General features: G+C 42.7%; 1 protein-coding gene across 1 annotated transcript; it reads right to left on the reverse strand.

Moving 5' to 3' along the window:
- Positions 1–1,783: 1,783 nt before the first annotated feature.
- On the reverse strand, positions 1,784–33,163 carry LOC124112085 (prostatic acid phosphatase-like). The gene is made up of 11 exons (XM_046472025.2): positions 32,947–33,163; positions 23,661–23,759; positions 22,721–22,807; positions 21,729–21,881; positions 21,071–21,166; positions 17,130–17,219; positions 15,793–15,916; positions 15,029–15,117; positions 14,253–14,445; positions 12,797–12,913; positions 1,784–7,495 (listed from the first exon to the last, which is right to left on the reverse strand). The coding sequence occupies exons 1-11, from the start codon at positions 33,043–33,045 to the stop codon at positions 7,374–7,376; spliced, it is 1,269 nt and encodes a 422-aa protein (XP_046327981.1). The 5' UTR covers positions 33,046–33,163; the 3' UTR covers positions 1,784–7,373.
- Positions 33,164–72,089: the final 38,926 nt, after the last annotated feature.

The following is a 72,089-nucleotide window of genomic DNA, read 5'->3' on the forward strand; positions in this document are numbered from 1 at the left end:
AATCTTTATCACCTGTACTCCTACTGACATAGGTTATAAACCAGGGGTCCGGAAAAGTTAAAATCCCAATCGGACATTTGCATTTAGGCCACGCCCCCTTCAAATAGCGTATTTTAGTACGACTTTTCACACACATTACAAGTTGTTACGTATTCATAATATGATGAATTATGAATTGTTTCAATTTAAATTGTTTAATTCACTGGACAATTAATAACAAATAATATCATTTTAGATATACCGGTACAGGGAAAACATACGTTTGTTTCTGTTATAATAACGATCCAAAAGAAACTTTACCAACTGAAAATATAAATTTCAGACAAAGTATAATTTTTTTTTCGATGAAGTCTATCTAAAACACATAACCTAAATACAACAATAGTGTGTGCAGAAAATGTGAATCGTCTGTTACATGTTTGCGAGATAACACGCGAAAAAGTGAAAAACACATGCACCACGGACAACTGCAAATGCACGTGCGGGTAAGGGTATAAAACGATTGCAACGGCAAGTCAGACATCCACAGTGATAAAAAACCACAAAAGAAATGCCACGACTCGAACAACGTGAACGAGCCTTGGGTATGGTACAGATGGGAGCCACCCACGCCCATATTGCACGAACCTTCGGTTGCTCCCGTTTTGCCGTTACCAACTTGATGCAACGTTACAGACAGACAGGGCGGACCGCTGACAGGCCAAGAACAGGCAGACCCAGGGTGACCACGCCCCATGATGACCGGTACTTGCGTACCTTGCACCTACGAAATCGCTTCCTGACAGTGACGTCATCGGCGACAAATGCCTTAGGTCACAGGGTTAGTCGACAGACAGTGATCAGGAGACTCGGGGCTCATGGAATCAGGGCTTTTAGACCATACAGAGGACAGCTATTGACAGCGCAACATCGTCGTCTGCGATTGAGATGGGCCCGTACGACGTTGGCAACGACGTGACTGGCAGAGGGTTGTCTTCACTGACGAAAGTCGATTCTGTATGTTTAGGGCTGATGGAAGACAACGTGTTTACCGCCGAAGGGGTGAAGGAACGGCGGCGTGTTGAGAACTGATCTTGGCCCTCCAAGAATGGCATCAAATCCCACGGGACCTCATCAGAAGACTGACTTTTTCTGAGCGTCGAAGAGTTTTTGCGTGTATTGAGGCATTTGGTGGTCACACACGCTACTAATGACTTGTTATTGAATGTGAGCGATTGTTTATGTACTCTGCCTATTGTCCATGATTCTGAAAGCTTGAGTTTTGTACCACACCCAACTTTGGGGGGCTCTGACGTCATTCTCGGTCGCAGTATGATTGTCATTTTCAGTGTTGATTATGTTGATATATTGATCTTCTCAATACACTTTACTTCATGCATGTATGTTTTGTTGTTTTTGAGCAAGAGTGATTTCAAACTCTGGTAAAGTTTCTTTTGGATGTCAGTTTATAATTATATGTTTTATAATAATGTACCTCATCTGAAGTATATGTTTACAGACACTGTAATAACCTATTTCTACTCTTACTACAGTGTTTATTCTTGCCTGTACATCCCAGCATATTAACAATTAAAAATTCAACAATATACTTGGTTCAGATCTATATCATCATTATTCGTTCTAAAAATGGCAAAATTAAATGTAAGAGTAAATTTTACTAATGCTCTTTCAAGACATATTGAAGACTTACCCTAAAAAACATCAACTGTAGTTAGGTGCTCACACACATCTGGCAATGTGGGGTTCCAACATGGTATATAAACACGGAACAACAAAACAAGGGTTACAGTGTGGAATGTTATTTATATACATATATGAATTACACAAACTTGACAATCAGACAAGCTTTGTCTGGGCATGAAAGTAGGGCAATAGACTGTACTAGTATCCTACTTTACACAGAGAACACAGCTGTTCCAGTAATGATTACTAAACATTATAAGTCTTTTAATGGCATTTCGAGGTGATGCACAATGGAAGAGATCTTCTGAATGTCAACTTCTTTATTATGAGGAACACAACTGTTAGGTAATAGCAATGGCAATGGTAGGTAATAACATTTGTCTATATGTCCATTGCCATTTCCATTCCTTATAGCTGTCAGTGCTAATTACCCCCTGCCTCCCGTCATCACCTATCAGCGCCAATGAACGGGTGGCTCCCTTGTTAAGTTTTCACCTTTGTTATCTTATTACTTATGTTGTTCTTACAGGTACATATATATGTTCTCTGCCTCATAGCATTACTTCACCTGATGAAAGAGTAAGCATATACTCCGAAACATTGTGTTCCACATAATAAAGAAGTTGACATCCATAAATTCTCTTCCTAAAAACATTATAAACTGCAAAATACCTATCTATAGCCACTGCAAGTGACATGCACACATGATTTACACAAAACCCATTTAACATGGAGGGTGTCTTAGTTCCTTTTAATGAGTATTAGTAGGGCGAATCCCTCAGTCAGGTTACATCAGTTGAATAACAAAGACATCTATCACACTATGTCGTCCATATGGCTGAAGTAGTGACACCGCCTGTTCAATGAAATGTAAGGGTCATTGGTCATGGACACAATACTTGGACATGGTGTCACAGATTGCAGCTACAGTAGACAGCCAGGAGGAAACACGCCCTCATCCATACACTTCTGTGATCACTCAGTAAAGCAGAACTATCTTTCACTATTTCATGAAATGTTAATTACTGGTATATTTGGCCATGAGCTCCATTGTTCTTTGTGACAAGGTACACTGTTTTGAGACTAGTACTGCTGACTCACTATGGCACCTTATGGGAGCAAAGGCTGGGATATTTATATCAAATATTGTTTTTGCTATACATTTTTATGCCAGTTAATCTCACTGGAATTTTAACAGTAGGTAGTACCTTTCCTTCAAAGAAAGCAAAATTAGTTTGGAAATAATGTTTGGAAAACTGAATTAAAACAAACAAAATGTTTGGGAAATTACACGATGCTAACTGATGTGTGCCCAAACAGTAAACTTGTCCTGCAGTTGCGTTGCCTGCTGCGGAGGTTGAGCTACAGATGGGCTGTACCTTATTCCCAATGTTGGGAGTGTTTGGAGCTAATTTGGAAGTACTTGCTGCAACCCCACTGTATGGAGTACATGATGAGAGGAGCACAATGTATACAAGCCATACCACAACCATGACATTCTAAGCATTTATTAAAGGTGGTATGTACATGCTCCACGGTAGCTCGTGGAAAGGCAGACACTAACTTGTGATGGGTACATTGGATGAAACAATAGCCACACATTACATAATATTCACTGGTACGACAGACAATCGTCCAAAATGAGACATCTGTTTTCTCAAAAATCAACATGCACATTCACCTTCAACAAGATCAATTACTTATTGAAGTTTTTCATTTTCACCTACTGGGATATTATTCAGTCCCCAATATCACAGATTTGGTACCAATAGAAGCATGGTGCAACACCTCAATGGTTCACAGTAGAGAGATGACAAACAGGAACACAAATACATACTAAAACAGATGTACACTGCTGCATATTTATTTGCTTCTACCTACAGAGCACCCAAGAAACTGCATTCAAAGGCATTACGACCTGTGTTTGAACTGCCTGCTTTGATTACACACAGAAGCGGGAGGTGCCACTCTCAACATGAACATATGCTGATGTCACTTCATCATAATTATCTTCCAAACTCCAATGTTGAGCACTATGAAAACGTAGTGAGGTGGCACTGAAGCTCACTTGGATGTGTAATCAACAGTCTGAAATGTCAATAAAGACAGCCACTTAAGGATAGTGGCTGTCAGGATTGATACTTAAATATTTTCTACATAAATATTGAGGACTGATTTGAAAATATAATATCATAAGTAGGGGTGCAACGATACAGGAAGGTAAAGATACGTATCTCAATATTCAGGTCATGATACGATACGTATCTAGATACGCAACAAAACAGATAACAGTACTCATGTACTCAAGCATTTATTAAGTTTCAAGACTTCAAGCATGTTAAGATTGGACCTTTCGTGATTTTGGAAGTCAAAATTATTTGACAATATCAAGACTATTGAAGTTGTGAAGCTTCAAAGTGGGACTTTCTCAAACTTTCCTTCAAAACACTTCAAATTTCAAAACACCAGAAAATAATCAATGTACTTCACAGTCTGAATAGTTCATCTTCAAGTTCTTTTTCAGAAAAATTAAAATGTCAACAATGTAAAGTGACAGTGATGCCCTCTGAGTACTGACAGTGTCTCAGGCTGTTGAGTCTTAACTGAGGTTGATGACCAACACAAAAGTACATGCTCTGCCTACCTAACATAATCTACCATGTACACAGTTTTAAAAAAGATTAGAATTGTAGTTGTTTATGATTCATAGTGTAAAAAAATATTTATCAAGTGTAATGTGCTTTCAAAACACACATTGTCTCCCTTCCGTGAATTCAGGTGAACGAACATGTATAACAAACTTGGTCAATAAAAACATGAAATTTGACATTTTCCAATTGCCACAAACATGACTTAACGAATAAAAGTATGGCATTTATAATGTATGTATCCATTCTTTGGCAACTAAAGTTGGTTTCAAGGGGTCAAGATGGGGTAATATGAGTGTGGTTGCTGTAAATAACAGTGAGTTGTGGGATCTACCTATCACTTCATGCACAATTTCGCCGAGTTCGCGCTTTATTGAAAGGTGGAATAGCTAGGAACACTGCTCTTAAGATTTGCATTCAGTACCGTGGCGTATCAATAAATAGGCCCACGTGTATCGTATTGTGGGTCAAGTATTGTGATGCATTGGAATATCGATGTATCGTTTCACCCTTAGTCATCATAAGCTAGACCAGAGTTCACCTTCCTCTTGCTGTCAATCTGAGAACAGAAGTTCACAGAGTCAATATTGCTTTCAGGGAATGTAAGAGCATAGTCCAAACAACATGTGTCAAAAAAGACAGAACATTTGTTGAGACCCACTACAAATCACACTTTGAAACAAATGACTGAGTAATGGCCATACATTGCTTTTTTTCAAAATGATTGCCATGGTGACAATGTTGAAAATCAGAACTCCAACCTCTTGGACAATGTCATCATTGGTGGAAACAAACATGGCAACTTTCAGCTTCACTGGATCAGTGGTCTCTGAGGAGGTGATATTTACAATGTCAGAAAATTGCCCTTTGAGATAATTTAGGAGCATGGTCAAAAGTCTAAACATGAGAAAAAGGTAAAAATCAAAATACTGTGAAAAACGGAACATATGTGTTGAACCTCACTACTAACTACATATAAAACAAAATATAATACATTTCAAACACAAATAGCTGAGTAATTGCCATAGCTACCACAACACATATGATCCCATATACAATATTTAACATAACATGAGGGCTCGTCAAAAAGTTCTAAGCCTAACAAACGAAATTGTGAAAGGGTTTTAAAGGTGTTTTTTTCAAATAATCTCCCTGCTTTTCAATACACTTCTCACATCGATAGTGAAGCTTTTCAATTCCAGTTAGGAAGAAGTTTTCTGTCGCCACCCTGAAAAACCCATTCACGGCAGCTTTAAGGTCATCGTTGTCATCATAGCGCTTTCCATGAAGTTGCTCTTTCAGTTAAGGAAACAGATGGACATCACTTGGTGCCAGGTCTGGCGAGTATGGTGGATGAGGAAGCGCTTTGAACCAGCATTGTTGCACAGCATCCTTTGCAAGTTGGGAGGTGTGAAGAGGCATTTTCATGAAGTAGTAGAACTCCAGCACTCAGCTTTCCCTTGCCGCTTTACTTTAATAGAATCTCTCAGGCACTAAAACAAATCAGCATAGTAGGCACTGGTAAACGTCTTTTGACATTCTAAGTAATCAACAAGGATCACACCCTTTGCATTCCAGAATAAAGTGGCTGCAACTTCCTTTATGGATCTTGAAGACTTCTGAAGAATTTCTTTTTGTGCCAGAGAAGTGGAATGGAGCCATTCCATGGAATGTTGATTTGACTCGGCATCTTAATCCCATAAACTTGTGACATGCGGTCAAGAATTTCTTGGAGAGTATTTACTTGATAAACTGCTTGGTACTCGTTCTTTTCCATTTCTTTGACCATTTGGACCCCTATCCCCTTGAACTGGCTGTCACTAATATACAAACGGCCTCAATAGACTAAACACAATTGCAATGAACTACTAAAACAATGTACTACATTGACTAACAAGTTAGTCAGACTCAGAACTTTTTGACCAGCCCTTGCATACAAAGATTCTACATATGGTAGCTCTGTGATATCAGCGCTACACCATTTAACCTCATGTCTGTTTTCTCTTGTAACAGAGAGCGTATAAATAGAAACACAACCTGAAGATTCTTTTACACACAAAAATTTTTCATCAACTTCTGATATGAATGCTGGAAATGTGACAGTGCCCTGTATATTTAAGGGTTCATGAAGACTACATAAATAAAAATATGCCTGTATTCATGTTAAAGTGTCCTCATGGGTTTTATGCTCCACAACGGGCACATATAATAGATATACATGTATTCAGTAGGAGAAAACTAGAAACTTGAAGCTTCACTTCTGTCCCTGGTTCAAATGGTCCATAGAACCTACAGATACCCGTGATCAATTTTGCTATAAGCAAACATATGTCCTCTTGGGATTTGGTGGGAAAATGACATGGCCAGGTTCAGTACACATGTACAACACAGAATGGAGTACACACTCTCTCCCAAACATAGCCAAGTTCCTATTTATGAAGCCATTACTCAAATGTTTTGATTGCTGATGAAATATTGCTGTCTGAGCAAGGGGATTGCTCTAGATGTGTTGTGGAGCTCCGCCTGCTTCAGTGTGTGGCCTGAATGTAGTACATTAAAGTGGCTTCTCTTCATAGCTTAGTTTAGGGATCCACTACACAAAATTGTGGAAAATAAAATGTGCATTAGAATCAAAATTGTAACTGTTGACACTGCTTTTTTGTGTTTTTCAGACTAATTTCAGTAATGAAAAATATTTTATAGTAGGTAAATGTAGGAATCAAAGACTTGTTTTTCATATCTAAACAGCTTTTGTTTTAAGAGAAATTTTGTCTACAGACCTTACAGACCCAAACAGTGACTAACAAAAACAGCAAGAGGCCTAAGGCTGAATTTAACAGGTGACATTTTGCATAAGTTGTACCACCACAACAAAACTGTTCTTCTACTAATGAGGCTGAATGAAGATTTTAGTCATCAAAAAGTATCTTTTCTGTGATAAAGAACAAACACAGAAGTCTCTATTATTGGCAAAACAGTCCAACATATGATATGGTAGACATCACTAGCTAGGCGTTTACAGGAGATTACATCCTGAGACCCCTATATAGTCATCTTGTAGCCGAAGCCCCCAGTGGGCCGGTGTCTCTTGCAGCACATGACTATGATGACCACGAGCAGGATGAGGACCACACCTGAAGCCACGGAGATGGCGATAATGGTAGCTGCAACAGATTGTAAAACACTGTGCAGAATCATTCTGATGTCACATAAATATAAATCGTACCCAAACCAATTTAAACAGCACATGCATAATTATGTGTCACAATTGATAGAATGATATATATGATATGCAAACTCAAAAGCATAGTGTCACTGATAGTTATTTATGGTTAGATGTAAACATAGTTTATGTAGTCACAATACCACAAGAACATTTAAAAGTGAGAATTGTTTATTTCAAATTTTATTGAACGATTCATATTTTGTACGTCATATGTTAAATGTTTGGCATCATTTGTGTGCAGTGTTTCATAGAAAAGCTTGAAAATAATGAAAATTGAAAATCTCACACAATGCATTTCCCCCTTCCTCTTTCAATCCTATATGGTAAAATGCTTGAACAAACTTTCCAGCTTCTAAAAACAAAGCACCCAAACACATCCCAGCATCACCATGGTCACCATCCAAACAAATGGGTCTCTCACTGTTATCCCCTGCACACGACCCATACGACTGATCACTTGACTACCCCTGCCACATCATTCTCTTTCACAGAGCTAACAGGCTATAGGGGTTGAGGAGAGGGCATATAGCTTGTGAGATAGGATAAGTATATAGATATACAATTTGATGGAAAATTTACAAATTTTTAAACTTATCCTATCTCACACTATATATATTTATCCCACAGTTGGATGGTGGGGCGCAGATACCCTAGCCTGTTGTAGACTATAACCTTAACACATACACAAGGAAGCTGGTGCTAAACAGTGAGAAAAATAAATAATCTATAACACTGCCTGCAGCAGTTCAAGGAGGTCATGCTGGGCACGATCAAACTATGGATGTCGTCGCTCTCTCTTCTGCTGCTCCCTATAGGCGCTGTCTCTGACACCCGGAGATGGGTGTCACCTGTAACGTCCTGCATGATCTCCTGAATCTGGATTGCAGAGTGAGACCGAGTCGATCAAGGAAGCTGGTACAGGTATGCCTTAAAGGGATCCTCCCACTGACATTTTTGCTGTGACCGATCCAGCAGGAAGTGAGAGGACATCCAAGGTGGTCGTGATCTTATCCTGAGTCATCACAACAGATAACAGATCCTCTAATAAACACCTCTTCAGGAGACTTAGCATTTGACATTGAAGTAGTAGAGAGCTTCCGCCGAACAATGGTATCCAGATGAGCCAGATCACAGTCATGCACAGTAGAGGGACACAGTTTTGCCAATCAACCATCAATGTAGGGAGCGCTGGTAATCTTAGACAATCTATGTGTGCTGGAATCTTCCACATGAAAGTGAAGAGTCTGTAGCCAATCATGTAATTGTAGGATTTGTTTGGGTGGAGCAACATCCGGAGGAACAGGAATGGCTGAGAAACAATTTGTGCGGAAGTCAAACTGTCAAGAAGAGGTACCACTACAGTCAAGAGCAAATCTGGAAGGCAGAGTTCATATTCACAGATGACAACTAGGAGAGTGGTGATCTACACGAGCATCCATCGGAGATGAAAGTCTACTGGTAGGAGTTGGACGTCGACGGTGGTCATGGTGATGGTGATCAAAAGGCTTATCCCAATGAGGAGAGTGGTAGTAATCAGCAAGGGAGCAAAGTCAGGACAAGATGAAGCATAACATCAGGGTAACTACGCCAGTTAGGATACGTGTCCATGTGCGGGGGTAGCTCTCTCTGTGGTTGCTCTCCGCTGTACCGAGAATGGTCCAAAGCAAGAAAGTCCTGTCGATGAGGATCATAATCATAGGAGCAAGAACGATCCTGTTGACGACATTGATCTCTGTAACTTGATGACAGGGATCGACACCGAGTTGACGAATGCTCAGTTGAGTCTGTTAATAGTCTTCCCCTTTAATCACGCTGAACAGTAGAGTCCTTGCGAGAGCATCGATCCCCAGAGTGTTGATCCCCCAATCGTTGATCCTGAGAGGGTTGATCCTTCAACCGTCAATCACGAGAGTGTCGAGGCCGATTGCTATTCTTGAAATGTTGATCCTTGGTAGAAGCGCAAGATTGACCATTGCTTCGTCGATCCCGTTCGACCAATCCCAGGTGAAGCCTTATTCATCACTGTCGATGGAGAAGCGCAGTATCTTTGGATGAAGAGGAGACATCACCACCAACTCGAACATCATGCAAAGCAGTAAGAGACAAAAGACTGGTAGCTGACGATCAAGGAGTGCTAAGAGGCTTTGATGAATTGACAGAAGAGAGAACCTTGAAAACGTCCGATGTAGCTGGATGTCCGACAGAGGCGCGGACCCGGACGCATCACGAATGGACAGTTGAATCGGCATACAAGGGATGTTGTCGGTAAGGAAACAACCACCGAGAGAACAGGCAAGGTGGACTCCGGAGGTGGTTTGGCCGTTGTAACGGAGGAAGCAAGAGCCAGCCTGGTCGACTACTTAGTTATCTTAGCAGAAAACAGACCATGTTCCAAGTCTCTAGAATTCGAGCGCTGGGCAATTTCCTGTCTGTGGCACTTGCATAGATAGGACTCCTCTGGAAGATGGGCACACAGGAAACAATGCTTGTCGGTACGGCAACAGCCATGACAATCACAATATTGGTTGTCAGGGTCCGAAGTGGAAAAGGTAGTTCTACACTCAAGACTGGCTGTGCGATGTTTCTTTTCTGTACTCATCTTCCCTCAGACATTAACATACAGTCCATATGATGTTGGAGGAAATCCAGCAAAAAAAACTTAAATGTATTCTCTGAACTCTCACTGCACATCTCCACAGTGGGGCAGTGAGAAAGAGCATGATGTTGCAGGGGTAGTCACCTGACCAGGTCAGGTGGGGAACGATGCACAGGATTACAGTGAGAGACCCATTTGTTTGGATGATGACCATGGTAATGCTGGGATGTTTTGGGTGATTTGCTTTTAGAAGCTGGCAAGTTTGTTCAAGCATGTTTAAACATTGGATCAAAAGAAGGAGGAAGAAATGCAAAGGGTGAGATAGGGTTTAAAAATTTAGAGTACTGGTTAATAAAAAAGGGCAAATTCCACAATTTTTCTGCACTTATGCACTAAGTTACATTTCTGGAAATCTTTCTGTGAATGAAGAATCACAGAATTTGTCTAGAACTGATATATTACCCAGCCAACTAGACTGATAACCAAGATACATTGTCACTATCAGATAAAGCATCTGTCACCAGAATGAAGATGTCACACCATTCTACAAGGAGATCCTCACTAGGCAGGCATGTCACACCATTCAACAGGAAGCTACACACTAGACAGACATGTCACACCATTTAACAGGAAGCTACACACTAGACAGGCATGTCACACTATTCAATAAGAAGCAACTCCCTAGACAGACATGTCACACCATTCAACAGGAAGCTACACACTAGACAGACATGTCACACCATTTAACAGGAAGCTACACACTAGACAGGCACGTCACACTATTCAATAAGAAGCAACTCCCCAGACAGACATGTCACACCATTCAACAGGAAGCTACACACTAGACAGTCATGTCACATCCTTCAACATGAAGCTACCCACTAGACAGACATGTCACACCATTCAACAAGAAGCAACTCACTAGACAGACATGTCACACCATTCAACATGAAGCTACACACTAGACAGCAATGTAACACCATTCAACAAGAAGCAACTCACTAGACAGACATGTCACACCATTCACCAGGAAGCTACACACTAAACAGGCATGTCACACCATTCAACAGGAAGCTACACACTAGACAGACATGTCACACCATTTAACAGGAAGCTACACACTAGACAGGCATGTCACACTATTCAACAAGAAGCAACTCCCTAGACAGACATGTCACACCATTCAACAGGAAGCTACACACTAGACAGTCATGTCACATCCTTCAACATGAAGCTACCCACTAGACAGACATGTCACACCATTCAACAAGAAGCAACTCACTAGGCAGACATGTCACACCATTCAACATGAAGCTACACACTAGACAGCAATGTAACACCATTCAACAAGAAGCAACTCACTAGACAGACATGTCACACCATTCACCAGGAAGCTACACACTAAACAGGCATGTCACACCATTCAACAGGAAGCTACACACTAGACAGACATGCCACACCGTTCAACAGGAAGCTACACACTAGACAGAAATGTAACACCATTCAACAAGAAGCAACTCGCTAGACAGACATGTCACACCATTCAACAGGAAGCTACACACTAAACAGACATGTCACACCATTCAACAGGAAGCTGCACACTAGACAGACATGCCACACCATTCAACAGGAAGCTACACACTATACAGACATGTCACACCATTCAACAGGAAGCTACACACTAGACAGACATGTCACACCATTCAACAGGAAGCTGCACACTAGACAGACATGCCACACCATTCATCAGGAAGCTACACACTAGACAGCCATGTCACACCATTGAACAGGAAGCTACACACTAGACAGGCATGTCACACCATTCACCAGGAAGCTACACACTATACAGACATGCCACACCATTCAACCGGAAGCTACACACTAGACAGACATGTCACACCATTTAACAGGAAGCTACACACTAAACAGACATGCCACACCATTGAACAGGAAGCTACACACTAGACAGACATGTCACACCATTTAACAGGAAGCTACACACTAGACAGACATGCCACACCATTCAACAGGAAGCAACTCACGAGACAGAAATGTAACACCATTCAACAAGAAGCAACTCGCTAGACAGACATGTCACACCATTCAACAGGAAGCTACACACTATACAGACATGCCACACCATTCAACAGGAAGCAACTCACTAGACAGAAATGTAACACCATTCAACAAGAAGCAACTCGCTAGACAGACATGTCACACCATTCAACAGGAAGCTACACACTATACAGACATGCCACACCGTTCAACCGGAAGCTACACACTAGACAGAAATGTAACACCATTCAACAAGAAGCAACTCGCCAGACAGACATGTCACACCATCCAACAGGAAGCTACACACTAAACAGACATGTCACACCATTCACCAGGAAGCTACACACTAGACAGACATGTCACACCATTCAACAGGAAGCTACACACTAGACAGGCATGTCACACCATTCAACAGGAAGCTACACACTAGACAGGCATGTCACACCATTCAACAGGAAGCTACTCACTAGAAAGACATGTCACGACATTCAACAAGAAGCAACACACTAGACAGACATGTCACACCATTCAACAAGAAGCTACACACTAGACAGGCATGTCACACCATTCAACAGGAAGCTGTCTTACCAAGGTTAAACTTGAGATCAGACAATCCTCCAATGTGACACTCTGTCTTCCAGTCAGTAGGAACCATGTCACTGGTCAGTGATACAAACTGGTTGAATGGGCACGTGAATTCACAACCTACAAGAGAGAACAAAACAACAGTTCATATATGGCCTCAATAACCAAATATGGAATTGCGTTCCAATACAATCAATACACTGTTGTGCAGCAACTAGCCAGGCATAATGACACTGGGAACAGAAGCCCCAAAATGCTATCTTTGCAACATCATCTCAGATGGCAAAAGCTGTATGCCGATAATGATGGCTTTAACTTGTTCATGAGTAGATCTGTCAAACATTGCGTTTATGAGTAGATCTGTCAAAAGGGCGGTTCATGAATAGATCTGTCAAACATTGTGGTTCATGAATAGATCTGTCAAACATGGTTTATGAGTAGATCTGTCAAACATTGTGGTTCATGAGGAGATTTGTCAAACATTATGGTTCATGAGTAGATCTGTCAAACATTGCAGTTCATGAATAGATATGTCCAAATTTGTGGCTTATGAGTAGATCTGTCAAACATTGCGGTTCATGAGTAGATCTGTCAAACATTGTGGCTCATGAGTAGATCTGTCAAAAATTGCGGTTCATGAATAGATATGTCAAAATGTGTGGCTTATGAGTAGATTTGTCAAACATTGTGGTTCATGAGTAGATCTGTCAAACATGGTTTCATGAGTAGACCTGTCAAACATTGCGGTTCATAAACAGATCTGTTAAACATTGTGGTTCATGAATAGATATGTCAAACATTGTGGCTTATGAGCAGATCTGTCAAACATTGCGGTTCATGAATAGATATGTCAAAATTTGTGGCTTATGAGTAGATCTGTCAAACATTGCAGTTCATGATTAGATGTGTCAAACTTGTGTGTGTGTGTGTGTTGTTGGGTTTGTGGGTGTGTCCTAACCTTGTACTGTGAGTGTGTGTTGTTGGGTCTGTGGGTGTGTCCTAACCTTGTACTGTGAGTGTGTGTTGTTGGGTCTGTGGGTGTGTCCTAACCTTGTACTGTGAGTGTGTGTTGTTGGGTCTGTGGGTGTTTCCTAACCTTGTACTGTGAGTGTGTGTTGTTGGGTCTGTGGGTGTGTCCTAACCTTGTACTGTGAGTGTGTGTTGTTGGGTCTGTGGGTGTGTCCTAACCTTGTACTGTGAGTGTGTGTTGTTGGGTCTGTGGGTGTGTCCTAACCTTGTACTGTGAGTGTGTGTTGTTGGGTCTGTGGGTGTGTCGGAACCTTGTACTGTGAGTGTGTGTTGTTGGGTCTGTGGGTGTGTCCTAACCTTGTACTGTGAGTGTGCACCGTTGTAGGGACTGTGGAAGTGTCTGAACCTTGTACTATTAGTGTGCGCTGTTGTAGGGACTGTGGAAGTGTCTGAACCTTGTACTATTAGTGTGCACTGTTGTAGGGGTTACCTGGTATTGTAAGCTTGTGAGGTGGTGTGTCATCCTTGGGATCAGTGGAGGTGGTGTTCCTGAAATACAGCTCTACATGGAAGTCCCCTGAGGTGTTCTGATGCAGCTCCATGAACACAGTGGCTGTGTAGGGCGGACTCATTTTGTTGTACACACTGAGAGCACTCAGAACAGCTGCCACAGTCGTGTCGTGCTGCAACAACATACTGTATCACTAGTCACAACCTCAACAACGTATCTCTAGACACAACCTCAACAACGTATCTCTAGACACAACCTCAACAACGTATCTCTAGACGCAACCTCAACAACGTATCTCTAGACGCAACCTCAACAACGTATCTCTAGACGCAACCTCAACAACGTATCTCTAGACGCAACCTCAACAACGTATCTCTAGACACAACCTCAACAACGTATCTCTAGACACAACCTCAACAACGTATCTCTAGACACAACCTCAACAACGTATCTCTAGACACAACCTCAACAACGTATCTCTAGACACAACCTCAACAACGTATCTCTAGACGCAACCTCAACAACGTATCTCTAGACGCAACCTCAACAATGTATCTCTAGACGCAACCTCAACAACGTATCTCTAGTCACAACTTCAACAACATTTTTCTACCGGGTATCACAGAAGCAAACATTTCAATGACCTAAATAAGTAGAAGGAAAACTCTATATATTATTTTTCATATACATACATTATTACAAAGATTTTCATCCACTCCTCAACATGACGACATACAAAGCCAAAGTTAACTCACAGCAGAGAACATGTTCATCTTGACGATGTTGGCAGTCTGGTTCTTGATCTTCTCCTTGGCCAGGCTAATCCAGTCCCTCAGTAGCGGGCCTGCCACAACACAGTAACAGTGTCAGAACATTTGCATTTATGCATGTTTGTTTCCATTAACCTAACATCAATTAGTAATCGTCATTGCCAGACATTGTCCTGTCCTGACACCTGAATTTAACTTCAGGAGATGACAATTATTCCCCCTTCTGGTGCAATTTGGAAGTGATGTTTGGCTACTTATAGCCCACTTTTGGTTCATTGTCACTGGATACCTTCAGCTCAGTGAAGAAGAAAATAATGATCTTCAGTATTTTTCATTGCCCAAATCATCTAAATGCACAAGTTCTCCACGAGACTGATCTGTATAGCATGTTTCGCCAAGAAATATTTCACGGTTTTGGAGTTCTGCTCCAGAAACGAGTACTACCCTCAGTTTCAGTATATCCAGATTGTTGTCATGAAAACATAAAAAAAATATATAAATTCGAAATCATCAAAAGTCAGAAGTTCACCACAAGACTGATCTGTATAGCAAGGTTCAATATTTAGTTCAATATTTAACAGGGCGATGGACGGACGGACATGCTGATCGCTATAACCCCTCATTTTTCAAACTGGGGCGATAAGAAACATTTCTCAAGTGGACATAGCACCTCTTTATGACTGAATATTTTTTGTAATAAAACAGTTTGTGTGACTTTTAGTTCAATAGCCAACACTTCTTCACATTACCTCCTTTCAGACGACTCTCTTCCTTGCCGCGGAACATGAGGTCGAAGCCCCAGGCCTCAAGGTCGCGCAGCTTCTTGTATACTGTTGAGTTGACCCAGGTCGGCCATGTGACATTGTGCTGTTTCTGTAACACAGTAAAGTGGACAAATCAGCCTTAGTTGCTCAACCACATCAACCATTTGGACATACACTGGTGACTTAATGGTTTATGGATGTTTTCCTAAGCAATTTGATCATGTAGCTTGATACACATCACAATAGCACCACAGGTACAGAAGCTCACCTGTTTCAAGGGATATAAAACTTGTGTAGTAAGGACATGCTAAACCACCTAGCTCGTCCTAACAATTTGAATTCAATCTGTCCATGGTGCTAGACATCTTAACACTCACGCCTACAGCCAGTATGGAGAAGAATGTGACTGTTAATGGTTTACCAACACTGGGCCAGAAAACAATGCATTTGTGTGTACTTATAGAATAATCCTGAGGTATGAGTGATAACGGAAAATATGTCACGTGAAATTTTAGTTTTAAGTTCCGAGCTTTAGCGAGGATATAGCCTAGTAGATGACAGGAGTTGTTGATATTTTGACGTGATTCGTTGATGGTCGAAAAGGTGTTGATAGACAAACACAGAATCTGGAGACTTGGTGCCAAGCTGTTCGCATTCATGGAGTTCATTTAGTTCAATATCAGACACAGGATCAACTCGCTGGGGTAAGTTTCCTTTTCCTTGTTTTTTAAATGTGACTTTTGTTTTGTTTGATTTTAAAAACCTCCTGAGTAAAGCAAAGTGCATTGATTTCACGAGCAGATGTTGCAATCATGTCGCTAAGGTAACGCTCTATGCTAGCCTTGATCCCCTTCAAAGTAGACAGTCCGAATTATAAACCATCTGATTAACCGGCCGAAATGAAAAATTTGCAAAGAATAATGTTAAGTTCCACATTTCTTGTGTCATGTAAGCCTTCCTGTACAAATTTGAGAAATAAATTCATGTTAAGTTTAGACTTTTTCATTGTGTTTTCATTTTCACTGGCAGTTTAGATCTTATGAATGTCACCATCTTTCACAAAGGCAAACCTGCTTGTACTAAGCCTATGGATAGTGCATGGTCATATAATCTCTTGTGATCCCAGTCATGTGAAGGCAGTAGAAAAACTCGTGAAGCACTAAACATAACAGAAGCGTTTTGTTTGCTTTAAGTTTTTCTGTGCAACAGTCATCTATTATTGTGGGAGATACTGAAGCGTATATTATACACATACATTGCAGCATGGTGTATCTCCTAATGTAGGAGAAATGAGTGTGTTTATTATGTTTTCACTTACTTACCTCACAAAACAGACTGTCAGCTATCTGCCAGATATCTGCGATTGACTCGTGTGATACACCTGTCACTCTCGTGATGAACTCATAGAACTCCTGAAACAAAAGGTACACCTTCGAAGTGACATATTCAAAGTCAGTATTGATTGATGCTGTACAGACAGTGTTGGGGGATGCTGTACAGACAGTGTTGGGGGGATGCTGTACAGACAGTGTTGGGGGATGCTGTATAGACAGTCTTGGGGGATGCTGTACAGACAGTGTTGGGGGATGCTGTACAGACAGTGTTGGGGGATGCTGTACAGACAGTGTTGAGGGATGCTGTACAGACAGTGTTGGGGGATACTGTACAGACAGTGTTGGGGGATGCTGTATAGACAGTGTTGGGGGGATGCTGTACAGACAGTGTTGGGGGATGCTGTACAGACAGTGTTGGGGGATACTGTACAGACAGTGTTGGGGGATGCTGTACAGACAGTGTTGAGGGATGCTGAACAGACAGTGTTGGGGGATGCTGTACAGACAGTGTTGAGGGATGCTGTACAGACAGTGTTGGGGGATGCTGTACAGACAGTGTTGAGGGATGCTGTATAGACAAGGTTGGGGGATGCTGTACAGACAGTGTTGGGGGATGCTGTACAGACAGTGTTGAGGGATGCTGTATAGACAGTGTTGGGGGATGCTGTACAGACAGTGTTGAGGGATGCTGTACAGACAGTGTTGGGGGATGCTGTACAGACAGTGTTGTACAGACAGTGTTGAGGGATGCTGTACAGACAGTGTTGGGGGATACTGTATAGACAGTGTTTGGGGATGCTGTATAGACAGTGTTGAGGGATGCTGTACAGACAGTGTTGGGGGATGCTGTACAGACAGTGTTGGGGGATCCTGTACAGACAGTGTTGGGGGATGCTGTACAGACAGTGTTGAGGGATGCTGTACAGACAGTGTTGGGGGATGCTGTACAGACAGTGTTGGGGGAAGCTGTACAGACAGTGTTGAGGGATGCTGTACAGACAGTGTTGGGGGATACTGTACAGACAGTGTTGGGGGATACTGTATAGACAGTGTTTGGGGATGCTGTATAGACAGTGTTGAGGGATGCTGTACAGACAGTGTTGGGGGATGCTGTACAGACAGTGTTGAGGGATGCTGTACAGACAGTGTTGGGGGATGCTGTACAGACAGTGTTGGGGGATGCTGTATAGACAGTGTTGGGGGATGCTGTACAGACAGTGTTGGGGGATGCTGTACAGACAGTGTTGGGGGATGCTGTATAGACAGTGTTGGGGGATGCTGTACAGACAGTGTTGGGGGATGCTGTACAGACAGTGTTGGGGGATGCTGTACAGACAGTGTTGAGGGATGCTGTACAGACAGTGTTGGGGGATACTGTACAGACAGTGTTGGGGGATGCTGTATAGACAGTGTTGGGGGGGGATGCTGTACAGACAGTGTTGGGGGATGCTGTACAGACAGTGTTGGGGGATACTGTACAGACAGTGTTGGGGGATGCTGTACAGACAGTGTTGAGGGATGCTGAACAGACAGTGTTGGGGGATGCTGTACAGACAGTGTTGAGGGATGCTGTACAGACAGTGTTGGGGGATGCTGTACAGACAGTGTTGAGGGATGCTGTATAGACAAGGTTGGGGGATGCTGTACAGACAGTGTTGGGGGATGCTGTACAGACAGTGTTGAGGGATGCTGTATAGACAGTGTTGGGGGATGCTGTACAGACAGTGTTGAGGGATGCTGTACAGACAGTGTTGGGGGATGCTGTACAGACAGTGTTGTACAGACAGTGTTGAGGGATGCTGTACAGACAGTGTTGGGGGATACTGTATAGACAGTGTTTGGGGATGCTGTATAGACAGTGTTGAGGGATGCTGTACAGACAGTGTTGGGGGATGCTGTACAGACAGTGTTGGGGGATGCTGTACAGACAGTGTTGGGGGATGCTGTACAGACAGTGTTGAGGGATGCTGTACAGACAGTGTTGGGGGATGCTGTACAGACAGTGTTGGGGGAAGCTGTACAGACAGTGTTGAGGGATGCTGTACAGACAGTGTTGGGGGATGCTGTACAGACAGTGTTGGGGGATACTGTATAGACAGTGTTTGGGGATGCTGTACAGACAGTGTTGAGGGATGCTGTACAGACAGTGTTGGGGGATGCTGTACAGACAGTGTTGAGGGATGCTGTATAGACAAGGTTGGGGGATGCTGTACAGACAGTGTTGGGGGATGCTGTACAGACAGTGTTGGGGGATGCTGTACAGACAGTGTTGGGGGATGCTGTACAGACAGTGCTGTACAGTGTTGAGGGATGCTGTACAGACAGTGTTGGGGGATGCTGTACAGACAGTGTTGGGGGATGCTGTACAGACAGTGTTGGGGGATGCTGTACAGACAGTGTTGAGGGTTGCTGTATAGACAGTGTTGGGGGATGCTGTACAGACAGTGTTTGGGGATGCTGTACAGACAGTGTTCAGGGATGCTGTACAGACGGTGTTGAGGGATGCTGTACAGACAGTGTTCGGGGATGCTGTACAGACAGTGTTGGGGGAAGCTGTTCAGACAGTGTTGGGGGATGCTGTACAGACATTGTTGGGGGATACTGTATAGACAGTGTTTGGGGATGCTGTATAGACAGTGTTGAGAGATGCTGTACAGACAGTGTTGGGGGATGCTGTACAGACAGTGTTGAGGGATGCTGTACAGACAGTGTTGGGGGATGCTGTACAGACAGTGTTGGGGGATGCTGTATAGACAGTGTTGGGGGATGCTGTACAGACAGTGTTGGGGGATGCTGTACAGACAGTGTTGGGGGATACTGTATAGACAGTGTTTGGGGATGCTGTATAGACAGTGTTGAGGGATGCTGTACAGACAGTGTTGGGGGATGCTGTACAGACAGTGTTGAGGGATGCTGTACAGACAGTGTTGGGGGATGCTGTACAAACAGTGTTGGGGGATGCTGTACAGACAATGTTGGGGGATGCTGTACAGACAGTGTTGGGGGATACTGTATAGACAGTGTTTGGGGATGCTGTATAGACAGTGTTGAGGGATGCTGTACAGACAGTGTTGGGGGATGCTGTACAGACAGTGTTGAGGGATGCTGTACAGACAGTGTTGGGGGATGCTGTACAGACAGTGTTGGGGGATGCTGTACAGACAGTGTTGGGGGATGCTGTATAGACAGTGTATGGGGATGCTGTACAGACAGTGTTGGGGGATGCTGTATAGACAGTGTTGAGGGATGCTGTACAGACAGTGTTGGGGGATGCTGTACAGACAGTGTTGGGGGATGCTGTACAGACAGTGTTGTACAGACAGTGTTGAGGGATGCTGTACAGACAGTGTTGGGGGATGCTGTACAGACAGTGTTAGGGGATGCTGTACAGACAGTGTTGAGGGATGCTGTACAGACAGTGTTGGGGGATGCTGTACAGACAGTGTTGAGGGATGCTGTACAGACAGTGTTGGGGGATGCTGTACAGACAGTGTTGAGGGATGCTGTACAGACAGTGTTGAGGGATGCTGTACAGACAGTGTTAAGGGATGCTGTATAGACAGTGTTGGGGGATGCTGTACAGACAGTGTTGATTGATGCTGTACAGACAGTGTTGGGGGATGCTGTACAGACAGTGTTGAGGGATGCTGTATAGACAAGGTTGGGGGATGCTGTACAGACAGTGTTGGGGGATGCTGTACAGACAGTGTTGAGGGTTGCTGTATAGACAGTGTTGGGGGAAGCTGTTCAGACAGTGTTTGGGGATGCTGTACAGACAGTGTTCAGGGATGCTGTACAGACGGTGTTGAGGGATGCTGTACAGACAGTGTTCGGGGATGCTGTACAGACAGTGTTGAGGGATGCTGTACAGACAGTGTTGAGGGATGCTGTATAGACAGTGTTGAGGGATGCTGTACAGAGGGACATACCTTGTTCTCTGCCTCCTCCTTCTTGACGCGGTTGGACTTAAGGCTGGCATTGTACAGCTGGTCATACTGTGGACAGTCCTCCCCCATGTTCAGCTCCTAAACATCAAACGGAGGAACATCTGAGGTAGTGTACTCACAACAGGAGACTGACAAGATAGGACTTTATAGGACCCACAACTCAACATTCATATTTATTGGTCTCATAAACCTAAGAAAAAGGGGTTACAAGGAAGTACAAACAAAAGGCCTGAAGAGTCTTTAGACAAATCTGTGCACCATGATCCAGGGTAAGAAATTTATTTTTATTTTTACTAGTTGTCTGAAATAAACTACGACACAGTTCTATCTCTGTTACAGTAAAAGTGACAGTCCATGTGTCCTTCCTGAATTTCTCTTGTCTCAGACTAGCGGATTTACAGAGATTTCAAACCCTGATGTTCTGGAGCACATTTCTTTGCAAATCAATGTATAGAGGCTTAAAGAGATTTTGGCAAATATGTATATAATATACTCATATATGCAGGTCTTTGTAAATTATTTAAGGCTCATTGGGTTAGTTATACTGATATTCAGTAAGCACTGTTTATGATTCATGAACAATAAGAAACTCCTCCAGAGCAGTCTATTGGTGAGCAGAACTCAACTGAAAGGTACATACACGGTCCTCCTCTGCTGGCCTGGTGTGGACGGGGATGGGCTGCCAGGAGATGTTGCTGTTCCACATTTGGTCCTCACTTGGAGGGTACAGACCGGCCAGGTTGGAGTAGGCAGACATCAGACACCTGTCCACGTCTGAGCTGTTCACTCTTATCTGATAACACAAGCAGACAAGTTTGTCACCACACAGCACAGCACACATCCAGTGCACCAGCATCTGGGAGCTTACAGAGGGACTGTTTCCCACAAACAATATATAATGGAAGATGCTGGAGGAAGGAGAGATTGTAAGTGATGATAGGGCTTGTTACTGTCGTCAGTGAGTGAGTTCATCTGGAACAGCAAGGGATGATACTCTATTTGTTTTTATTTTGGGCTAGGTACCAGATTCTTTGTTGTTACCTTTAGGTAACTAACTACACAATGAGCTGTAGAGTGCAATAATGTGATGCAACACTGTGATATTTGTCCCTTGGCCATGCCAGGATCTACTTGGGTTTGAATCCCAGATTCTCCCTGATTACTGTATATTACAGGTTTTACATGGCATAGGCCGAGGTTTCAAGAGTCAAATTAAGAGGATAAAGGAGGAAGCCATGCTTGGGGGGTGATGATTACTGATTGTTGCCACTTCATCCTGGCGGCCTTCACAGGAGAAGTAAGTTCTACTACCTGTGACAGTTGGTGCTTCATCCTGGCGGCCGTCACAGGAGAAGTAAGCTCTACTACCTGTGACAGTTGGTGCTTCATCCTGGCGGCCTTCACAGGAGAAGTAAGTTCTACTACCTGTGACAGTTGGTGCTTCATCCTGGCGGCCTTCACAGGAGAAGTAAGTTCTACTACCTGTGACAGTTGGTGCTTCATCCTGGCGGCCTTCACAGGAGAAGTAAGTTCTACTACCTGTGACAGTTGGTGCTTTCTGTCAGGCCACCATCATATATCTGAAAACACAAAATGGCGTTAACCCAACTCCCTCACTCAAGAATTCCCTACCTCAGTGTGTATGTACTTGTCACTGAGGAATCCAGTGTACCGACGGCGGAGGAAGCGGCCCAATGAGTACTGCTCCTGCATCCCCAACTGGAAATAGTGTAACAACGAAGATTTATTACATTCCTACTACACTGCTCATTATACAACTAGAAGAGTGTTTAAATTACATAAAAACATAGTGCCACCCGGATATATAGACAACAGTCACAAATGTCAACACAGACAGCCACTGACAAAAAGCCACTGATTCAAAGAGTTTCTGACATGTACTGAGGTTAAGCTACTCATACTAAAATCCCAAAGATTTGATAAAAATATAATGCCTCCCTGAAAAGAAAGTTCAACTTTCACAGTCTGGCATTTTCAAAGAAGAAAAAGCTTACAGATATAAGTTTGCATTATGAAAATTAAAGAGCATGGTCAAAACACAAACGTCAAAATTTAAAATATTGCGAAAAATTGAATATGTGTTGAGTCCCACTACAACATACCAAACTTAATTACACCTTGAGCACAAACATTAGAGGAATGGCCATGAGTAAGATTTTCAAAATGGCTGCCAGGTGACCATATTGAAAAGCAAAACTGCTTGAACAAGTATGTGAAGTTTCAGCTTCTTTGGTCCAGTGGTGTTCATGCTAAGTAGATTTTAGTATTAACATATAGACTCCATTTTCTTAGCTGAGTGTACAAGGCAAAAAAATCTTCACAGTATTTTTACAAGACTGGGGCTTCTGACAAGTGCCTGAAGTCACACTGACATACTGTACTTAGTCTTTTTCCTGCCTACTTTTTGATGAGTTTTCATGACAGTAAGTTTCCAGATGGGATAAAATCTAAAAACGTAGTAGGTTGGTTGGTCAGAACCACAGACTTTGGCGTTATCTGCTACACTTCCCATTACAGGGATTACAGACAAGCTGTGCATTGTCCAGCTTACAGTAGACAGCCAGCCCAGTCCTTGAGGCCAGGTCTCGTTGACATGGTTTGGGTTCTTGGGATAGGTCATTGTGGGGCTTCGGTCACCATGGCGATACACCTAAACAGAGAAGAACAGACACAGGGTGTAATGTTAACATCATTGTACTGAATCTCTACTCCTAAACATCATATGCTACCTAGGAGAGAGAGATATTAGGGCCTCGGAAAAATCTCTAAATAAACTTTGTACTTGTGTAATGAATTCTGCATGATTGCCTCTTACACAAAGCATTATCTGTAAGTATATTAGTTTGACACTGATTGTGACAGATGAGGCTCATAAATAATAACAAACGACAAAGAAATGAGGGAAATATCTCTATTTTGCACAACTACTATATATAACTATAAATAACTACTATATTCTAATCTTATAGCAAGTTATATCTTGAAATATTCAACGGTTTTGAGTACTGCTCCAGAAACGAGCACTACCATCATTTTCAGTGAAGTACAACTTGTCATGAAAACAAAAAAAAAATCATTTATACTTATTCTGACTCATACTAATTGCTTATCACATCTCATTCCAAAAGGATAGTGGAAACTTCTGTGCTGTGTGCCCAAGAACAGAGAAAAACATCTCACCCGAATGCACCCCTAAGCCGCACAGGCACGCAAAAAAGTATGTGACCAAACCTGTATACTTGTCACTCTCTCATTTTCACTTACCCATATGGCCGAAACACATATACTGGAAGTGGGGATGGCTTAGTGGGCGCTATAGTGTATGAGTCAGGAAAAGTATAAATGATATTCTGACCCTAAAAATATACATATTTTACCTTATCCTGACTCATACTAATTGCTTGAATCCAACAGTGGTGGGATCCACAGTATGTGTGAAGCAGATCGGGATCTGTTCAGTTAAGCCCATGGAAATGTCTTATTACTTCTTACATATCAATCTGTAGTGGGGCACCACCTCCGTACTTGTGAGAGTAGGAGAAAATAAAGAGATTTCGTGGATTTTGTAAGTGTGCATAGAATTATATTCCAGCTTACTTTGAATAATTCTCGTGTGAAGAGAAGGTCATAATCTTGACACAATTGTTGTCACTCATGTTCTGAGTTACTTTGTAAAACAGGGGAGCAAGGACACTCAGTCAGTGGTTATGAATCAGTAACCAGAAGTTCTACCTTGATTTTGGTTATCTTCGATAAGGTACTTTCAGTTGTTGAGCAGCCACTAAGGGTCCAAACCAGGGGTCCGGAAACCGTCACATGCACCGGACATGTCCGATTGGGAATCTCATTACAACTTGTAATGTGTGTGAAAAATACGCTATTTGAAGGGGGCGTGGCCTAAATGCAAATGTCTGATTGGGATTTTAAATTTTCCGGAACCCTGGTCCAAACTGGTGAATCCCAGCAATATCTTCTGTGGCGAAGACTCAAAGGTAGTGGTTAGCAAAGACTGTCCGATTTCCAGAAACATACTTCAATTATCGTTGGAATAGAGCAGTTGCCATGGAGAGCTGACATGGAAGCAAGTACTCTGACCTCATGCAGATTGGAAGCCGAGGGAGGGTCTAGACCAGCATCTCTGTAGGCTCAGTGTAGGACTGCTCTCATCCCGAAGGAGATAGTGGTTTTAGAAACTTCTGCTGTAGTATTTCAAGTCAATGAGATGAAAAGTTGTCTTAACTTTTGACGTCTGAAATTCAATCTTCGTAAATAATTACGAACAAAAAACTTTATCACATGAGGAAGGATTCTTTACACTGTTAATGGAAGTCCAAACTCATCAAACATACTTTATATGCACAGATGTTAATAATACTGGACACATAACTATTAGCAACAGAGTCCTAAACTACATGAATTTCATTATTCATAATATTAGTATATTTATCCTGACACAACACCTCTCAAATTCCCTTCTGGACCTCAATCCTATAACACAGAACCCAAAATGTGCCTAATCCTCCTCTGGGGCGTCCCCAGCACTTGGTTACCCACAGAAGTTGTCTGTCCCTGATCTCGTCACTGTCTTTTCATCAGACACACTGAACAGTGCTTGAGCTTGTGGCATGGGAGACCACCCGGATCACGGCTGGATAAGGCTTAGCTCAGCGGAGCACCCTCTTCACTAATCCCATTTCGCCTGTGACATCCGATACGTGACACCCGGAGGATCAGAGCTAAAGGATGTAGCATATAACAACCCAAGCCTAACAAACCCTCAGAATACTTATTGAGCCACATGTGACAAAAGGGAAATATCCGGCAATGCAGTGTACAGTGATGATTTGTCAACAATACACAGCATCATCATTCGTGAGTTGAACAAAAATGTCACACAATATTTATTTATGAATGGTTTGCTGGAAATATACAGCGCCAAAATCAATGACGCAAATGTGGGACAGTTACCTACTGCCTGAACTGATGAACCCATTCTATGTCTTCAACAGAGAGGTCCCTCAGATAGTCGGCGAATGTAGTGTCAGTGTGCCAAAACACCTCTTGATGACATCCGTCACTGCCCAGTTAGAACTCTGATTTCATGGGGACGGTGCACCGGAGGTGGATCCAACCCTGCATGCTGATATTACAGCAGAATGGTTGCACAAAGAAAAGCACCATGGTATTCTTCCTCATCTCTGCTCTACTGCCGACAGAGATATAATCGCTTCCTCTGCTTCCGCTCGCACTGACATAACGATAGATCCTTAGTGTCCTCCTTCCCCAGGACGGACGATAAGGGCTATAGCATTAACTGCCGATTATCCTCCCCCAACTCCTGGTTTTTAGCCACAAAATCCAACATGAGACCCATGTGAACCTTAGCATCTGCAACCCTGTCAAACTGTATCTGCATGATGGCCAAAGCATGTATTTCTCCAATATGAGATGTATTTTGAGTAAACAACTGTAATTCAGCCTGCTCCATCGGTTGCTAGGGTAGTGAAACCAGATGTTGTAGTACCACCCCTAGATCCCAAGACAGAGGTCTGAAGCCCTTTATCAAAGCTGTAATCTCCGGTGCTGTACTAATCTTGACAGACCAGGAAGCTGACAAGACGGTACTGATGGTTGCCAAATATGTACCGAAAATGGTGCCAATGCTAAACATCAAGTGAAGCATGTTACATATACGACCCTGTATCAAATCCACAAACTTGTGTCTGCTTGGACATTGTTTTAGTGACCGCTCAACTGCAGGTCAACATCCAAATAAGAACAGATAACAATGATATATACAGTCTTAAATTTATGGTAAAGATGAATACAAAATGTTATTGTTCACAGCTCAGATGTTTTGGGACAATATCAGAACTCAGGTTTTCACTTTCACTGTGTTTTTGTAAGATTAATATTAGGAGTGTTCCGTTGAAACACTTTCAAAACAGTGCCACAAAATATGATTTGAAGGGAGTGAGTAACTGAGTGATTGAGTGATTGAGTATGGTTTTATGCGACTTTCAGCACGCTTCCAGCAATATCACTGCAGGTGACACAAGTAATGGGCTCCACACATTGTACCCATGTGAGAAATCGAGCCCAGGGCTTCAGTTTGATAAGCGAACGCTTTAACCATAAGGGAACCCACCAGCCCGATTTAAAAAGGAGCAATGACAGCACAGGCGTAGTAAACCAAACTAAGTCTAGATATCGTAATAAATAGTATAAAATGGCTTCATTTCGCTAGTCTGGACTTGTTACTTTAAATCAAATAGAATGTCGCAAATGACCAACTGGCCTCAATCTGTCATGGCAAATGGATATGCCTCTAAATTTGTATAATGTCTGTAGTAAGTCTTTGTAAGATAGAACTTAGAATGCATAGCAAAATTGAAGTGATCAACGAAGAAGTCTTTTGAAGGAATAAAATTCCAACATGAACTTTCAGGTGGGACTCTAGAGAGGTCACGCTTATCCATCAATCTGAATAAAATGTCAACCTTGTACAACATACGTATAACATACGGCTTGAGTATCTTTCACATGTCTCTACACCCTTGGGCCAGTGCGTAATAATCTATGACATCTAATGGACTGCAGGGCAAAAGATGACATAAGTAGAAACATAATCGGGGCAAACCGGGATTCGAACCCACAATCATAGGTTTCTGGCTTGCCCAAGGAACGCAACTCTGCACAGCAAATTGCGGCGCCTTAGACGATTGGGCCACCCGTGCCCCCTGAAACCAGTTTCGATTTGGGGTACTAATCCATCAGGGTACGAAATGACACAAAACCAAATTATTGGTGCCATCATGCCGAGGGCACACCTAAAATTGTAATGGCACGGTGAAATCCTTACCTGTGTGTCCCTATGGCAAATTATCAATGAAAGTGACTGACGAGTATTTCTGTTGATAATTATGACTATGTAAACATATTTTTATTAATATGTGCAAAAATATATTGAATTTCCTTTTTGGAAAACGATGATCAACATGACTGAACTCTTTCAACACCGAGTCCCCAGACACCGCAGGCCGGTAGACCAGCCAAGCTGTAGACATATCAAAATAGCATATAAGTTTATGAACCTACCTGTCATATCATTCATTTATTAAATCTGTCAGCTTTCACAATGTCTGAAATGCGTTTTCTATTTCAATTTATTATTTTTTTATCAGTAGGTTAAAAGATTATTCACTTAATCTATTTCTCGCAATGTTAATTAAAATAAAATTCTCGGACACACTTCGACAATAGGTCCACATCGAACAAGTCAAAGAGCAAAATAAAGACATATCAAGTAATAACATGATTTAGCATTATTTAGCTAAATCAGTTTATGGTCAGCTCCGCATAATAAATACTAGTAACTATCCCCATTTACCATTTGTTTACAAACATTCTCCTCTAACAATACCCCACTAAAACAATGCTATAAATACTCCCCATAGCAACCATTTGTCATTTCTCCCATGACGTCACTTCCCTTGGTATAATGACATCACTACTTTTACTCCCAAACCATCAACTCATCCTAACAACACAATACGTCAGGGGGTTAGCAATTTCACCTCTAGCGATTTCACCTCACCTCATTCGTTTGTTTTCTGTATGAGTGATGCCTCCTAAAAGGAAAGTGGCGTTGGCCCACCGACTGGTAAAGGGTCCAAAAGCCATTAGGACGGGGGTTAGGAGAATTATGTGGTTGGAGCAGACGTGGAGGCGCCAACTGGCACAGGATCGATCAGCAGAGACGGAGTACCCCAAAACACAGCAGGTACATTGGATAGCGATTTAGTTTGTATTAATTTGTGCAATATTATGCATAATACAAACTCAGCTATGACAGTGCTTCCTGCCATAACACACACAAGTACGGCAATGCTTGCTAACAGTATGCTCCCAAACGGAGACACGCATATGCCTGAATGCATTCAGACGCCGACTTGGGATAGGTTTTCAAGCAATCAAGGGCACATAAACATTAGCACATTTACACGCGAACACTCGCAAACAAACAGAGAAGGATCCGAAAGCACCCAAAACATGCATAACATGCATCCGTCCCAACAACAAGCACAAACACTCAATCCTTTTGCAACTATGAATTTAAACGATTCAACCATGTTTGGCATACCAGCAACAAATACACCCAGTCTACAGTTAAACGTTAGAGCGGAACACATCTGATCACACTTTTCCCAGCAACTATGGGAAAAAATACACAACAGTGAATTCATTGAGCTCAACACAACTATCTGCCCCAAATCAGACACCTCAAGAGATGTCGGCCCATTTACATTGGCGCTCAACGCCACAGGTCAGATCATTTTTAAAACCAAACAACAACAAATGCGTCCATAAGGCACTGGTGCATGGACATCGGCGTTTAACGTCTACATGAGCGTTTACATAGAAAAACACCCAGATAAGATACAGGATCTGCTTACCTACATCGAAACAATCAGGGGGGGGTTGCTATTCGGTTCGGCAGAGATTCATGGTTGCAATATGACCGTAGTTTCCGACAAAGGATGCAATAGATGGCCATTTATGGTTACAACATATGCTTCAAAATCAACAAACAATGCACGCTCGCGTATCAAACAACACACCTACCACCAACCGCAACAACAATGTTAACATGGGCAGCGCAACTACCGGTACCACCCCAAAGTTTTGCGGAGATTTTAACAAATTCGGATGTACAAGGTCTTTCAGCCGATATGCACACAAATGCATCACATGTGACAGCACTGCACACGGCGCACACACATGCTTTCGTCAAAAAGGGGCGTTACAACCCCCTGTACTCAAACAAAACCCAACGCAAACAATACCAACACAAGGCCTAGCACCAACACCCATTAGTATGCGTGTATTGACACAAATGCATCACATGTGACAGCACTGCACACGGCGCACACACATGCTTTCGTCAAAAAGGGGGCGTTACAACCCCCTGTACTCAAACAAAACCCAACGCAAACAATACCAACACAAGGCCTAGCACCAACACCCATTAGTATGTGTGTATTGACACAAATGCATCACATGTGACAGCACTGCACACGGCGCACACACATGCTTTCGTCAAAAAGGGCGCGTTACAACCCCCTGTACTCAAACAAAACCCAACGCAAACAATACCAACTCAAGGCCTAGCACCAACACCCATTAGTATGTGTGTATTGACACATTGGCTCAGTTGTTACACTCCTTTCTACGCAGCAGATGCTATGTTTTTCTAAAAGTTTCCCACTACAATACATGGGTCCACCGGGTCCACTGGGTCCTAAAATGGCATACAATTTAAAATCTGCCCAACTACACCAAAAAAACGGTGGCAACAATGATGACATTACAAAAATAAATTGATCTAGGTAGAACTGCAGGTCCATTTACAGCACCACCATTTCACTATATGATAGATTCTTCAATCGGTCTCGTTCCGAAGAAGTCAACAAATCAAAACAATAAACAAGTTCAGCAAACGTTCAGACTTATTCACCATTTGTCGTACCCTGAGGGAGAGTCTGTAAACGACTACATATCACACGAGGTGTCAGTCAAGTACACTAGCTTTGTCTTCCGTTTGGCTGTTCCATATCACGTGCAACATTTGAAAAATTTGGCACATTTTTGCAGTGGGTACACAGGAAATACACCTAACATAATAACATACATTATTTGGATGATTTTGCATTGGCAGCACTAGCCTCTGAAAAGTGTCAACAATATCTTGAGTCATCCCTGAAGTTATTACAAAACATAGGTGTTCCCATCGCAAAGGACAAAACGGTGCTACCTAAAACAAACATGACGTTCCTGGGTATCACAATCGACACAGTCAAAGCGCAAATTAGCATACCGATGGACAAGGTTGTGTTGCTTACTCAGGAAATAGATGCTTTTTTATCACCTTCAAAGAAGAAAACAACATTACACTACTTGCAGTCCTTGGTGGGAAAACTTAACTTAACTTACCCGGGTAACTTAATGCAGAGCAATTCCGATTGGTTGTATAGTTTTAAGACACCTTATTGACACACAGGGTGGCATGTGCATGCTAGTATACCTAGCACAAACAAACACAGACACCACCACCCTGTTGCGTTTCCACAGGGGGAACGCGATAATACATACTTAATCTTTTTCACTAACTCTTAACAATACATAGACATACAGGTCAATAAGGAAATACTGTAAAGATATTAATAGGTAAGTATAAAACAGATGTTTTCCTGCTCAAAACATTCAGAAGAACAAGATTTAACGACCTTTCATTATGCATGAGGACCGTACCATTGCAGTAATTTAATTGGCTGCCTTAGGTCACATGGTCAAATTTGACCAATCACGAACCTTGTAGCAGATTTCGGCAAGAAAGCGTCATTAGAAACCAATTTTGTATGCAATAAAATCGCATGTTACAGCTACAGAAAGACTACTATCGTGTGGATGACTAAATAAGTTTTGTAGATAATGGTGCTCTTAAATCTTGGGACTATCATAGGGCTGGGACAAGTCAAAATTTATACCCGGGTACCCACCCCGCTATTACCCGACCCTACCCGGTACCCGTTGTAGGTCTCAAGAGAGGTACAAACTGTCCGATTGGGAAAAGTTTGACGGTACCCCTGCCACAATGTATTTAGATACACTTATAAAACGATCTGGTCATGCATACACTGATGTTTACTGCATGAAGTTTTATCTTTTGTAAAACATATGAAATTTGTTTGTTTGTTTGTTGTTTAACGCCGCACTCAGCAACATTAAGCTATATGACGGCAGTCTGTAAAATAATCGATTCTGGACCAGACAATCCAGTGATTGACATCATGAGCATCGATCCATGCAATTGAGATCGATGACATGCATCAACCAAGTAATCTAGTTTGACCACCTGATCCCATTAGTCGCCCTTCACGACAAGCATAGTCGCATTTTACAGAAAGCATTGGTTGCAGAAGACCTATTCTATCCGGATCTTCACGGGTCCAAACATATAAAAGTCAGAATGTGTGCATAGTCAGAAAGGAATGGGAACATTAGTGACTTGTAGTGTGACCGTAGAGTTTTAGATAAGTTTGGATTAAACAATACATCACGTGACTAACTACAGGTCAGGGTAGTCCTGTGGGTACCCGGGTCCTGCTCAATAGACTAGTTGTTAACCAAGATTCAAATCAACGGGTAACCAGAAATGAGTAACTTGAGTGATGTGTGTTTTAATTTTCTGAATTTTCTGAAACGTCACCGGCCGAAAACGGCACCTCGACCAAAGCGAAAACAGCTACTATTGCCTGGCGAAAACAGCACCTTATTTTTTTACCTTGGTCAAATAAATGATATTAAACTTACATTGTAATTTGCAAACACCAATAATTGTGAGATGTTAAAACAAGTTTACATTAGAAATTAGCCTATACTCCAACTATATTCCAACTTGGCCTATACGCAACTCAACTTATTGTGAAAACATAACATGCCTTGAAGTAAAATGAATGAAATTAAACTCACATCGTCTCTTACAAACACAAATTATAGAGAAATGTTAAAACAAATTTACATGAGAAATTAGCCCCCCTACTCCAATTTACTCGCCGACTCTGATTGGGTAGTAACTTATAGTCCCTGGTGACCCTGGCAACATAAATCGCTCTTATCGATATTAAAAACAGAGGTGCCGTTTTCGCGCGTCACATAGTAGCCATTTTCGCCAAATGCGGTGCCGTTTTCGCCAGAGAAATCGGTGACGTTTTGCTGAGGTGCCGTTTTAGCCTGCACCCATGACAGTTATGCTCAGTAGCTAGTAGGCTACTCACCAGATTGACAAGTTTCAGTGACGAGGGGGCTTTAGCTTGTGCTGTCAAACAAAGACAAACTGTTAAACTGAGAAACAACACTTCACTCCAGTACACCATACTGGCAAATTACAAATGACTTCTTCAACAAAACAACATCAAACTCCGCAAAGACAACAACCCTTCGTGAAGAGCGTTGTCACAAACGAAAACCGGAACTGTCAGGTGATAAACAGAGTGACGTCCCTTCGACAGCATCTGCGAAACTAGCGACGACAAGCATACAAAGGTACGGAGGCGATCAGAGTCGTCGGTTTTATGCTCTAAGCTCCCAGCTTAAGGTACTTCCTCGACATGACTGTGGAATATCTGTATTTAATTTGATTAAAACATATTCGTTTGTTATTGATATTTGTTACAGATAAGACCTGACACCCAGGGTAGTGCCTGGCCCAAGTGAGTAACGATATAACAACTTGATAAAAAAATACACAAGCATTAAACAAATTTTAAAAGAATTTGAACTCTTATTATCCTTTACCATAGATCTAGCTTCAACAACTTGGCCACTTATTACGCATTTTCTGTTTTCTTAAATACAATGCACACATGTCTCCATGCAGTACTGAACCAAAGAGGACCCTGTGGCATAAAGTTGCAATTTTGAGTTAGAATAAATATCACAATCAGACAGACAGACAGACTAATTTATTCGGTACTTCGGGCCACCGGCCAATAATACAATGGAAATATACTGTATATATATATTTGCATGCTGAGTAGATTTAATAATGATTTACCGTTCAACACTGTGTTTCCGTTCGAATGTTCATGACTTGGTAGAGAAATTTACCTAAGTTTTTTTATAATTTGTTCGTTATCACAATCACATATATATGATAACCATTCACTTCATAGCACTCAACACATATATTATGGAAGTAACATAATACCATCAATTATGAAAGCTTGTCAATAAATGATAGATCTATCACAAACAACAGTAAGTGATGTCTTGTTGGTATTTTAACTTTTAAAAAGCTAAACTAAATAAATATTTTAACTTTGTGGGAGGAACCACGGGGGAAGGAGGTACATATGTTAAACATTATTTCGTAAATGTGTAAATTCTAATGTACAGTGAATGGTAAAAAATAAGCACAATTGTCGACTCTGAAGTAAAAAGTTGTAGGTAAATGTTAGATACATGAGTGTTAAGATAAAAATGCCATTTTGCAGTTAGATACAGATTTAGGTACATATTGTGATTGTGAATCTATTGTGACACTGAATAAATTGTTGTTAAAATGAACTTTAATTTAACTACCGATAAGTATATTACAAGTAATTTGATTGGTTTTTAGAAGTAAACTTGTGGCAGTATTTCCATAAACATATGTGTCCAGGTGGTCACTTCTTTAGAAAGCTCCACAGAGTCCATCATCATCCCTCACAATTAAAGCTTAATCTTTAAAGACAGGTGAGTGAGTGAGTTCGGTTAAACGTGTCTTTGAACAGTATTCCAGTTATATCACGGCATGTCAGCTTACTGTGGGAGGAAGGCTCGAAGTGATGCAGGTCTCAGACGTTTACCACTTTGGTGAAACCCACGAGCACGGGTATGGTGCTGAGATACACAGAAACATAATCGGGGCGAACCTGGATTGGCGTGCACAAGGGACGAAACTCTCCACAGCAAATTGCGGCGCCTTAGACGACTGGGCCACCCGTGCCTCATCAAGACGCACAACACATGATGTGTGTATATATGCAAGATGTTCTGGCCTTTTTGTGACATTTAGGGTAACAATCTGGCTATGGGTTTAACAAGCCTGAAGTTCTGCATTGGGAATAGGAGACACCTGTCATGGTCACACCACTTAGACACGCTCTACTGACTCCAAGCCGACCAGTCCTTGTTTTATCCCCTAATGCCGATTGACAGGCAGGATAACAACAAGTACCATCTTTTTACGTCTTTTGACTCAGACAGGGGGTCGAACGATCGGCCTTCCGCTCTCCTGGCAGACGCTCTATCCACTAAACCAAGGAGGCGGTTATTCTATTATAGAACTGGGTCAGTTCAGTAAGACAAGACCGACATCTCGACTGCCTGCCAACTGCCACGCATTGTACACAACCACGGTTATTATATTACTGTCGCCGACTCCTGGAAACACGTACGTGTTTGCAGAAGGACATTGAATACGTTCTGCCCAGTCATTGAGTGACTGTGATGCGAAATACTGTGTTCAGATGTGGTTCCTTCACCCACACAGAGGACGTTAACCGCTTCTTGCTGCCTATTGCTCCTCGTGTCATATATATGAAAGGTTAGTCATGTTGAAGACTCAATACGATTTCATTAAATACAGAGTTGTTGTGACTAACACAACGGAAAACCGGATTTTACTTGAGAAAAAAACGCAAATACTGGAGAATATCAACGCAATGACCGGATTTGCGTACGATTCCCGATGTGAATTTTGGGCGATTCATATGAAGATACACGTTTGAATCATGATCGTCCTTGATTGCAGTCTACACAAGCACCGAACTTGCAGAAATTTCCAAGCATGATTTCAACTTTAATAATTTCTTGCTCATAGCCTATTTTAAATGAATTTCTTCTATTGTCATAGGTCCGACAAGTGCAGACTTTTTTTTAAATTGACAAGAGTTTGAAATATTTGCATTTCCTTTGACGAGGAAACATTGCTAAATGTTTACAAGCTTAGAGGGTCATGTATCATTTCAGATATCAAAGCTATGTATTTAAAGATTTATGCTCGTATAATCGGTACTTGAAAGATATTATCATAGATTTTCCACAATGTGAAATATCGGGTTCACATTGCTTTATTTTCACATATGCTGACACTTTCCTGCCTTCAAGGTTCATATGACCTCATGGCGCTATTAAAGGGTCTGGCAAAACACTATTCTACACGCTGACTCGTTGCCATTAAGTCACCAGTTTCATCATTTCCCGTCACCTGGTCGCAAGTATTTCGGATAGTCGCGAGTGGGAGGTTATAATATACAAACAATAATAGCTACAAAACATGCTGTTTTTGTGCAGTGACTGTTACACTTCCCAGCAGACAAGTGGGGTTCTCCACACGCTGGAGCTCACTCATGTCAACACTGAAACAGATTAACTGACCTCCCCTTACATGCTCCTACTGTTACATCTCCAGCGTTTTCATCGCAATTCAGGGCCTGGTTTGAGTAGGAACTGTAAGCATATTTGTTTTATTTAGTTTACTAAACATGAAGAAGGAAATGTATAGCTTTATAAAATTTCTTTCGTGGAATTCTTGCCTCGTACCATGGCGAATCCTAAGAAAATATTATACTTCACAGCACAGCACTTCCATTCCTCCCAGTCATCCTGGTGCAAGATGCTTGGATAGAGATCGCGTAAGAAGCTCCTACCATTAGACAGACACAAATGTTCAATAACTACATGACCTGGTTCGATGACCATGCACACTACCGCCTTTGGATCTGGTCATGTTTTATAGTAATGGTTGAAGGTAGAATATCAGATGGATTTATTGTTTTAATGGTAGTTGGGAAATGGTCACTTCCACAAAGGTCATTGTGGACTGACCATTCAAATTCGTTGAGAAGGTTAGAATCAGTTAGTAACAAATCGAGAGAAGAGTAGGTCCCAGTTGCAGGATGCTGATGCTATATACATAGGTCATTATTGGAGATGAAATCTTCAAGTATGTTACATGTACCTTTAATGTTAGTGTTTGTACCACCCCAGAGTTGGTTGTGGCCATTTAGATCAACCATGATTATACAAGGATTGGGGAGTTGATCATAGAGAGCTTGAAGATCAGTCAGCTGAAGAGGTGACGAAGGCGGAATATACAGTGAGCACAAAGTAAAAACAACGTCCAAAGTAAGTCGCACTGCAACGGCTTGTAGATTGGTGTTAAGTATAACAGGGCTGTGGATTACATCATTCTTAACATTGATTGAAGATTCCCCAGTGGCCCTTTCACCCGGAGATGAAAAACAATGATATGCATTAAACTGACGTAAAAAAAATTATCTGTCTGCTTTAGATACGTTTCCTGCAGACGGAATGCTGAAGGTTTACAATCCTGAACTAAGAGCGGTAATTCGTTAAAATTAGTTCTCAGTCCTCTACAGTTCCATTGTACTATATGTGAAGAAGATTGGCGAGAGGTCTACCCCTCACCTTCCGTGAGGGCGACATGCTGTGTGTCATATGATGACGATGATGACTGTTGTCAGCCACCTCCATATCCTCAAGGGATCCATACTTATTAAAAAGTTGGACCTGGTTATCTGCCCCTTTTGAGGCTCTCCCTCTATGGTACTTTTTGGATGATTCTGGTTTTGGTTTGTTTTGTTTTTTTGCCTTTTTGCATCTTGTTTCACTTAAGTTTCTGAGTTAGGTTTAGCTGATAGAGATGATGATAGGTTCTGAGATAAAGATGAATCTTTATCACAAGACGCCTGTGATTGAATGATTGTTTGTGATGTAGTGATGGTTTGTGAACTAGAGGTCTCTTGTGGAGGCCTAACCTTGACTGCAGCAGACATGGTAGGAGCAGAAGCTCTTGCCCATGTGTATTCGGTCTGGCAACCGGCTGAATGGATTTATATATTCTTTGGAATGATAACAGGAGATAGCCTTGAAACAGAAACAGCAGCAGCAAAACTTGCGCCTGACTTTTCTTGAGTAAGAACAATTTCTTCGAATCCAGAAAAAGAGATGTTACACTCATGCCCACGTAGGGCAATCTTTAGAAGATGAGGGATGATTGCCAGAGCAGTTTACACAGGAAGGAGGTTTCTCACATACATGTAGTCTGGTATCTTCACATTTTCCACCACACATCGATGACAGACAGCTGGGTCGTGGCATGATTTTGAGCCATGGCCATTCTTTTGGCAACAGTAACACCTCAGGGGATTTGGGATGTAAGCATCCACAGAAGCCAGCTTTTAGTGATTCTGGACGTGATTGAAGACAAACAGTAAATAGATATGTGTTTGTCTGGATACTTTGATTGTCACCCTTAGAAGTGAAACGTTTAGCATCAGTAACTTCTTGTGAGTGTAACTCTGACACTATGTCAGTCTCAGACATGTCTGCAAGGCAACGTCCTCCATCGCGGACAATGCCTTTTCTATTGTTGTGAGGAGAAACCTTAACAGGAACATTTGCGAGTGATTGGGCTGAAAGTAAAATTTGAGATTGAACTTGTTTTTTGCATTCGATCACTAGGGAACCAGATCGAAGCTTTTTAACTTTCCTCACATCGCCAGCTAAACATTCAATGCCCTTTGCAATGGCAAAATGATTTAATTTAAGAGGACCATCATCTGAAGCAGACATGACAAGAAAACGAGGCCAGTTATCGAGATTGATAAGGGTATCAGTAGGTTCATCATAGTCCGAAGAGACTGAATGATCAGTTTCATGTGAACGTTTTTCGAGTGGGAGTTCCATGGTAGTAGTAGTAGTAGTAGTAGTAATGATTCACCCTCCTAGCTCCCCACCCACCACGAAGTGTCTACGTTGACGATGCCTCACGTCTGTGGATCTCCAACAGACGGCACCAAGGATACCAGGAGGGTATACTCAAGCAGAAATATATCTTGAAAAGATACATATTACCAGATTGGCCAATGAGCCACCGCCTTCTGGCGCTGGCGTCTAGGCAAATTTTGAATTTAACAAATATACTGAAAATCTGTTTAAATGATTATTCATACCATTCAATCATAAATATAAATTTCCGAAAAAGCCGAATAGTGAGAGAGCAGAGAGCAAGAAAAGTAACGCGCTCAAGGCTTGACATGACCAGCCGTTTGATAGGACCGGGCCCATCCTACCACTCGTCGGGGCGAAGTAATGGTCAGGGTGGTGTATTGGGCAAAGGAACGCTATTCCTGGAACCAGTTACCCTCAACCACCAGACCGCCGACCACCGTGCTCCGCCGACACAGGGACGCAACCCACGGAAGGAATAAGTTGATAGTTTACTGGATACCGACAAGGAAAATGTTTGAATTTACATATCTTTCAGGGTCTGAGTAAAAACATCTTTGAAATGATCTGGTACATACGTGTCCGGTTCTATCCATATATTGCCATAACCACATGAATGAAACTCATGTTTAACAGAAGATGCTCAGTTTGTGTCCTTGTTGATCATAGAGTAACAGCGTGTTATAACATTTCTTTGGATATCTTGTTACAGGCATATTAACTGATTTAATCCAGTATTTTATCGTATTTACCTTTGCAAACATAGTTAATGCGCTTGTCAATGTGCTGCAGTGGTTGGAGAAGACCGAAAGAAGATTGATCAAAAACAATCATTTGTCTTAGAAAATGCTTGAAAAAATAATTATGCCTCAGGCTGTTGACTAAAAATGAAATGGCCTACATTTTGGTAAGACTTCCGCCCGTATCCACCTAAATATATGTATGATTAAAAGGATTGAGCGGCAATCCATACATATATAACTTTCGGAGAGGGGACACAGGCGGACGTCTTTCCTATATTTTTTTCTCAACTAGGCCAATGGTTATATATTATAAAAATATCTGATTTTGCAGCTGTAGCTGAAAAAACCCATGTAACCGTGCACGTGTCGGCCGATAGTAGATACCCATGTAACCGTGCACGTGTCGGCCGATAGTAGATACCCATGTAACCGTGCACGTGTCGGCCGATAGTAGATACCCATGTAACCGTGCACGTGTCGGCCGATAGTAGATACCCATGTAACCGTGCACGTGTCGGCCGATAGTAGATACCCATGTAACCGTGCACGTGTCGGCCGATAGTAGATACCCATGTAACCGTGCACGTAACGGCCGATAGTAGATACCCATGTAAACGTGCACGTGTCGGCCGATAGTAGATACCCATGTAACCGTGCACGTGTCGGTCGATAGTAGATACCCATGTAACCATGCACGTGTCGGCCGATAGTAGATACCCATGTAACCGTGCACGTGTCGGCCGATAGTAGATACCCATGTAACCGTGCACGTGTCGGCCGATAGTAGAAGCCGATATACCAGGCCAAGTAATCACAAACAGCTGCTGGGGGTGAGGCTAATTAAGTTTATTTTACGGTACTATTGATATGTAGTCAGCCTGAAACAATTAATTTACAACATAAGCAAATATAAATTAGAACCTAATAAATATATACAATCCGTTACAGTTACTCTTTGAATTTATAAAATATAGATATCACTTTCATTATTAAATAGAACTTACTTTACATCATGCAGTACTGCACGAATCTGTACAATACATCAATATGCACGCATACACAATATATTAATATAATTATAAAGTGATAATGAACATATATTGTATGTAACTGTGGAGAATTACAATTACAATGAACATTGAATACATATGAAATACCTGATATGATATTACATACCCTATAGGTGAAACCTGCACTGGTACTACAGGTAACAATACACCCGATAAACAAGTACATATGCAGAAAACTAAACACATATAGTGGTATTTATACACATATACAAGTGGTATTTATACACATATACAAGTGGTATTTATACACATATACAAGTGATATCTTGGTAAAATAATGTACAAGAATATGTAGTACAACAGCCATATATATATTAAGGTTGAAATTGAAGTGTCAAATGTTCTTAAAGTGAAACACAATACTAGTCTCTGAGAAAATGGCATCACAAGTCACTATCTCGTGTGTCCGCCATGTGCATTGATGACTGCCGGCAACGTCGATACATGGTTGTTGAAGGCCATATACACTTGAGCCCACGCTCGAGGAACGCCTGACGCAGTTCAGTTGCAGTTGTTGGCCTTGGTCTGACGTCATTCAGCCGTCTTTGAATCTCGTCCCACAGTTGCTCAATGGGATATAAATAGGGACTGAGGGCAGGTTACTCACCAGCGATTAATGGAAATCGTCTGCATGGTCTCGGTGACCGCGTGTTGTACCACCGTTAACGCAATATTAAAAACACCGTTTGCACAATATAACATGTGATGTTTACTTCAAAATATACTGAGTCAAATTAAAAACTTCACATTTTTAAAAGTAATCCCATATATGATATATAACGGACAAATTTATCAGAGAAGGTAATTTTTAATCATTAATGTCTAAAGAAGGATTTTAATTAACGGTGGTAACCATAATTTGTTCCAAGCACCCACGGTATTCGGTAATAACATCAACAGTTTAAATCATAAGTCCCAAGCACGAGAATGTGATGGCACACAAGTTCAGTAGCGTGTATGGCCACCATGTGCGTTTACAACTGCCACACAACACCTCCGCATGGACCTTGTGATGCTTGTGAACACATGATTGGGAAGACGACGCCATTGTTGCTGCAAAATGGTGCCAAGATCTTGCAAATTCTGTGGTTGGTTCTGGAGAGTGCGCAGACTTCTGCCAAGAGCATCCAAGACGTGGGATTGAGGTCGGGAGACCTTGACGGCCAGTCCATGACGTTGACTCCCGCATTCTGAAGGAAATTCCTTGTCAAAATTGCTGTGTGGGGTCTGGCATTGTCGTGCTGGAAGATCAAACCGGGCCCATGTGCTGCCATAAAAGGCAGAAGTTCTGGTGCCAGTACCTGGTCGCGGTAAGCAGCAGCGTTGAGGTTGCCATGGATGACAAGAAGCCTGGAACGTGCATTGCCACAGAAAGCACCCCACACCATGACACTTCCGCCTCGAAATCTGTCAACTTCCTGTACCCAACACTCCTCCACACCCCCGCCCTACCATCAGCAAATCGAAGATTAAATCGGGATTCATCACTGAAGACGACTTGATTCCAATTCCTCTGAGTCCATCGTAGGTGTCGCTGTGCCTACAATTGACGTTGACGTCTGTGTAATTAAGTCAGAATCGGCCCGCAGTATGGCCGTCGTGCTTGAAATGAGCATCTTTCCGAAGCAAGAGAGTTAACTGACTATAAAAGTCCAGTTTCCACCCTTTCGAACTAGGCTGGTATTATGGAGTTACATTTTGGCTGGACTAACGAGTCTTTGCATAGTCCAATCAAAATCGAAATCCGGTTCGTAAACTGTCATGCAGATTTCGGTCGACTGCAGGATTTGCAAAGCATGTGCACCGCTAACTCGTTGTCAACAGATATTTTCTAAATCTTTTCATGCTTTTAATCAAGGTTCTCACGTGATTTAATGCACTTCTCGATGTAAGACTCGTTTTATCACAATATAGATCTTGATTTATTTATCAATCAGATTGTCTTGACTGGGAGCCACCGAATTGTTTGAAGCAAATGCAAGTGATACGAGAGGTTGAATCTGATTGGTCAATAGGAGAGGCATCGAAAAAAAATAACTCGTAATAGCCACTGGTGGCGCTACGATAGAACCCAGGAATTCCAGCCTAGTTCGGCAAGGGTGGAAACTGGACTTTTAAAGTCAGTTAACTCTCTTGCCTCTGGAAGATGGAAGGTGAGCAGTTCTCAGACGGTTTCGAACAGTTTGCGCACTCAGTCTACCCCTAAACAGTTCATTTCTTGTGGATGTAGCCGTCAAAAATCGGTTACGGTGGTGACGTAAGACAATCTGACGATCCTCTGCATGTGACGTCACACGTGGTCGACCTGGCCGAGGGCGATCAGCGGTGGTACCCGTTTGCTGTAGACGCGTCTGTAAATCATAAACAGTCCGTCGACTACAACCCATCGTCCTTGCGACTTCAGCTACGGACGTTCCCGTCTGCAACATGCCGATGGCACGTTCACGTTGCACATTTGAAAGGCGTGGCACGACAAATGACCGTAAAGACTTTTGTTTTCTTGTGTTTTTCTTTTTTTGTTAATGACTGCTAACAAGTATGGCTGAAAACACGTGCGGTATTATGGCCACGTGACCAGTTGCACGTGAAAAACCACTTTTGCCACTATAGTGCTGTGCACATGATTTTTATCGATTCACCTGCACAAAAACGGGTGTTATCTGAGGACAATACGTGGCCATTACTGTTTAAATACACAATGAGGGCCCACAATGATAACTGGTCAAAATGTTAAAATTTTAGGATTGTGAAGTTTTTAATTTGGTTCAGTATATTTGATAAAAAAATAAGGCCGATTCTGTTATATGGATCAGAAATTTGGGCAATAACATGTGGATGTTACTGAAAATTTATATACATGTAAAGAGTTCTTGGATGTAAGGGTGTGTGAAAGGGTTTCCCATGTATATCTATAGTTATTTAAAGGTTAATGTATTTATGTATGTATGTATGTATGTATGTATGTATGTATTTAGGTATTCACGCACGCATGCACGCACTTACGCTCGCACGCACACACGCACGCACGCACGCACGCACGCACGCACGCACGTATGCATGTGTGTCCAAACCTTGAACCGTGTTCACTTAGAACTGATTTTTGAACTTCGTTCGCCTTACCAAAATGAGAAAATTACCGCTTATACATATTTGCTGAAATTATGTGCATCACATTCGAGATGGCAAACTCACAGCTAGATTTCAAATGTCCTCCGAGGTGGCAGAAAATTTGTGAGTTGGTGGTTTCATGTAATCGGCAATAGAAAGAAGGTGTATTATTGTAGATGGCCTACTAAGACAGAGGTACAATGTGAGCGCACTGGTGACACGTGGGGTGAAGGTAAGCGACGTTGGTCGGGAGAATGGGTGACCGCATTTGATGAGCCTCTGGAGTTTCTGGGGCCACGGTCCTGCCTCACACTGAAGCAGATATAACAAACCTGGTGGCTCCTTAGGCATGAAACTAGGTGAGACAGGGGTACAACGTGTACATCACACAGGTAAAACACCTCGTCAGGAGGGAGACAGGTTGGGTATACTAGGTGAGACAGGGGTACAACGTGTACATCACATAAGTAAAACACCTTGTCAGGAGGGAGACAGGTGGGGTATACCGGGTGAGACAGGTGTACAACGTGTACATCACACAGGTAAAACACCTCGTCAGAAGGGAGACAGGTGGGGTATACCGGGTGAGACAGGTGTACAACGTGTACATCACACAGGTAAAACACCTTGTCAGGAGGGAGAAAGGCGGGGTATACTAGGTGAGACAGGTGTACAACGTGTACATCACACAGGTAAAACACCTTGTCAGGAGGGAGACAGGTGGGGTATACTAGGTGATACAGGTGTACAACGTGTACACCACACAGGTAAAACACGTCGTCAGGAGGGAGACAGGTTGGGTATACTAGGTGAAACAGGTGTACAACGTGTATATCACACAGGTAAATCACGTCGTCAGGAGGGAGACAAGCGGGGTATACCAGGTGAGACAGGTGTACAACGTGTACATCACACAGGTAAAACACCTTGTTAGGAGGGAGACAGGTGGAGTATACTAGGTGAGACAGGTGTACAACGTGTACATCACACAGGTAAAACACCTCGTTAGGAGGGAGACAGGTGGGGTATACTAGGTGAGACAGGGTTACAACGTGTATATCACACAGGTAAAACACCTTGTCAGGAGGGAGACAGGTGGGGTATTCTAGGTGAGACAGGGGTACAACGTGTACATCACACAGGTAAAACACCTCGTTAGGAGGGAGACAGGTGGGGTATACCAGGTGATACAGGGGTACAACGTGTATATCACACAGGTAAAACACCTTGTCAGGAGGGAGACAGGTGGGGTATACTAGGTGAGACAGGTGTACAACGTGTATATCACACAGGTAAAACACCTTGTCAGGAGGGAGACAGGTTGGGTATACTAGGTGATACAGGTGTACAACGTGTACATCACACAGGTAAAACACCTCGTCAGGAGGGAGACAGGTGGGGTATACCAGGTGAGACAGGTGTACAACGTGTACATCACACAGGTAAAACACCTTGTCAGGAGGGAGACAGGTGGGGTATACTAGGTGAGACAGGGGTACAACGTGTACATCACACAGGTAAAACACGTCCTCAGGAGGGAGGCAGGTGGGGTATACCAGGTGAGACAGGTGTACAACGTGTACATCACACAGGTAAAACACCTCGTCAGGAGGGAGACAGGCGGGGTATACTAGGTGAGACAGGTGTACAACGTGTTCATCACACAAGTAAAACACCTTGTCAGGAGGGAGACAGGTGGGGTATACTAGGTGAGACAGGGGTACAACGTGTATATCACACAGGTAAAACACCTCGTCAGGAGGGAGACAGGCAGGGTATACTAGGTGAGACAGGTGTACAACGTGTTCATCACACAAGTAAAACACCTTGTCAGGAGGGAGACAGGTGGGGTATACTAGGTGAGACACTTGTACAACGTGTATATCACACAGGTAAAACACCTTGTCAGGAGGGAGACAGGTGGGGTATACTAGGTGAGACACTTGTACAACGTGTATATCACACAGGTAAAACACCTTGTCAGGAGGGAGACAGGTGGGGTATACTAGGTGATACAGGTGTACAACGTGTATATCACACAGGTAAAACACGTCGTCAGGAGGGAGACAGGTTGGGTATACTAGGTGATACAGGTGTACAACGTGTACATCACACAGGTAAACCACGTCGTCAGGAGGGAGACAGGTGGGGTATACCAGGTGAGACACTTGTACAACGTGTACATCACACAGGTAAAACACCTCGTCAGGAGGGAGACAGGTGGGGTATACTAGGTGATACAGGTGTACAACGTGTATATCACACAGGTAAAACACCTCGTCAGGAGGGAGACAGGTTGGGTATACTAGGTGATACAGGTGTACAACGTGTACATCACACAGGTAAACCACGTCGTCAGGAGGGAGACAGGTGGGGTATACCAGGTGAGACACTTGTACAACGTGTATATCACACAGGTAAAACACGTCGTCAGGAGGGAGACAGGTGGGGTATACTAGGTGATACAGGTGTACAACGTGTATATCACACAGGTAAAACACGTCGTCAGGAGGGAGACAGGTTGGGTATACTAGGTGATACAGGTGTACAACGTGTATATCACACAGGTAAAACACGTCGTCAGGAGGGAGACAGGTTGGGTATACTAGGTGATACAGGTGTACAACGTGTATATCACACAGGTAAAACACGTCGTCAGGAGGGACACAGGTGGGGTATACTAGGTGAGACAGGTGTACAACGTGTACATCACACAGGTAAAACACCTTGTCAGGAGGGAGACAGGTGAGGTATACTAGGTGAGACAGGTGTACAACGTGTACATCACACAGGTAAACCACCTTGTCAGGAGGGAGACAGGTGGGGTATACTAGGTGAGACAGGGGTACAACGTGTACATCACACAGGTAAAACACCTTGTCAGGAGGGAGACAGGTGGGGTATACCAGGTGAGACACTTGTACAACGTGTACATCACACAGGTAAAACACCTCGTCAGGAGGGAGACAGGTGGGGTATACTAGGTGAGACAGGTGTACAACGTGTACATCACACAGGTAAAACACCTTGTCAGGAGGGAGACAGGTGGGGTATACCAGGTGAGACAGGTGTACAACGTGTACATCACACAGGTAAAACACCTTGTCAGGAGGGAGACAGGTTGGGTATACCATGTGAGACAGGTGTACAACGTGTATATCACACAGGTAAAACACCTTGTCAGGAGGGAGACAGGCGGGGTATACCATGTGACACAGGTGTACAACGTGTATATCACACAGGTAAAACACCTCGTCAGGAGGGAGGCAGGTTGGGTATACTAGGTGATACAGGTGTATAACGTGTACATCACACAGGTAAAACACCTCGTCAGGAGGGAGACAGGTTGGGTATACCAGGTGATACAGGTGTATAACGTGTACATCACACAGGTAAAACAATCGTCAGGAGGGAGACAGGCGGGGTATACTAGGTATACTAGGTGATACAGGTGTACAACGTGTATATCACACAGGTAAAACACCTTGTCAGGAGGGAGACAGGCGGGGTATACCATGTGAGACAGGGGTACAACGTGTACATCACACAGGTAAAACACCTTGTCAGGAGGGAGACAGGTGGGGTATACTAGGTGAGACAGGTGTACAACGTGTACATCACACAGGTAAAACACCTTGTCAGGAGGGAGACAGGTGGGGTATACCAGGTGAGACAGGTGTACAACGTGTACATCACACAGGTAAAAACCTTGTCAGGAGGGAGACAGTTGGGGTATACCATGTGAGACAGGTGTACAACGTGTATATCACACAGGTAAAACACCTTGTCAGGAGGGAGACAGGTGGGGTATACCAGGTGAGACAGGTGTACAACGTGTACATCACACAGGTAAAACACGTCGTCAGGAGGGAGACAGGTGGGGTATACCAGGTGAGACAGGTGTACAACGTGTACATCACACAGGTAAAACACCTTGTCAGGAGGGAGACAGGTGGGGTATACCAGGTGAGACACTTGTACAACGTGTACATCACACAGGTAAAACATGTCGTCAGGAGGGAGACAAGCGGGGTATACCAGGTGAGACAGGGGTACAACGTGTACATCACACAGGTAAAACACCTTGTCAGGAGGGAGACAGGTTGGGTATACTAGGTGATACAGGTGTACAACGTGTACATCACACAGGTAAAACAATCGTCAGGAGGGAGACAGGTGGGGTATACCAGGTGAGACAGGTGTACAACGTGTACATCACACAGGTAAAACACCTTGTCAGGAGGGAGACAGGTGGGGTATACCAGGTGAGACAGGGGTACAACGTGTACATCCATCAGGTAAAACACCTTGTCAGGAGGGAGACAGGTGGAGTATACCAGGTGAGACAGGGGTACAACGTGTACATCACACAGGTAAAACAATCGTCAGGAGGGAGACAGGCGGGGTATACCATGTGAGACAGGGGTACAACGTGTACATCACACAGGTAAAACACCTCGTCAGGAGGGAGACAGGTGGGGTATACTAGGTGAGACAGGGGTACAACGTGTATATCACACAGGTAAAACACCTTGTCAGGAGGGAGACAGGTGGGGTATACCAGGTGAGACAGGGTACAACGTGTACATCACACAGGTAAAACAATCGTCAGGAGGGAGACAGGTGGGGTATACTAGGTGAGACAGGGGTTACAACGTGTATATCACACAGGTAAAACACCTTGTCAGGAGGGAGACAGGTGGGGTATTCTAGGTGAGACAGGGGTACAACGTGTACATCACACAGGTAAAACACCTCGTTAGGAGGGAGACAGGTGGGGTATACCAGGTGATACAGGGGGACAACGTGTACATCACACAGGTAAAACACCTTGTCAGGAGGGAGACAGGTTGGGTATACTAGGTGAGACAGGTGTACAACGTGTACATCACACAGGTAAAACATGTCGTCAAGAGGGAGGCAGGTGGGGTATACCATGTGAGACAGGTGTACAACGTGTACATCACACAGGTAAAACACCTTGTCAGGAGGGAGACAGGTGGGGTATACTACGTGAGACAGGTGTACAACGTGTACATCACACAAGTAAAACACCTTGTCAGGAGGGAGACAGGTGGGGTATACCAGGTGAGACAGGGGTACAACGTGTACATCACACAGGTAAAACACCTTGTCAGGAGGGAGACAGTTGGGGTATACTAGGTGAGACAGGTGTACAACGTGTACATCACACAGGTAAAACACCTTGTCAGGAGGGAGGCAGGTGGGGTATACCAGGTGAGACAGGGTACAACGTGTACATCACACAAGTAAAACACCTCGTCAGGAGGGAGACAGGTGGGGTATACTAGGTGAGACAGGGGTACAACGTGTACATCACACAGGTAAAACACCTTGTCAGGAGGGAAACAAGCGGGGTATACCAGGTGAGATAGGTGTACAACGTGTATATCACACAGGTAAACCACGTAGTCAGGAGGGAGACAGGTGGGGTATACCAGGTGAGACACTTGTACAACGTGTTCATCACACAAGTAAAACACCTTGTCAGGAGGGAGACAGGCGGGGTATACTAGGTGAGACAGGTGTACAACGTGTACATCACACAGGTAAAACACCTTCTCAGGAGGGAGACAGGTGGGGTATACTAGGTGAGACAGGGGTACAACTTGTACATCACACAGGTAAAACACCTTGTCAGGAGGGAGACAGGTTTGGTATACTAGGTGATACAGGTGTACAACGTGTACATCACACAGGTAAAACACCTTGTCAGGAGGGAGACAGTTGGGGTATACCAGGTGAGACAGGTGTACAACGTGTACATCACACAGGTAAAACACCTCGACAGGAGGGAGACAGGTGGGGTATACTAGGTGAGACAGGGGTACAACGTGTACATCACTCAGGTAAAACAACTCGTCAGGAGGGAGACAGGCGGGGTATACCAGGTGAGACAGGGTACAACGTGTACATCACACAGGTAAAACACGTTGTCAGGAGGGAGACAGGCGGGGTATACCAGGTGAGACAGGGTACAACGTGTACATCCATCAGTTAAAACAACTCGTCAGGAGGGAGACAGGCGGGGTATACCATGTGAGACAGGGGTACAACGTGTACATCACACAGGTAAAACACCTCGTCAGGAGGGAGACAGGCGGGATATACTAGGTGAAACAGGTGTACAACGTGTACATCACACAGGTAAAACACCTCGTCTTTAGGGAGACAGGTTGGGTATACTAGGTGAGACAGGGGTACAACGTGTTCATCACACAGGTAAAACACCTTGTCAGGAGGGAGACAGTCGGGGTATACTAGGTGAGAAAGGGGTATAAAGTGTACATCTAACAGTTAAAACACCTTGTCAGGAGGGAGACAGGTGGGGTATACTAGGTGAGACACTTGTACAACGTGTATATCACACAGGTAAAACACCTTGTCAGGAGGGAGACAGGTGGGGTATACTAGGTGAGACACTTGTACAACGTGTATATCACACAGGTAAAACACCTCGTTAGGAGGGAGACAGGTGGGGTATACTAGGTGAGACAGGGGTTACAACGTGTATATCACACAGGTAAAACACCTTGTCAGGAGGGAGACAGGTGGGGTATTCTAGGTGAGACAGGGGTACAACGTGTACATCACACAGGTAAAACACCTCGTTAGGAGGGAGACAGGTGGGGTATACTAGGTGAGACAGGGGTTACAACGTGTATATCACACAGGTAAAACACCTTGTCAGGAGGGAGACAGGTGGGGTATTCTAGGTGAGACAGGGGTACAACGTGTACATCACACAGGTAAAACACCTCGTTAGGAGGGAGACAGGTGGGGTATACCAGGTGATACAGGGGGACAACGTGTATATCACACAGGTAAAACACCTTGTCAGGAGGGAGACAGGTTGGGTATACTAGGTGATACAGGTGTACAACGTGTACATCACACAGGTAAAACACGTCGTCAGGAGGGAGACAGGTTGGGTATACTAGGTTAAACAGGTGTATAACGTGTACATCACACAGGTAAAACACCTTGTCAGGAGGGAGACAGTTGGGGTATACCAGGTGAGACAGGTGTACAACGTGTACATCACACAGGTAAAACACCTCGACAGGAGGGAGACAGGTGGGGTATACTAGGTGAGACAGGGGTACAACGTGTACATCACACAGGTAAAACAACTCGTCAGGAGGGAGACAGGCGGGGTATACCAGGTGAGACAGGGTACAACGTGTACATCACACAGGTAAAACACGTTGTCAGGAGGGAGACAGGCGGGGTATACCAGGTGAGACAGGGTACAACGTGTACATCCATCAGTTAAAACAACTCGTCAGGAGGGAGACAGGCGGGGTATACCATGTGAGACAGGGGTACAACGTGTAAATCACACAGGTAAAACACCTTGTCAGGAGGGAGACAGGCGGGGTATACTAGGTGAAACAGGTGTACAACGTGTACATCACACAGGTAAAACAACTCGTCAGGAGGGAGACAGGTGGAGTATACTAGGTGAGACAGGTGTACAACGTGTTCATTACACAGGTAAAACACCTTGTCAGGAGGGAGACAGTCGGGGTATACTAGGTGAGAAAGGGGTACAACGTGTACATCTAACAGTTAAAACACCTTGTCAGGAGGGAGACAGGTGGGGTATACCAGGTGAGACAGGGGTACACCACACAGGTAAAACACGTCGTCAGGAGGGAGACAGGTTGGGTATACTAGGTGATACAGGTGTACAACGTGTACATCACACAGGTAAAACACCTCGTCAGGCGGGAGACAGGCGGGGTATACTAGGTGAAACAGGTGTACAACGTGTATATCACACAGGTAAATCACGTCGTCAGGAGGGAGACAAGCGGGGTATACCAGGTGAGACAGGTGTACAACGTGTACATCACACAAGTAAAACACCTTGTCAGGAGGGAGACAGGTGGAGTATACTAGGTGAGACAGGTGTACAACGTGTACATCACACAGGTAAAACACCTTGTCAGGAGGGAGACAGGTGGGGTATACTAGGTGAGACAGGTGTACAACGTGTACATCACACAGGTAAAACACCTCGTTAGGAGGGAGACAGGTAGGGTATACTAGGTGAGACAGGGTTACAACGTGTATATCACACAGGTAAAACACCTTGTCAGGAGGGAGACAGGTGGGGTATACTAGGTGAGACAGGGGTACAACGTGTACATCACACAGGTAAAACACCTCGTTAGGAGGGACACAGGTGGGGTATACCAGGTGATACAGGGGTACAACGTGTGTATCACACAGGTAAAACACCTCGTCAGGAGGGAGACAGGTTGGGTATACTAGGTGATACAGGTGTACAACGTGTACATCACACAGGTAAAACACCTCGTCAGGAGGGACACAGGTGGGGTATACTAGGTGATGCAGGTGTATAACGTGTACATCACACAGGTAAAACACCTCGTCAGGAGGGAGACAGGTTGGGTATACTAGGTGATACAGGTGTACAACGTGTACATCACACAAGTAAAACACCTCGTCAGGAGGGAGACAGGTGGGGTATACTAGGTGATACAGGTGTACAACGTGTATATCACACAAGTAAAACACCTTGTCAGGAGGGAGACAGGTGGGGTATACTAGGTGATACAGGTGTACAACGTGTACATCACACAGGTAAAACACCTTGTCAGGAGGGAGGCAGGTGGGGTATACTAGGTGAGACAGGTGTACAACGTGTACATCACTCAGGTAAAACAACTCGTCAGGAGGGAGACAGGTGGGGTATACTAGGTGATACAGGTGTACAACGTGTATATCACACAAGTAAAACACCTTGTCAGGAGGGAGACAGGTGGGGTATACTAGGTGATACAGGTGTACAACGTGTACATCACACAGGTAAAACACCTTGTCAGGAGGGAGGCAGGTGGGGTATACTAGGTGAGACAGGTGTACAACGTGTACATCACTCAGGTAAAACAACTCGTCAGGAGGGAGACAGGTGGGGTATACTAGGTGAGACAGGTGTACAACGTGTACATCACACAGGTAAAACACCTTGTCAGGAGGGAGACAGTTGGGGTATACCAGGTGAGACAGGTGTACAACGTGTACATCACACAGGTAAAACACGTCGTCAGGAGGGAGACAGGTGGGGTATACTAGGTGAGACAGGTGTACAACGTGTACATCACACAGGTAAAACACCTTGTCAGGAGGGAGACAGGCGGGGTATACCAGGTGATACAGGTGTACAACGTGTACATCACACAGGTAAAACACCTCGACAGGAGGGAGACAGGTGGGGTATACTAGGTGAGACACTTGTACAACGTGTACATCACACAGGTAAAACACCTTGTCAGGAGGGAGACAGGTGGGGTATACCAGGTGAGACAGGGGTACAACGTGTACATCACTCAGGTAAAACAACTCGTCAGGAGGGAGACAGGCAGGGTATACCATGTGAGACAGGGGTACAACGTGTACATCACACAGGTAAAACACGTTGTCAGGTGGGAGACAGGCGGGGTATACCAGGTGAGACAGGGTACAACGTGTACATCCATCAGGTAAAACACCTCGTCAGGAGGGAGACAGGTGGGGTATACCAGGTGAGACAGGTGTACAACGTGTACATCACACAGGTAAAACACCTTGTCAGGTGGGAGACAGGTTTGGTATACTAGGTGATACAGGTGTACAACGTGTACATCACACAGGTAAAACACCTTGTCAGGAGGGAGACAGTTGGGGTATACCAGGTGAGACAGGTGTACAACGTGTACATCACACAGGTAAAACACGTCGTCAGGAGGGAGAAAGGTGGGGTATACTAGGTGAGACACTTGTACAACGTGTACATCACACAGGTAAAACACCTTGTCAGGAGGGAGACAGGTTGGGTATACTAGGTGATACAGGTGTACAACGTGTACATCACACAGGTAAAACACCTTGTCAGGAGGGAGACAGGTGGGGTAAACTAGGTGAGACAGGGGTACAACGTGTACATCACACAGGTAAAACACCTTGTCAGGAGGGAGACAGTTTGGGTATACTAGGTGAGACAGGTGTACAACGTGTACATCACACAGGTAAAACACCTCGTCAGGAGGGAGACAGGTGGGGTAAACTAGGTGAGACAGGGGTACAACGTGTACATCACTCAGGTAAAACAACTCGTCAGGAGGGAGACAGGCAGGGTATACCATGTGAGACAGGGGTACAACGTGTACATCACACAGGTAAAACACCTTGTCAGGAGGGAGACAGGTTGGGTATACTAGGTGAGACAGGTGTACAACGTGTACATCACACAGGTAAAACACCTCGTCAGGAGGGAGACAGGTGGGGTAAACTAGGCGAGACAGGTGTACAACGTGTACATCACTCAGGTAAAACAACTCGTCAGGAGGGAGACAGGCAGGGTATACCATGTGAGACAGGGGTACAACGTGTACATCACACAGGTAAAACACGTTGTCAGGAGGGAGACAGGTTGGGTATACTAGGTGATACAGGTGTACAACGTGTACATCACACAGGTAAAACACCTCGTCAGGAGGGAGACAGGTTGGGTATACTAGGTGAGAAAGGGGTACAACGTGTACATCACACAGGTAAAACACCTCGTCAGGAGGGAGACAAGCGGGGTATACCATGTGAGACAGGGGTACAACGTGTACATCACACAGGTAAAACACGTTGTCAGGAGGGAGACAGGCGGGGTATACCAGGTGAGACAGGGTACAACGTGTACATCCATCAGGTAAAACAACTCGTCAGGAGGGAGACAGGCGGGGTATACCAGGTGAGACAGGGTACAACGTGTACATCCATCAGGTAAAACACCTCGTCAGGAGGGAGACAGGTGGGGTATACCATGTGAGACAGGGGTACAACGTGTACATCACACAAGTAAAACACCTCGTCAGGAGGGAGACAGGTGGGGTATACCATGTGAGACAGGGGTACAACGTGTACATCACACAGGTAAAACACCTCGTCAGGAGGGAGACAGGCGGGGTATACTAGGTGAAACAGGTGTACAACGTGTACATCACACAGGTAAAACACCTCGTCAGGAGGGAGACAGGCGGGGTATACCAGGTGATACAGGGGTACAACGTGTACATCACACAAGTAAAACACCTTGTCAGGAGGGAGACAGGCGGGGTATACCAGGTGATACAGGGGTACAGCGTGTACATCACTCAGGTAAAACACCTTGTCAGGAGGGAGACAGGTGGGGTATACCAGGTGATACAGGGGTACAACGTGTACATCACACAGGTAAAACACCTCGTCAGGAGGGAGACAGGCGGGGTATACTAGGTGAGACAGGTGTACAACGTGTATATCACACAGGTAAAACACCTTGTCAGGAGGGAGGCAGGTGGGGTATACTAGGTGAGACAGGTGTACAACGTGTACATCACACAGGTAAAACAACTCGTCAGGAGGGAGACAGGCGGGGTATACGAGGTGATACAGGTGTACAACGTGTACATCACACAGGTAAAACACGTCGTCAGGAGGGAGACAGGTGGGGTATACTAGGTGATACAGGTGTACAACGTGTACATCACTCAGGTAAAACACCTCGTCAGGAGGGAGACAGGTTGGGTATACTAGGTGATACAGGTGTAGAACGTGTATATCACACAGGTAAAACACCTCGTCAGGAGGGAGACAGGTGGGGTATACTAGGTGATACAGGTGTACAACGTGTACATCACTCAGGTAAAACACCTCGTCAGGAGGGAGACAGGTGGGGTATACTAGGTGATACAGGTGTACAACGTGTACATCACACAGGTAAAACACCTTGTCAGGTGGGAGACAGGCGGGGTATACCAGGTGAGACAGGTGTACAAGGTAAACACATTTTTGATAAATAGTTAGTGGATGATATATACAAGAATCTTCATGTGCTAGCTGACCCAATGGTTATTTGGGGCACAACTGATTGTATGTGCTTGTTAACGAGGAAATATCAACATTCTAGCAATGTAAATACAGAGTACAATGTAAGTACAATGTAACTTGACAGCAATGCCTATGGACAGATGTTGTGAATCAGATTGATGAACCCAGTAGACGTCTTCTCAAATATACATCATAATAGCACCAGTGATAGCACATGTAGATTGTACAGAGTTTCTACCCACTCTCTAATGTTGACTGTTGACAACGATGACACAAACAGAACAACGTGAGTAATCGAAGGCCAAAGTTTGGTCACGTGCGACCAATATCATGAGCAAGAGATTTTCAAAGAATCAAAGTTCACAGCTACAACCAGTCTGAGTGATGACCGGAGTACACCGGAGAGCAATACACTTAGTCTCCTTCGCGAGCATCCTTCACACAATGACTTGGTCCCATCAGCAGACGCGCGTCAAGAGTACAAGAATGACCGATTTCACAGATGGGCCTAGGGGAACCCTAAGTGAGAGGTCGGCGAAATGTCGGAGCGTAAGTTAATATAATATATACATGGACCTAAATAATTTGGTCCGTGATATTTACGAGCGGAAAAAATAACTGTGCTCCATATAACGTAATGTAAATATTTATACATAATATTTGGTCATTCGTCAGATCAGTGTTTAATCAGAACTAATTCATTAACAAAACCCATACCTGGTAACAGGAGACAGAACGGCACGCCCTAAAATAAACTCCATCCCGCTCTGTTTTCAAGGCCAAATTCAAGACATATCTTTTTAATAAGTACTTCTAATTGTCACAACTTCGTGTGCGCTTTGAGGAACCACATAGTGGATGGATAACAGCGCCTAGGAAATGAACACTTATTATCATTTTTATTATTATTATTATCAAAGGGCGGTGGTATAACAACTCAATGCACAATGTTAATATCGGGTGTGACCACCATTTGTTTTGAAGATCCTAGAGATGTTCTTTGGGGGGAGAGGCCTGGTGAAACAGCCTGCCAGTATACAGCAGTATAGCAATGTTATGCTGCCTTAAAACTTGCGACATATGGGCGAACATTATCCTGCCGCAACGTGTCGTTACGTCCCTGCATTTGCACAAGAGGTAGAACATGATCTCAAACGATGTCGTCCCGTTAGCGTACGCCATTCAAACTGCCATTGACAATAAAGAGTTATGTTCTCTCATGAGTTGTGATGCCATCCATCCCATGCCATTACACTTCCACCCCAAAACTGACGACTTGAGTAACGCAAGCGTCGCTGACCCGTTCGCGACCATCAGAGCTGTCCAGATGAAATCTCGACTCATCTGTGAACGGTACACTATCTCAGACTTGTCTTCTTAACCTCAGATATTGTCTACACCAAGCTAGGCGACCTGACGATGACGTTGAAGCAAACTTATGGCTGGACGTCGGGGCAGGATGTTGTGCTCCCTCAACCGGTTGCCTACGGTTTTACCAAGTTATCTCAAACCTGGAATTGTCTGAGCTGTTAATGTGGCAGTTTGGTATCGATTCCACGGATGCACCAACCGGATATTGTTGTATTGTTGACGTGACGTCACACGTGGACGACCTACCCGGGGCAAGTCACGAGTGTTGCCCCAGGTCTCCAAAGAGATAACATTGTGTTTCGATGAACATTAAAATGCCTGGCAACGTCGTTTTGCGCCACTCCTGTTTGCAGCGTAACCACGGCGCGTAGACGTTGATTTAAGCAAGCCGTAGCATTGCGTAAGCGTTATTTACGGTTAAACAAAAGTATTTTAATGAGCACCTAATAGCTGAACAATCATTGTGTGCTATTCATATTGGAAAAAAAAAAAGTATGAGAATCACGCTCCCAGCAAACACACAAACATCTGAATAGTGCGCCGTGCATTAATATGTACGTGAGAGTTGTGAATTACGATCTTAAAGTCGAGAAGATGTCTTCATGAATATGTATTGAAAGATGCGTTACTTAAGTTCAGAATAAATTTATTTTTATTTTATTCAACTCTATATGAAGCACAGTTTTTCCCCGTTGGTATACATGCACGTTCAATATATATACTGGCTAATAAAGATAATGGAAGGATCACTGTGCTTGTTGACGGTTCGTATGTTTAGTTGAACTGCAATGGTTTTACAACGATGTGCACGTTATTCTTGAACACATTAAATCTCTTTATTGTCTTCAGCGGGATCACTATGACGAGCTCTCGGACCGTAGAACGCATTGAAAGTGTAGTTTTAATGTTGTTTTTATGTGCGAATTATTGTGTTTAATAAATGCAAACTACCAATAAATCAATTCGTGACCCTAAAATAAGTCATCTAACATTAAATGGTCGATAAATGAAGTGGATATTTAAAGTAGTCAATACTTAAATGAACACAAGAAAATATCGAATGATCAGTGGCAGGTGGTACATATAGACTCGCCGCCATCGCCTGCAGCCATTCAGTCAGACCCATCACCAGACAACACTGCGCGACAATTGCCACAGGTGCGAGTGAGTGAGTGAGTGTGGTTTTACGTCGCTTTTAGCAATATATCAGCAATGTCACGGCGGGGAACACCGGAAATGGGAAATGTTGTACGTACATCACTATAACACTCACCATACCCTCAGTTAGGTCTGTATTACAGCAGACGGAAGTAACAAAAGCAAACACATAGCGAGGCACAAAGTGGAGTATTATACCTCTGTGTTGTACGTACATCACTGTAACACTCACCTTACCCCCAGTTAGGTCTGTATTACAGCAGACGGAAGTAACAAAAGCAAACACATAGTGAGGCACAATCAAATCAGACAACCAGTTCCTCCACCTCTGAATACCGTCACAATTAGTGAGTGAGTGAGTATGGCTTTACGCCGCGTTTAGCAATATTCCAGCAATATCACGACGGGGACACCAGCAATGGGCTTCACACATTGTACCCATGTCGAGAATCTAACCCGGGTCTTCGGCGTGAAGAACGAACGCTTTAACCACTACGCTGCCCGGCCGCCCCTCCGTTATAATTAAGGCAGGGCGCGTATTACATTCAAAACAGTTTTAGTTAACTCCAAAGAACCTGTAGCACTAGTAGTAGTAGTAGTAGTAGTAGTAGTAGCAGCAGTAGTAGTAGTAGTGGTAGTGGTAGTGGTAGTAGTAGAAGTAGTAGTAGTAGTTGTTGTCGCAGTTGCAGTAGCAGCAGTACATGTAGTAAAACAGTTATATTAGTACAATTAAGACGCCCTAGGTTAACCACACAAGTCCAGGATCGATTAATCAGAAACCAGGCTTTACGAAAGCCCAAACAGACGCACAAATGTATGTTCACTTTCGCCAGGCCACCGGAGTCAACACTATTAGTAAAAATGTCTGAGCGCTTGGGGCATGTCAATGCATGGAGGACAGCCGCAATATGTATAGACTAGTAGTGGCAGTAGTAGTAGTAGTAGTAGTAGTAGTAGTAGTAGTAGTAGTAGAAGTAGTAGTAGTAGTAGTAGTAGTTGTTGTTGTTGTTCTTGTTGTTGTTGTTGTTGTTTCTGTTGAAGGGTTGTTAAAAAGCCTTAGACTTGTTCGGGATCACTGACAAGCACTTGGAGACATGTTGTTAGTGTACCTGCACCACATCCAGATATAGATCAATGGCTTTCAATACATCTTAACATCATAGCGTATCCAAAACCATGCAGGAATCATCCACGTGTAGTAATAGACAGGTCAGCTCGTTCCACTACAAAACTAACGGCCATAAACGTTTAGATATCAGCTGATGAACATTGGAGAAGGGTTGGTATTGAGTCCTACCGGTGACCAGATAATAGACTACTATAACATGGTCTCTGGTCCTGCTGACCGGCAGCTCTGTGAGATGTATAGAGGGAGGAAACTGTCAGACAGTCATGGCAGAGGAAGCGTCAGTTGTACAATGTTATGATGAATAACTTGACCAGTTGCCCCCCTTAAACGTTGATCCTGCACTAATGGTAGATAAGGGATTTCAGTATGTCCTAGAACCAGTCGAATGTGAGTTTATATATGTGTGTCCAGTGTACGGTGATTAAAGAGCCAACTGTATAAACAGATCTTCCTAATTCAACCTAAATGTTAACATGTTGTGTATATCAATGGAAAGGGGACTGCACAAGAACTATAACTTAAAGGCGTTTTCTATGTTCGTATGTGATCTGTAATGGGATGTCCTCATATCTATGTGTAGCGGTAGTGAGCACTAGGATCTGATCTTAATGAGATTAGTAAACAATCAACATGTCGTTTACGCGAACGTACGTGAGTAAACACTGTTGTCGATCAATCCCCCTCTCTGGGTTATAAATATGGCAGTTGCTCCCTCCAGCACAGGTATACCCATCCTTCAACTAAAGTCACACCTGAGTTGAAAATCGCTGATACGACCATGCCTCAAGCAATGTGTGGACAGTGAACCGTTACAGTCGGCGGTCACGCACGTGAACATAGATGCCTGAGGTAGTGAACTGTGATACCTGGGTAATGTGCTCCAAGTGCTCGTATGATACCTGGTGTGCTGGATCGCTTCTCTCCCCGTTGGCAGTCGACGCTTCACAAGTAGCCCATGGCGAGTCTAAATGGATATGGAATTGGAAGGAAGAGTTTAAAATGGTCACTGTTCAACACTACTTTCAAATGCCCTATAAAATGTCTGACCATAAGTGTATCTATACACACACGCATCCCTGATTCATCAGCCGTACGATATTGAGTTCTGCCGTTCTGTCATTAATCTATTTTGTTTGTTTCTTTGTTATTCAACGCCGCACTCGGCATTATTCCAGCTATTCCGGCGGTCTGTAAATAATCGATCGATTCTGGACCAGACAATCCAGTGATTGACATCACGAGCATCGATCTATGCATTTAGGATACGGTGACATACATCAACCAAGTCGGCGAGCCTGCTGACCACCCGATCCCTTCAGTCGCCTGTTACGACAAACATCTAATCATCAACAGTAGGACTGTTGTGTTAGACTGAGGTACTGTTCTACACTGTGTAAAATAAAAATGAAGCATTATTTTTAAATTTCTAACATATATTGACAACATGTCTAACATGACTTCACAATGAACTCATCACTGCAGCGCTATGCGGAAGCGACTGGAATGTAGGGGTACTATGGCAACACCTGGCAGGGTAATTAGAGACATCGGCCAGAGTACTTCAGTCACGGGCTTGTGAACGGCAGCGCGGAACTCAGGTCGGTATCGATCTTCCGAGCCTATTTTTGCTTGTAGTTATAAATAGCTAAATATATTTGGCCCCCGGCATGTTTTCTGCCGTTAATACCTCAAACACGTGACCGACTCGAGCTCCGCACCGCAACAAACGTACAGATAGTACAAGGCTTGGATCATGTGACAAGAAGCCCATTTACACAGAGGGACTGTGCCTTGTTTTGCCGTGGTGATGCCACCATGGAAGAACTGCATGTTCTGGGACGGGATCGAAGTTTCGCTCGTCTTCATCTCAGCCTTGTGTATTATTGATGACATGAGTAACAATAACGCAAAGAAAGCTGACGGGGCTGAGGCTGAGGTCTGCACACACGAAGTACACTTCTACAGATACACCACCATTGATCTATAACCCAGTCAATTTGCACTATATAATTATCAAAAATACAATTTTTGCAGCAAATTCAAACTGTTTCCTTGTCGTTAAAATTTAAGGAACACTTATTATTCGCAGTCGACTATGTAGATTCATTTCCTTGCAGCTAATGTGTCCCCCACGGCGTCTGTCTACCTTCCGTGATGAGGGACTCTCATCATTAATTAATGTGTATCAGGTGTAGCTATTTTATCGCAAGCATACTATATTATGGGCGGCCATTCGGTCCAAAAATACAAAGTTGGAAAACAGGACAAAAGTTCTCAATAATAATCAAATGTTACGAATAAAGAATGAGTGTAATTCCTTGGCCCCTGTCACCTACTCCCTAGAAAGGTCATTATTTAGATACGAATAATGAATTCAAAATACAAAACGACACCAATGAACAACTCGCAAACAAAAGACGTCATATGACATGTAAAGAAATAGAAAGAGCGCCAAATGGCGAATTTGTAAGACATTCCGAGGTAAAATCGGCTTGTTCCGCCGTGTAAATGATAAATGCATGCTGAAGTGCCCGATGTGTTATGCCAATCCTCTTGCACTTTTAGGAAAGTATTTCATTGTTGGTATCGTCTTATATATAAATAATGACCTTTATAAGGAGTAGGTGACAAAGAAAGGGTCCAAGGAAGGAGTAGGTATGGCAGACAGGGGCCAAGGAAGGAGTAGGTATGGCAGACAGGGGCCAAGGAAGGAGTAGGTATGGCAGACAGGGGCCAAGGAAGGAGTAGGTATGGCAGACAGGGGCCAAGGAAGGAGTAGGTATGGCAGACAGGGGCCAAGGAAGGAGTAGGTGTGACAGACAGGGGCCAAGGAAGGAGTAGGTGTGACAGACAGGGGCCAAGGAAGGAGTAGGTATGGCAGACAGGGGCCAAGGAAGGAGTAGGTATGGCAGACAGGGGCCAAGGAAGGAGTAGGTATGGCAGACAGGGGCCAAGGAAGGAGTAGGTATGGCAGACAGGGGCCAAGGAAGGAGTAGGTGTGACAGACAGGGGCCAAGGAAGGAGTAGGTGTGACAGACAGGGGCCAAGGAAGGAGTAGGTATGGCAGACAGGGGCCAAGGAAGGAGTAGGTATGGCAGACAGGGGCCAAGGAAGGAGTAGGTATGGCAGACAGGGGCCAAGGAAGGAGTAGGTGTGACAGACAGGGGCCAAGGAAGGAGTAGGTATGGCAGACAGGGGCCAAGGAAGGAGTAGGTATGGCAGACAGGGGCCAAGGAAGGAGTAGGTGTGACAGACAGGGGCCAAGGAAGGAGTAGGTGTGACAGACAGGGGCCAAGGAAGGAGTAGGTGTGACAGACAGTGACCAAGGAAGGAGTAGGTGTGACAGACAGGGGCCAAGGAAGGAGTAGGTGTAGCAGACAGGGGCCAAGAAAGGAGTAGGTGTGACAGACAGGGGCCAAGGAAGGAGTAGGTGTGACAGACAGGGGCCAAGGAAGGAGTAGGTATGGCAGACAGGGGCCAAGGAAGGAGTAGGTATCGCAGACAGGGGCCAAGGAAGGAGTAGGTGTGACAGACAGGGGCCAAGGAAGGAGTAGGTGTGGCTGTTGGGGTAGTGGGCCTATGACGTTCTGTCACGTGTTTTAGGTTTGTTTTCTCAACACTCAGCACTCAAACTCCATGACATCGTGCTGAACAGCTACATTGTGGCACTGATCGACAGCATTAGCTGGCGGCGTGAGATGGTAGAACTAAAGTGTATAATGGGATTACATGCTCTGCGTGATTTGGCTATAACATTGATGGCTGCGGCTAGAAAGCTAGCAAAGCAGTTTCACCTGCACTTCAAGCCATGGTAAAGTGGATGTTTTATCATTCAAGGTCATTAGGGCACGTATGACGTCATCAGGGCGTACAACATGGTTTGTAGAAGGTCCCTAAAACCTCGCTGCGATGAAGACAGGGGTGAGTGAGTGAGGGAAGGAATGTTGCATGGAGCCAATATCCACGCTGTCTCAACCATGTCATACAATTACCACCTAGACTTAGTGGCACGTGCAATATTCAAGGCTATTTGACGGTGGCCTGTAAATAATTGAGTTTTGACCAGACACACCAGTGATTGATATTGTGAGCAACGCCCCACGCCGTCGGGAAGATTTAGAAATTAATATATTTTACAGAAAAAAAAGTTGTTAAATTATCTAAGTAAAATATAATGAACAATTATACTGTAAAAATCATGTACATGTTAATGAACACTCACAATGCATTCAAATGTAGGTTTTTTCATTGAATATGAAACTATGTTTTTGTTCTGTAAATACTCACAATTCTCACAATCCTGCTGAAATTAAGGAAATAGCTGACACAGCAGTTACAGATAACAATGTCACTGAACACACCTGCCCCTTGTCTCTTCACCGAGTTGCAGGCATGTTCATAGATTATTGTTGTAATAAGTCTTGCTATGGCTTTGTACACATGACGTGTATTTCAGTGACCAATTTGAGCAAAGTAACAATATTTTATTTGAAAATGTCCTGGCAAGGGCACTTAAATAGGAATCCCTGTCCCTGATGAAACTAACGAGCACAGTTGTGGTTCTGTCAAACATAGAATTAATAGCTGTGCAAAACTTGGATCAGAACCACCCCCATGAACAGCGGATCCTGGTACGGCTAAGGGGCGCAACTTTGCACCTCGAACTTTAGCGTCTTGACGACTGGGTTATTATATGTTATCCGGCATGGAAAACTATAAATATATCTATCTACAATACGGTAAATTAGACATTGATGTCGCACAAACAAACTACATCAGTCAGTACTCGTTTATAACTTACACCACACCGGGTTAAGCATAATAATGCAGACACTTTGTATTCGGGGCAAATAAAGCATAGCTAATATATCGATATTCCATACTTCCGATATTGCCGATTTTCGAGTTTAGTTTGAAGATTGAAAGAGTATAATGAAAACATTGATCGAATAGGAACAGCTGTTCTATTTATACAGTGTACAAAGACACATTCTAACATGGGATCAGCAGTCGTACGATTCAATATATCTACCTGCGTGTTTGCATTGATAGTTTCACCCATACCTCCGAACGTTGTCGGAAAATCGGTTTTATTTTCCGATGCACAGAGTCCCGTTAGTCAGGAAACCCTGCCTTTCGGACGATTCCTTCTAAAACACACCCGTGGTTCCTTAATGTATTGGACTTGGTTATTACCCAGTCGATTCCCTATAATACACAACCATGATTTCTTAAAGTACTGGAATTAGTTATTATCCAGTCGGTTCCCTATAATACACAACCATGATTCCTTAAAGTACTGGAATTGGTTATTCCTCAGACGACTCCTTATAATACACAACCATGATTCCTTAATATACTGGAATTACTTATCACCCAAACGATTCCCTATAATACACAACCATGATTCTTTAATGTACTTGAATTGGTTATTACCCAGTCAAATCCTTATAATACACAACCATGATTCCTTAATGTACTGGAATTGGTTATTACCCAGGTGATTCCTTATAATACACAACCATGATTCCGTAATGTACTGGAATTGGTGTTTACCCAGACGATTCCCTATAATACACAACCATGATTCCTTAATGTACTGGAATTGGTTATTACCCAAACGATTCCCTGTAATACACAACCATGATTCCTTAATCTACTGGAAATGGTTATTACCCAGTCGAATCCTTATAATACACAACTATGATTCCTTAATGTACTGGAATTGGTTATTACCCAAACGATACCCTGTAATACACAACCATGATTCCTTAATCTACTGGAAATGGTTATTACCCAGTCGAATCCTTAATGTAATGGAATTGTTTATTACCCAAACGATCCCTATGACACACAACCATGATTCCTTAATGTACTGGAAAAGGTTATTCCTCAGACGACTCCTTATAATACACAACCATGATTCCTTAATGTACTGGGATTGGTTATTACCCAGGTGATTCCTTATAATACACAACCATGATTCCTTAATGTACTGGAATTGGTTATTACCCAAATGATTCCCTATAATACACAACCATGAATCCTTAATGTACTGGAATTGGTTATTACCCGAACGATTCCCTGTAATACACAACCATGATTCCTTAATGTACTGGAATTGGTTACAACCCAAACGATTCCTAATACACAGCCATGATTCCTTAATGTACTGGAATTGGTTATTGCCCAGGTGATTCCTTATAATACACAACCATGATTCCTTTATGTACTGGAATTGGTTATTACCCAAACGATTCCCTATAAAACACAACCATGATTCCTTAATGTACTGGAAATGGTTATTACCCAAACGATTCCTATAATACACAACAAGGATTCCTTAATGTACTGGAATTGGTTATTACCAAGGTGATTCCTTATAATACACAACCATGATTCCTTAATGTACTGGAATTGGTTATTCCTCAGACGACTCCTTATAATACACAACCATGATTCCTTAATGTACTGGAATTGGTTATTAGCCAGACGCTTCCTTATAATACACAACCATGATTCCTTAATGTACCTGAAATAGTTATTACTCAGACGATTCCCTATAATACACAGCCATGATTTCTTCATGTACTGGAAATGGCTATTACCCAAACGATTCCCTATAATACACAACCATGATTCCTTAATGTACTGGAACTGGTTATTACCCAGTCGAATCCTTATAATACACAACCATGATTCCTTAATGTACTTGAACTGGTTATTCCTCAGACGACTCCTTATAATTCACAACCATAATTCCTTAATGTATTGGAATCGGTTATTATCAAGACGCTTCCTTATAATACACAACCATGATTCCTTAATGTACTGGAACTTGTTATTACCCAAACGATTCCCTATAATACACAACCATGATTCCTTATTGTACTGGGATTGGTTATTACCAAAACGATTTCTTATAATACACAACCATGATTCCTTAATGTACTGGACTTGGTTATTTCCCAGTCGATTCCCTATAATACACAAACCATGATTCCTTAAAGTACTGGAATTGGTTATTCCTCAGACGACTCCTTATAATACACAACCATGATTCCTTAATGTATTGGAATTTGTTATTACCCAGGTGATTCCTTATAATACACAACCATGATTCCTTAATGTACTGGAATTGGTTATTACCCAAATGATTCCCTATAATACACAACCATGATTCCTTAATGTACTGGAATTGGTTATTACCCGAAAGATTCCCTGTAATACACAACCATGATTCCTTAAAGTACTGGAATTGGTTATTCCTCAGACGACTCCTTATAATACACAACCATGATTCCTTAATGTACTGGAATTGGTTATTAGCCAGACGCTTCCTTATAATACACAACCATGATTCCTTAATGTATTGGAATTTGTTATTACCCAGACGATTCCTTATAATACACAACCATGATTCCTTAATGTACTGGAATTGGTTATTACCCAAATGATTCCCTATAATACACAACCATGAATCCTTAATGTACTGGAATTGGTTATTACCCAAACGATTCCCTGTAATACACAACCATGATTCCTTAATGTACTGGAATTGGTTATTACCCAGGTGATTCCTTATAATACACAACCATGATTCCTTAATGTACTGGAATTGGTTATTCCTCAGACGACTCCTTATAATACACAACCATGATTCCTTAATGTACTGGAATTGGTTATTAGCCAGACGCTTCCTTATAATACACAACCATGATTCCTTAATGTACCTGAAATAGTTATTACCCAGACGATTCCCTATAATACACAGCCATGATTTCTTCATGTACTGGAAATGGCTATTACGCAAACGATTCCCTATAATACACAACCATGATTCCTTAATGTACTGGAATTGGTTATTGCCCAGGTGATTCCTTATAATACACAACCATGATTCCTTTATGTACTGGAATTGGTTATTACCCAAACGATTCCCTATAAAACACAACCATGATTCCTTAATGTATTGGAAATGGTTATTACCCAAACGATTCCTATAATACACAACCATGATTCCTTAATGTACTGGAATTGGTTATTACCCAGGTGATTCCTTTTAATACACAACCATGATTCCTTAATGTACTGGAACTGGTTATTCCTCAGACGACTCCTTTTAATACACAACCATAATTCATAAATGTATTGGAATCGGTTATTATCCAAACGCTTCCTTATAATACACAACCATGATTCGTTAATGTACTTGAATTCGTTATTACCCAAACGATTCCCTATAATACACAGCCATGACTCCTTAATGTGCTGGTTGTGTATTATAAGGAATCACCTGGGTAATAACCAATTCCAGTACATTAAGGAATCATGGCTGTGTATTAGGAATCGTTTGGGTAATAACCAATTCCAGTACATTAAGGAACCATGGTTGTGTATTACAGGGAATCGTCTGGGTTATAACCAATCCCAGTACATTAAGGAATTATGGTTGTGTATTATAGGGAATCGTCTGGTTAATAACCAATTCCAGTACATTACGGAATCATGGTTGTGTATTATAAGGATTCGACTGGGTAATAACCAATTCCAGTTTAATAAGGAATCATGGTTGTGTATTATAAGGAATCACCTGGGTAATAACCAATTCCAGTACATTAAGGAATCATGGTTGTGTATTATAGGGAATCGTTTGGGTAATAACCAATTCCAGTACATTAAGGAATCATGGTTGTGAATTATAGGGAACCGTTTCGGTAATAACCAATTCCAGTACATTAAGGAATCATGGTTGTGTATTATAAGGAATCACCTGGGTAATAACCAATTCCAGTACATTAGGGAATGATGGTTTTGAATTAGGAATCGTTTGGGTAATAACCAATTCCAGTACATAAAGGAATCATGGTTGTGTATTATAAGGAATCACCTGGGCAATAACCAATTCCAGTACATAAAGGAATGATGGCTGTCTATTAGGAATCGTTTGGGTAATAACCAATTCAAGTACATAAAGGAATCATGGCTGTGTATTAGGAATCGTTTGGGTAATAACCAATTCCTGTACATTAAGGAATGATGGCTGTGTATTAGGAATCGTTTGGGTAATAACCAATTCCAGTACGTTAAGGCATCATGGTTGTGTATTATAAGGAAGCGTCTGGATAATATCCAATTCCGGTACATTAAGGAATCATGGTTGTGTATTATAAGGAAGCGTCTGGATAATAACCAATTCCGGTACATTAAGGAATAGTGGTTGTGTATTATAAGGAATCACCTGGGTAATAACCAATTCAAGTACATTAAGGAATCATGGCTGTGTGTAAGGAATCGTTTGGGTAATAACCAATTCCAGTACATTAAGGAATAATGGTTGTGTATTATGAGGAGTCGTCTGAGGAATAACCAGTTCCAGTAAATTAAGGAATCATGGTTGTGTTTTAGGAATCGCTTTGGTAATAACCAATTCCAGTACATTAAAGAATCATGGGTGTGTATTATAAGGAATCCTCTGGGTAATAACCAATTCCAGTATATTAAGTAATTGTGGTTGTGTATTATAAGGAAGCGTTTGGGTAATAACCAATCCCATCACATTAAGGAATCAAGGTTGTGTATTTTAAGAAATCAACTGGATAATAACAAATTCAAGTACATTAAGGAATCATGGTTGTGTATTATAGGGAATCACCTGGGCAATAACCAATTCCAGTACATTAAGGAATCATGGTTGTGTATTAGGAATCGTTTGGGTAATAACCAATTCCAGTACAGTAAGGAATCATGGTTGTGTATTGTAAGGAATCGACTGGGTAATAACCAATTCCAGTACATTACGGAATTATGGTTGTGTATTGTAAGGAATCACCTGGGCAATAACCATTTTCAGTACATTAAGGAATCATGGCTGTGTATAAGGAATCGTTTGGGTTGTAACCAATTCCAGTACATTTAGCAATCATGGTTGTGTATTATAAGAAATCGTCTGGGTAATAACCAATCCTAGTACATTAAGGAATCATGGTTGTGTATTATTGGGAATCGTTTTGGTAAACACCAATTCCAGTACATTACGGAATCGTGGTTGTGTATTATAAGGAATCACCTGGGTAATAACCAATTCCAGTTTTGAATTAGGAATCGTTTGGGTAATAACCAATTCCAGTACATTAAGGAATCATGGTTGTGTATTATAAGGAATCACCTGGGTAATAACCAATTCCAGTACATTAAGGAATCATGGCTGTGTATTAGGAATCCTTTGGGTAATAACCAATTCAAGTACATAAAGGAATCATGGCTGTGTATTAGGATTCGTTTGGGTAATAACCAATTCCTGTACATTAAGGAATGATGGCTGTGTATTAGGAATCGTTTGGGTAATAACCAATTCCAGTACGTTAAGGCATCATGGTTGTGTATTATAAGGAAGCGTCTGGATAATATCCAATTCCGGTACATTAAGGAATCATGGTTGTGTATTATAAGGAAGCGTCTGGATAATAACCAATTCCGGTACATTAAGGAATCATGGTTGTGTATAAGGAATCGTTTGGGTTGTAACCAATTCCAGTACATTTAGCAATCATGGTTGTGTATTATAAGAAATCGTCTGGGTAATAACCAATCCTAGTACATTAAGGAATCATGGTTGTGTATTATTGGGAATCGTTTTGGTAAACACCAATTCCAGTACATTACGGAATCGTGGTTGTGTATTATAAGGAATCACCTGGGTAATAACCAATTCCAGTTTTGAATTAGGAATCGTTTGGGTAATAACCAATTCCAGTACATTAAGGAATCATGGTTGTGTATTATAAGGAATCACCTGGGTAATAACCAATTCCAGTACATTAAGGAATCATGGCTGTGTATTAGGAATCCTTTGGGTAATAACCAATTCAAGTACATAAAGGAATCATGGCTGTGTATTAGGATTCGTTTGGGTAATAACCAATTCCTGTACATTAAGGAATGATGGCTGTGTATTAGGAATCGTTTGGGTAATAACCAATTCCAGTACGTTAAGGCATCATGGTTGTGTATTATAAGGAAGCGTCTGGATAATATCCAATTCCGGTACATTAAGGAATCATGGTTGTGTATTATAAGGAAGCGTCTGGATAATAACCAATTCCGGTACATTAAGGAATCATGGTTGTGTATTATAAGGAATCACCTGGGTGATAACCAATTCCAGTACATTAAGGAATCATGGCTGTGTGTAAGGAATCGTTTGGGTAATAACCAATTCCAGTACATTAAGGAATTATGGTTGTGTATTATAAGGAATCACCTGGGTAATAACCAATTCCAGTACATTAAGGAATGATGGCTGTGTATTAGGAATCGTTTGGGTAATAACCAATTCCAGTACAGTAAGGAATTATGGTTGTGTATTGTAAGGAATCACCTGGGCAATAACCATTTTCAGTACATTAAGGAATCATGGCTGTGTGTAAGGAATCGTTTGGGTTGTAACCAAGTCCAGTACATTAAGCAATCATGGTTGTGTATTATACGAAATCTTCTGGGTAATAACCAATCCTAGTACATTAAGGAATCATGGTTGTGTATTATTGGGAATCGTTTTGGTAAACACCAATTCCAGTACATTACGGAATCGTGGTTGTGTATTATAAGGAATCACCTGGGTAATAACCAATTCCAGTACATTAAAGAATCATGGTTGTGTATTATAGGGAATCGTCTGGGTAATAACCAATCCCAGTACATTACGGAATCATGGTTGTGTATTATAAGGAATCACCTGGGTAATAACCAATTCCAGTACATTAGGGAATGATGGTTTTGAATTAGGAATCGTTTGGGTAATAACCAATTCCAGTACATTAAGGAATCATGGTTGTGTATAGTAAGGAATCACCTGGGTAATAACCAATTCCAGTACATTAAGGAATCATGGTTGTGTATTATAAGGAATCACCTGGGTAATAACCAATTCCAGTACATTAAAGAATCATGGTTGTGTATTTTAAGAAATCGACTGGATAATAACAAATTCAAGTACATTAAGGAATTATGGTTGTGTATTATAGGGAATCGTTTGGGTAATAACCAATTCCAGTACATTAAGGAATCATGGTTGTGTATTATAGGGAATCGTCTGGGTAATAACCAATTCCAGTACATTACGCAATCATGGTTGTGTATTATAAGGATTCGACTGGGTAATAACCAATTCCAGTTTATTAAGGAATCATGGTTGTGTATTATAAGTAATCACCTGGGTAATAACCAATTCCAGTACATTAAGGAATCATGGTTGTGTATTATAAGGAATCACCTGGGTAATAACCAATTCCAGTACATTAAGGAATCATGGTTGTGTATTTTAAGAAATCGACTGGATAATAACAAATTCAAGTACATTAAGGAATCATGGTTGTGTATTATAGGGAATCACCTGGGCAATAACCAATTCCAGTACATTAAGGAATCATGGTTGTGTATTACAGGGAATCGTTTGGGTAATAACCAATTCCAGTACATTAAGGAATCATTGTTGTGTATTATAGGGAATCGTCTGGGTAATAACCAATTCCAGTACATTACGCAACCATGGTTGTGTATTATAAGGATTCGACTGGGTAATAACCAATTCCAGTTTATTAAGGAATCATGGTTGTGTATTATAAGGAATCACCTGGGTAATAACCAATTCCAGTACATTAAGGAATCATGGTTGTGTATTATAGGGAATCGTTTGGGTAATAACGAATTCCAGTACATTAAGGAATCATGGTTAAGTATTATAAGGAATCATCTGGGTAATTACCATTTCCAGTACATTAAAGAATCATGGTTGTGTATTATAGGGAATCACCTGGGCAATAACCAATTCCAGTACATTAAGGAATGATGGTTGTGTATTAGGAATCGTTTGGGTAATAACCAATTCCAGTACATTAAGGAATCATGGTTGTGTATTGTAAGGAATCACCTTGGCAATAACCAATTCCAGTACATTAAGGAATTATGGTTGTGTATTATAAGGAATCACCTGGGTAATAACCAATTCCAGTACATCAAGGATTCATGGCTGTGTATTAGGAAGCGTTTGGGTAATAACCAATTCCAGTACATTAAGGAATGATGGTTGTGTATTAGGAATCGTTTGGGTAATAACCAATTCCAGTACATTAAGCAATCATGGTTGTGTT

The sequence above is a fragment of the Haliotis rufescens genome, unplaced genomic scaffold (genome assembly GCF_023055435.1).
Source record: "Haliotis rufescens isolate VD_foot unplaced genomic scaffold, xgHalRufe1.0.p SCAF_10, whole genome shotgun sequence".
NCBI classification, from domain to species: Eukaryota; Metazoa; Mollusca; class Gastropoda; order Lepetellida; family Haliotidae; genus Haliotis; species Haliotis rufescens.

Bases quoted from the DNA above. Each gene is read 5' to 3' on its own strand.
- LOC124112085 (XM_046472025.2), bottom strand. From the start codon at position 33,045: ATGGTGTACTGGAGTGAAGTGTTGTTTCTCAGTTTAACAGTTTGTCTT. The intron at 23,760-32,946 runs GTGAGTAGCCTA...TTCTCTGTTTAG, and splicing joins CACTGAAACTTGTCAATCTG to GTGTATCGCCATGGTGACCG. The intron at 17,220-21,070 runs GTATGTCCCTCT...CTTTTGTTTCAG, and splicing joins AGGAGGAGGCAGAGAACAAG to GAGTTCTATGAGTTCATCAC.